General features: G+C 42.7%; 1 protein-coding gene across 1 annotated transcript; it reads left to right on the forward strand.

Moving 5' to 3' along the window:
* Positions 1-22,431: 22,431 nt before the first annotated feature.
* Positions 22,432-58,887, forward strand: LOC129702965 (annexin A10-like). The gene is made up of 9 exons (XM_055645084.1): positions 22,432-24,185; positions 31,409-31,499; positions 33,491-33,570; positions 39,333-39,392; positions 39,533-39,626; positions 41,984-42,079; positions 42,238-42,296; positions 49,704-49,826; positions 57,108-58,887. The coding sequence occupies exons 1-9, from the start codon at positions 24,045-24,047 to the stop codon at positions 57,174-57,176; spliced, it is 813 nt and encodes a 270-aa protein (XP_055501059.1). The 5' UTR covers positions 22,432-24,044; the 3' UTR covers positions 57,177-58,887.
* Positions 58,888-66,684: the final 7,797 nt, after the last annotated feature.

Consider the following 66,684-nt stretch of genomic DNA (forward strand, 5'->3'; position numbering starts at 1 on the left):
ATCAGCCATGATCTCATTGAATGGCGGTGCTGGCTCAAAGGGCCGAATGGCCTACACCTGCACCTATTGTCCATTGTATTGTCTATTGAAGGCTACCGGTATGTATCCCGAATTACTGAGTATATTCAATAAGGAGATAGAGATTTCTCAACACAAAAGACATGAAGTGAGATATAGAGGGTCAACCAAGATCATATTAATTGGCAGAGTAACCTCAAAGGGTCAAGTGGCTACCCCTGCCACAAAGTCTCACCATCAAGAGGGAATATGGAAGGAGGCAACTACAGTATAACAGGCAATCTCGTTTATACACGTTAACTTTGCATTCCCTTAACAGCTGCCTTTTATATGACTTTGCCTGCCTTTGCAGTTCTCTCTCAGGGTCTGCCCAATGGCCATTGTAAAGATGCAGATTTTCAGTATCAAAGAAGCAACAGATGGTTGCAGGATGATCTCAACAAATTCTCGGGCAGCAAACCTTGTTACAGACAGTGGTTGTTTGCCTTATAGCATTGCAGCAGATTGCCATGCACAATGCTGAGGTGAATTTATAAATATTAAATTCATCTTGATTGGTGAGTGATGGGAAAAATGCTGAATTAATCAAAGTGCTATTTTCAATTGGTTGCACGTTCAGGTTGGTTAAACCTTCTGCACTTCTAATCGCTTTGGGTTTGGTCATAAGGTTAGAAGTGATAGGAGCAGAATTAGGCCATTCCGCCAATCTGGTCTACTCTGCCATTCAATCATGGCTGATCTATCTCTCCCCCCTAACCCCATTATCCTGCCTTCTCCCCATACTACCCGACTACGGGTGCTGTCTGTACGGTGTTTGTACATTCTCCCTGTGACCTGCGTGGGTTTTCTCTGAGGTCTTCGGTTTCTTCAAAGACGTACAGGTTTGAGGGTTAATTGGCTTGGTAAATGTAAATATTGTCCCTAGTGGGTGTAGGATAGTCAATGTGCGGGGAACGCTGGTCGGCAGGGACCCAGTGGGCCGAAGGGCCTGTCTTCGCGCTGTATCACCAAACTAAACTAAATAACCCCTGACACCTATACTAATCAAGGATCTATCAATCTCTGCCTTAAAAATATCATGGTTGAATCCTAGATTAACCACCACACCTGTAATTCTCAAAGCCTCCTTGCTCTTCTATGGACAGATATCGTATCTGCTCTTCCCCACTTCCTTCAAAACATTTTTGTTCACTGTCCTCTCTCCACCTCCTCCAAACTTGTCTCTTTGGAGGAGATGGTGCAGACAATAGAATGAAAATTGTTCATTCAAACTATAGTATGGCACGAAACAATTCACTTTCCAAATCCGTTGACTTTTCTTCGCATTTATTTAAAAAAATATATAACTGGTGCCACATTATGAGCACTTTTACAGTGTGGACTTATAAACACACACACAATTTTAGTAGTTAAAAGTTATTTCACTTTACATGGCCATTGAATAACACCAGAGAGCAGAGAACCTAATGATTCTCACTTACATTCAAACCTTTGTTGCAAATGTTTGATGGCAGTGCTTTTTAATTAACGCAAACAATTTTAAGCCTCTGATCAGGTTCAGATACCCTGAACATTATTCCACCAATAATTAATAAGAGCCAACTTATTGCAATCTTGCATTAATATAGCAGAAAATTAATGCAAGTGAAACCAGGCTTTTCAAGAACACTTAGCACACGATTTAGTTCATGAAGTGTCTGGCAAACAATATAATTAGACTTATGACTGTAATTATGACTTGTCAATAAATTTCTATTGTAGAAAATCTCTTGAAGGATGCAAGAATGCATGAGAGATCGAGTTGCCTTTAAAACAATCCCATTGATTATGATCTGTAAAGAAGCCACAGTACCTCCAATATTGAATGGTTTTAACTTGACAGCAACACTTCATTATAAGCGACCCATTGAAAACTAAAATATTTACATTAATTATGGGGAAGACAACCTGAATATTCTTTTGGCCTGTTTTGTGTTCTAATTTTGGATTATTTTAATTCAAACAGAGCCACCCGGGAGATGCATCTATTTTTTTTCAAAAATGAGTAAACTGAATTAATTTTATCAGCTCTATCAAAGGTGCTATATCAAAATCCACAATGCCAGCTATAATTACTTCTTCTAGATGACTCCTCCAATAATATTCACAGCAATCACATGTTGAGAAAAAGAAGGCAAAATACATAAATTGCTAGATTAAAATTTGATGTTATGAGATAATTATAGATGCCTTGCAACAACTTTTAATTACAGACCTAAAAACAGAATTACACTTATCATTCATGGCATTAATTAATCTCCAGCTGGGCATGTTCTTGGTTAGTCCCAAAAGCATCTTATATTTACTTCTATTCTTAAGTGAACAAGGAGTTCCTTGTAATCATAATTGGAAAGAAATATAGATGGTTTATATTGACCCTTGAGGCTGTGCAATAGGATCATGGTTTTTCAGTACCACTCTAGACCCATACTCAAAAGCCTCAGGCTAAAATGTACACATTATCTCTGTGCTTAAGACAGAGAGCTCCAAATGTTTCCAATGAGATAATAAATCTCTTTTCATGTTGGTCAAAAATGGCCGATCTCTGAAACGGGAATCTGTATTGTTTTCTCTGGAGCATTGGTGATCTGATAGAAATATGTAAAATTATGAGTGAAATCGATGGGGTGAATTGTTAGTCTTTTTTTCTCTGGAAGGAAATGTCAAATTACCATAGAACATAATGGGCCTGTCCCACTTAGGCGACTTTTCAGGCGACTGCCGGCGACTGTCCAGTTGCCGGCAGTCGCCTGAAAAACCGGCAACTGGAACGGTGACTGTCAGAGTGGAACACACACACACACACACACACACACACACACACACACACACACACACACACACACACACACACACACACACACACACACACACACACACACACACACACACACACACACACACACACACACACACACACACACACGCGCAAACACATCGCTTCCTTCACCACCCATCTATGCAGGCGGGGGACAGGGTAAGTGGGGGCAACGCTGTTTGAGAGAAATTCACACGGTGCAAAGCAAATGTGATACAGACACACAACGCAATGAACAGGAAGGTTGGTGCTGCAATTAAGAAGCACAGTGTACGGTAAGTACTTTAAAAGGGGAGAGAAGGAATGGAGACAACTTTTAAGAAGCCAGAGATACATGGCTGTGAAGTTCGGCGGACATTTAACATTACCGGTCGGTTATCCTCGGTTCTGAAAACTACTGCATACGTTTTTTTTTCCAATGACCCAATGAAATTCACCGATCAGCACTGGCTACAACCTACGAGAACCTTCGACCTCCTGGCAACCCACAAGGACCTCCTGGCAACCCACCTATAGCAAGAGAATTCTCACTACTCTCCATGGTAGCTTCAGTCTAGTGCCGCTAATTTTTCAACATGTTGAAAAATTTGCAGTGACCATAATGAGGCCGCGACTAGTTCCCAGAATGCGGGAACTCCTCACGACCATGAAGGCGCCTCCCCGGCAACCACCCGCGAACGTGTGGCGACCATGTGGCGACTTCATAGTCTCCTGCAGATGCCTAAAAAGTTGCTTAAGTGGGACAGGCCCATGACTTTAAGGTAAGAGGAGGGAAGTCCGAAGAAGGGTCTCGACCCGAAACATCACCCATTCCTTCTCTCCAGAGATGCTGCCTGTCCCGTAGAGTTACTCCAGCATTTTGTGTCTATCTAAAGCTTGAAAGAGATGTATGAGGGTATGCACTAACAAGTGAAGTGGTGGAAGCAGATATGATCACCAAGTTTAGGAGGAATTTAGACAGACACATGGAAAAGAACTGTTTAATTTTGAATCTTGATCAGCACAGATATCATAGGCCGAAGGGACTATTCCTGTGTTCCACTGTTCTATTTTCTATGTTCTATGTAAGTCATTACTTTTGAAATAAATACAAATTGCTGCTAACATTGATTTCACATTTCATACCAGCATGGAAATTATAATTTACATTTGGTGCTTCAGTGCCTATTTATTTATCTCGTACCTAAAATCAACATTCTTATTGCAAGCTATGATTTTGAATAAGCTATTCATAAGCTAACAGAAATGTAATAGAAAAACAAACAAAACAAAAGGTGAAATTGGCCCACCAAGTCCATGCCGATCATTGTTTACTCTCGTTCTTTGTCATCCCACTTTCTCATCCATCCCCTACATACTCGGGGCTATTTACAGAGGCCAATTAACCTACAAAACTGCATACCTTTGATGTGGGAGGAAGTAGGTGCACCTGGAGGAAGCCCACATTGGCACAAGGAGAAGGGTACAAACCGCACACAATCCGCATCTTAGGTCAGGATTGGACCCAGGTCTCTGCTCTACTCACTGCGCCACTGGGTCGAAAATTGTTTAGCACTTGTTTAGTTTTACAATTCCTTGGTGTTGATGGACATTTGACTGGACAGAATGACTGCAACAAACGTGTGACAAGCACGAGAATATAACTTTTTATTTTAAATGTGAAATAACTTCATGACAGAAACGTCCCTCTATTTGAAAAAGACTAAATTAATAATTTGTATGAAGAAGGGTCTCGTCCTGAAACATCACCCATTCTTTCCACCTGTCCCCGCATTTTGTGCCTAATTATCCAGATTTGTACGTTGTGTTCTTGTAATAGCTATGCTGATTGCACAATTTGCAAATTGCTTTTAGTTTAGTACACATTAGGTATATAATGATTACATTATTTGTGAACTGTGCAATATGTTCATAATGAATTTCATGAAAACACATGTTTACTATGAAGCGGTACTTAATATTTCCGCAGAATGTCCGGCTTTCAAAGGTATGTGTGGTGCAGCATTATAAATGATCTCTGTCGTAATGCCAACTCTACAAAGGCAGCACTGGGAATTAGGTTTGAAACTGAGTCACTTCTTCTTCTTGCGCATGGCGTGCACAGCCAAAAGTTGTAGGTCAACTTGTTCTATTTGATCTTTTTGTTTGTGCACGTCGGGTTGATTGCATTAGTCAAAACAGGGTGGACCATGTGAAGTTTGCAATCTCCCACCCCACTGAGTCAATGGAGCGGAATTGTTTGAACCTCTCTGTACCTCTCTGTTGATCCATGGTGCTTGATCAGGTCAGACCAGGGAGATTGTCTGCAAATAGTGGAGTGGCTATTTGCAGTCAGTCGGCACAAAACTTGCTCACCGTTAACAGACCGTGATTCAAACTCTCCTTCCGAGAATCTTAGCTACTTTGTAGATCCTGCAAATGGAGGCAAGAACGAGTGACTTTCCCTTAATCATTCCTGCCCATCTTCCTTGCATGTACCACACTCACACCCAAAAGTACCTAGACACATCCGCTTGGAGGAAATCACACCAGATGAATTCAAGAGTCAAGAGTCAAGAGAGTTTTATTGGCATACGTCCCAGATAGAACAATGAAATTCGTACTTGCTGCAGCACAACAGAATATGTAAACATAGTACACTGTAAATAATATAATAAACAAGAGAAAAAAGTTTAGTGTGTACACACACTCACAAGTACACATACATATATATATATATATACACATATAGACATATACACACACGCACACATACATACACACAAAAAACAAACAATTGTAGTGCAATAATAACAATAATAATAATAAAAATAATAATGGTCTATTGTAGTTCAGAGCTTATTTGAGGAATTCGATATTCCTCATACAGAAAGTCATCGTTCTCTTCCATCAGTACGTTTTCAATTTGTTTCCTCTTATTTATCAAGCTGATAGACAACTTTATTTCGAAGGAATTAAAGCATTTGTGGCAGATAGGTTCACACTACCTTGAGTATATTTTTTTCTTTTTTATATTCACTTTTAATTGTTTTAATTTGATTCCTATCAATATTGTCATGACAACTAGCAAATATTTCACAACTGCAAGAATCAAGTCTTGTATTTGGTGAAAGTGTTATAGATTGATTGCATCTTGTAATAGTCACAACAAGCATGTTTTATTCTTTAATGTTTTGACCCAAAACATTGTCCGTCCATTCGCCCCCACATTTGCTGCCTGGCACGTTGAGTTCCTCCAGCACTTTGTGCTTTGCTCAAGGTTCCAGGATCTGCAGTTGATTGTGTCTCCATGTTTTATCCTTTGTTTCTTTTTTTTTAGAATGCAATAAAGACGATCTTATTGATGTGCTGACCCAGTGCTCGAATGAACAGAGGATGATTATTGGTCAGACCTACAATGCGATGTATGGAAAGGTATGACATCTGACATTTTTTCTCTATTATTCAGTACGTTTTGCATGCTCCTTAAGCCTCTGTCCCACTTAGGAAACCTGAACAGAAATCTCTGGTGACTTTGCACCCCACCCAAGGTTTCCGTGCGGTTCCCGGAGGTTGCAGGTGGTTGCCGGAGGTTGCAGGTAGTGGAAGCAGATAGGGAGAGTGATAAAAACCTCTGAGAACCGCACAGAAACCTTGGGTTGGGCACAAAGTCTCCAGAGATTCCTAAGTGGGACAGGGGCAAAATTCAACCGGCAATGAGCCCAAGTTCTCATGTTGGATTACAGCAGGAGATCACATTCATTTTATAGTCATGGCAGAAAATTAACAAAGTAGGGAATTTCTGAGATCTATGGTTGAGTTGCCGATCGTCTTTAGGAAATGTAGTTTGAGGGAAAACTGTTCACCAGAACTTTGTCAACCAGGATACTTTTCCTAAACACAAAAGCTGGAGGAAGTCAGCAGGTCACTGAGCTCCTCCAGTACTTAGTGTTTTGCTCAAGATTTCAGCATCTGCATTCTCCTGTGTTTCCAGGATGCTTTTGCTTTTGTGGTCGAATACTAACTTTATATCTTCACCTGTGCAAATTCAGACTCGTTCGGTTTTCCCCTTTTCCATCCGCCCACAATAGTTAATACGAAAAAGAATATGTGATTCTGTTACATTCTGTTTGTAGTTTGTTTGGTTGTTTGTTTGTTTGTCTTTTTGCACAAAGTCCGCGAGCATTGCCACTTTTCATTTCACTGCACATCTCGTATGTGTATGTGACGAATAAACTTGACTTGACTTGGCTTGGCTTGACTTGAAAAGTGAAGGATCAGAAATGTATTCATGCAGTTTTGAATACAATAGCATTGTACTGTAGAGAACTGGTTCGATTGACCAGAGTGATTTTGCACACATTACTGAGTTACCATTCAAGCAATTGTCTCATCCATTATCAAGATTTTCATTCTCCCTCCCATTTTCCCCGAGATCAAATTTTCTTCAGAACATGCCATCAATGGTACAACAGGAGAAAATTCTCCCACCCCACTCATTAATCCATATTACAGTATGGAGCTCAGCACTGATCAATCTGTGATATCAATAGTCACAGGTTCCCAATTACAAAACAATCCACTATGGTTCTCTTCCTCCTATTACCAATCAAATTTTATAATTAATTTATAAGATCATAAATTCTAGGAGCAGAATTAGGCCATTTAGCCTACCAAGTCTACACCATTCAATCATGGACTGATCTATCTTTCCTTCTCAACCCCATTCTCCTGCCTTCGCCCCATAACCCCTTTCTAATCAAGAAACTATCAATTTCCGCCGTAAAAATATGCATTGACTTGGCCTCCACAGCTGTCTGTGGAAACAGATTCCACATATTCACCACCCTCTGACTGAAGAAATTCCTTCTCAACTCCTTTCTAAAGATAAACCCTTTTATTCTGAGGCTGTGGTCTCTGGTCTTAGACTCTCACACTTTGCTTTGAATTCCATAGGCTCTGTCTTGTTGGATCAGTCACCCAAATGGGACCATCTTACTGAAGTCCACATGGACTACATATACCATTGTCCTCATAAATACGATTTGTTACCTCTTTGAAAAATGTGATTATATTAGTTAGATAGCATATCCTCATAACAAAACCATGCTGACAATATTTGATCAACCCTTGTCGTTCACATGGACAGTATTCCTGCCCCTCAGAATTATTTTCCCAATAACTTCACTACCACTGACGCTAGTCTCACTAGCCTGTATTTGCAATACTTGATTCTTGAATAAATCAACCACATTTGCTGTCCTTTAGTCAGACACGGAAACCGCTGTCAAAACATGGAGGGGACCGGGGGACAGGATTTCTTGGCGGCCGCGCGCGCATTAGCACACACACGCGCGCGAGGCTTCGGAGGCTCAATCCAGCGCTAAATGCAGCTCAACTCTGCCTGTCTCACCGGGTTAACTGCAGCCCTGTCTGGACTGACGGGATACCAGCGCTGCTTCGCCACGCTGGCCATATTTCCCACAAGTCCGGGAAGGGATGTAAGCTCACCTGGCGGGACAGGCAGAGTTAGCTGGGTTTAGCGCTGTTTCTCTGCGCTGGCCCGTCTGACTGCCGACCAAAGATCCTATAGCGGAGGATCTTTGCTGCCGACCTCTCTGGCCACCTGCGGGGGGGACGGACGGACTCGGGAGGGGACGGTCGACAGCGCCGGAGACCCGGCCGGGATCGATCCTGGCTGCGGGTGAGGCACAGGTCTGTGCCACGTCTCCCTCCTCCAATCACCTCTATCCTCAGTCGCACCCCACCCCCCCCACCCCCTCCTCCAATCATCGCACTGATCATGTCCCACTCCAGTGCCTGCTGACTGACGTCTCTATCATCCAATCGGCGCCCTCGATCATCAGTCCCACCCCCACTGTCTCGCGAAAAGCGGAGATTTCACCGGATTTTTAAATCCGTATTACAAAAACTTGGGGGGGGGGGGGGGTGTCCCCCACCTCTGAAAACATGGAGGGGGCGTGTCCCCTCTGCCCCCCCCCCGGGTTTTTCCGCCCCTGCCTTCAGTCATCTGGCACCTCACCTGTGGCTACAAGCAGCATCAAATAATTGTAGGTACACAAAATTGCTGGCGAAACTCAGCGGGTGCAGCAGCATCTATGGAGCGAAGAAAATAGGCGACGTTTCGGGCCAAAACCCCTCTTTAGACTAATTGTATATTTAAGATCAAGCTGCAAAGATCACAGCAGCTAGACCACGTGGCCACATGCTGACAACTTTAGGAACTTGCAACACATCAACAGAGAATGTTCTGCTGAAACCAGCAGTGTGGCAGCACTCTAGGAGAACTGACAATATGAATCTTGTAATTGATGTTCTCACTCTCGAATATTTAAATATGCTATATCTTGAACTGAAGATAGACACAAAATGCTGGAGCAACTTAGCGGGAACCTTCTACAAACTTCAGATGACACGAAACGTCACCCATTCCTCCTATCCAGAGATGCTGTCTGTCTCGCTGAGTTACTCTAGAATTTTGTGTCTATCTTCGGTGTAAACCAGAATCTGCTGTTCCTTCCTACAAATATCTTGAACTGATGGCTTGTAATATGTGTGGTACAGTGATTGCAAAGGATGCAAGCTCGAATTACTAGAAACCTGGAGAAAACAAGATGCAATAAATTGGTAATGAATGGTGAGGTGCGGGGGCCTTTTTTTGTGACTAATTCAGAGCTCGCTAGAATTTAAAAGAATTCACTCGCTAGAATTTAGAAAATTGAGGGGGGATCTTATAGAAATTTACAAAATTCTTAAGCGGTTGGACAGGCTAGATGCAGGAAGATTATTCCCGATGTTGGGGAAGTCCAGAACAAGGGGTCACAGTTTAAGGATAAGGGGGAAGTCTTTTAGGACGGAGATGAGAAAATCATGTTTTACACAGAGAGTGGTGAATCTGTGGAATTATCTGCCACAGAAGGTAGTTGAGGCCAGTTCATTGGCTATATTTAAGAGGGATTTAGATGTGGCCCTTGTGGCTAAAGGGATCAGGAGGTATGGAGAGAAGGCAGGTACGGGATACTGAGTTGGATGATCAGCCATGATCATATTGAATGGCGGTGCAGGCTCGAAGGGCCGAATGGCCTAGTCCTGCACCTATTTTCTATGTTTCTATGTTATCACCTATCTCTTCAAGCTATGGGTACACTTTTCAGTCAAGGTACAAACATGACACAGATTGAAGAGTGAGTCAGAATCTAATGTCAAGAGTACAGATTAGCACAGTAGCAACAAATCTTGAGTCATTCAGACACAATTAGGTTAATTTTAATCTGCGTCAAATAGTCATCTATTTGTGAAAGCCACCACCTTGTAAGTCAAACATTGCAGTAAGTTACAGATCAAAGGCCATTCTGTTTCAGTTTGATTTTCTTGTGTCAAGAATGACTATCAATCCTTGCCTTCGGAAACCAATGAGCATTACAGTTAAATAATGCAAAGCAGCAACAATGTGAAACCAGTGAACCAGTACACGGGGATGTTCCCTGGAGAACAGTAAACTGAAAGCAGACACTGCCACTCAGAGTGGTAGTGTAAACTGCAAAATGTATCTCAAGGCCTAATTATAGCACACTGCATTGATCAGGCAAGCTGTAGGAAGTGGTCTTGTTAACATAATCTGATACTGACTCCCGTCCAAAGCCGATGAAATTAACTCTCCCACTGATTATCTTGCATCAAAGATCATTCAGGAGAAAGTGGGACGAAGGTTAAACGGTCCCATCACCAAAAGTGGAATTTTACCACTCATATTTCATGGGGTGGATTTCCATGCAGATGCTGCTAATCGTTAACTCTAACTTTGATGGAAAACCTGGAGAAATCTTGGGAAAATGCATGTTTTCACCCTGAGTCTCTGTGTCACATTTAATGCAGTTGTATCTGCACTCATTCATCCCTTTTGCATTTTGCTAAGATGTTAGCAGAAAACTAGTTGAGCTGAAGACCAGAAAAGACATGTTTACTGCCGATTATTCTGCGAAGTACTCCTGCAGATCAGTACTGTTCCAAATATTAGTGAGAAAATTAAGCCTCAGCTTCTCCAGCACATACTCTCCAACCCAATATCGCCTTCTCTCTCACACACTACCCTTCTTCCTTCCCCTTTCTTGTATTCCTGCCATCTTTTCCTTTTCATCTTTCCTTTCCTCTACACCATCAATCCCTATCCTGCCTGATTCTTTCCTCGGCCTTGGTCCACTTAGACTAGTTTAGAGATACAGCGCAGAAACAGGCCCTTCGGCCCACTGAGTCCGCACCGACCAGCGCTCCCCGCACATTAACACTATCTGACACACACCAGGAAGGATTTACATTCACATCAAGCTAATTAACCTACACACCTGTATGTCTTTGGTGTGAGTGAGGAAACTGAAGATCTTGGAGAGAACGTACAAACTCCATACGGACAGCAAGTGTAGTCAGGATCCAACCCGCGTCTCTCGCACTGAAAGCACTGCACGGCAGAAACTCTACCGCTGCACCATCATGCCGCCCACTTCTTTCCCCCTTTTTAATATATGCTAGACGTTAAGTCAGTGAGACACTAAACATAGAAACATAGAAACATAGAAATTAGGTGCAGGAGTAGGCCATTCGGCCCTTCGAGCCTGCACCGCCATTCAATATGATCATGGCTGATCATCCAACTCAGTATCACGTACCTGCCTTCTCTCCATACCCCCTGATCCCCTTAGCCACAAGGGCCACATCTAACTCCCTCTTAAATATAGCCAGAGAACTGTGGGGCCTCAATTACCCTCTGCGGCAGAGAGTTCCAGAGATTCACCACTATCTGTGTGAAAAAAAAGTTCTTCTCATCTCGGTTTTAAAGGATTTCCCCCGTATCCTTAAGCTGTGACCCCTTGTCCTGGACTTCCCTAACATCGGGAACAATCTTCCTGCATCTAGCCTGTCCAACCCCTTAAGAATTTTGTAAGTTTCTACAAGATCCCCTCTCAATCTCCTAAATTCTAGAGAATATAAACCAAGTCTATCCAGTCTTTCTTCATAAGACAGTCCTGACATCCCAGGAATCAGTCTGGTGAACCGTCTCTGCACTCCCTCTATGGCAATAATGTCCTTCCTCAGGTTTGGAGACCAAAACTGCACGCAATACTCCAGGTGTGGTCTCACCAAGACCCTGTACAACTGCAGTAGAACCTCCCTGCTCCTATACTCAAATCCTCTTGCTATGAAAGCCAACATACCATTCGCTTTCTTTACTGCCTGCTGCACCTGCATGCCTACCTTCAATGACTGGTGTACCATGACACCCAGGTCTCGCTGCATCTCCCCCTTTCCCAGTCGGCCACCATTTAGATAATAAATAAATTTAGATAATAAAGACTTTGTGAATCCATTTGCAGCACCATTTATCATTAGATAGAGATACTAGTAAGTAAAATTCTTGTTAGTTCTGTAAAGAATGCATTGGCGGTTTCCATAATATCAATGTATTGTCTGTATTAATGGTTGTAAATCCTTCTTTCTTTGGTAAGGGAACATTGATGCAAAAATATCACAAGTTTTGAAATTATTATAATTGAGAAAATGTTTTGTGCTGGAGTTGTATATGGCACGTGTTAATGCTTTGTTAAGTATGTTGGTATTTTTGTAGCATTGACTTCACAAAGGATATGCCAATGTGTGGTGGCCAAATAAATCCACTTTGTTCTTATCATTTATGGAAATTAATAAATAAGGGTAATTATTATCTATTATTATTAGCTATTATTATAGCTATTTCACCTTTGAAAATTACCTGAAGCTGAAACCACAGTCGTTGGTTATAACAAAATGTCTGTTCATCAATTGCGTGTCTAACTAGTCATTTATTATGTATAATTTCCTCTAAATAACTGATTGGCTACCTGAAATATTTAACAATGACGCAACAAAGCAACATTCATCCACTTGATACAATTGCCATATTCGAAATTATGGCATTCTAAACGTTTATTTTTGTCATTTTAGCAGCCCAAGCTCGCCCTCTTTGCCATTGCAAGGGTCAATTTAATTAACTCTTCTTTTCATGATGAATTGACATTCTCTTGGGCCCAGTGCCAGCATCAAAAAATGGCTCGAAGAATCAATTTCCTTTCAGAGTGACTTCATCTTTCTTTGATATCTCTTACACAGACAAATGAAAGGGATTTCCCCCAGGGTTAAATCACACCGATGTATATTTCTGGGTGAACTTTGGTCCAACAGGGTCACAGGCTCAATACATCTTCATGCATCTGACATCTTTCACCAATATAACTCATGATGCCAGACACAAAATGCTGGAGTAACTCAGCGGGACAGGCAGCATCTCTGGAGAGAAGGAAAGGTGACATTGAGTCATGACCCTTCTTCAGTCTCAACCTGACACGTCGCCCATTCCTTCTCTCCAGAGATGCTGTCTGTCCTGCTGAGTTACTCTAGCATTTTGTGTCTATCTTTGATTTAAACCAACATCTGCAGTTACTTCCTACACATACTGACTCAAGGTGCCATTTGTTTCCTCCTTGCCAAAAGTATCAAACTAACGGACAAACCCCCTTACCTGAGAGCGGATTGTTCAATGCTCATGCCATTGGGTGAGGGGGAATACCCAAGAGGAATATAATATGCTGTTCCTCAGGTTGTGTTGGGCTTCACCCTGGCAGTGGAGGATGCCAAGGACATAGAGTTCGGTGTGGGAATGGGAAACGTAGTTGAAAAGGCTTGCAAATGGAAGCCCAAGCTGATTATCGTGAATCGGCGTTGAGAACAGCCTAATGCAATAGACCAAATTGGAGGAGGTGCATGTGAATCTCTGCCTCACCTGGAATGGCCGTTTAGGCCCCTGGATGGTGAGGGAGGAGGTGGTGAGACAAATGTAGCATCTCCTGTGATTGCAGGGGTCACAGTGAGGATTGGGTTGGGAGGGTTGAACAGACCAGGGAGTCACAGAGAGAGTGGTCTTTGCAGAAGGTAGAAAAGGAAGGGGAAGTAAAGATGTTGAAGGTTGTGGGATGTCGTTGTAGCTGGCAGAAATGTCAAAGCATCGTGCGTTGGACGTGTTTAAGAGGGAACTGCAGATGCTGGAGAATCGAAGGTTACACAAAAAAGCTGGAGAAACTCAGCGGGCTGCTGCACCCGCTGAGTTTCTCCAGCTTTTTTGTGTAACCGTGCGTTGGACGTGGATGTGATAGGGTGAAAGGTAAGGACCAAGGGAACTCAAACTGTTCTATTTGGGGAAGAGTCGGGTTAGGGTTGGGGGGAACCAAGGGGAATGGGGGAAAAGGCAGAAAAGTGAACTCAAGGAATGACAGATCAGTCATAATCTAGAAGCATGGAAAATAGGTGCAGGAGGAGGCCATTCTGCCCTTTCAGAACATGCATTAGGGGCTAAATGATCTACATCTGTTCTCATTTTTATGGTCAATAAACTTTGAATTTATTTCCTTGTTTTCCTTCTGTGAGACTATTTAAAAATGATGCACCAGTTATTATATTTACTCCGTTAGTACCTCAGCTTCCTGACAACAGCTGACCCTAATACACTATTACAAAAGTGATCAAGTTCAACATGAAAGTAGAAATCTGGGGTTACTTTATTGTTGGCTATATCTTGTATTCTATCCTGGAAAAGTTCACCCACCAGAATACTTTTTTTTGAGTACTTTTCTGAACTATGAGTTAAAAATAATAAAATATTATAAACTATAATATATATAGTTCTACTTTTTACACATTAACATTATGCTGAGCTGACTATTTTAGAAATTTATATTTGTGAAGAATTACATCATATTTTGGATAAAAATAAGTTCTGCTCTGTTAATGTCAGAAATAGGCAAATTAAATATGAAGTATCTGAACCAAACAGACTTAACTATTACTGTACAGTATATTGCAGTATTTAAGAATACTTTATTGGCACAGTGAGATCCTTTAATTGCATAAACAATGTATACAAGTAGCAGTCATCTACGATGCTGACAAAGTTACAAAGTATGCCGGCTCCCCCCCTTTGTCCCCGCCGCCGCCGCCGCTGCCTCACCGCTGTCAACGCCCCACTTCACACCTCCGTGATTCCGACCTGGGCTTCAGCCGTGGGCTCCGTCAGCCGCTTTGCCTGACCCGGGTTTCTACCCAAGAGGCCCCGACACGGGCTTCTCTGCGGCGAACCTGAAGGCATCGAGACAGCAGTGCCTCGTTAAAGGCATCCGACCGCGCACCCAGTCCACAGCCGCGACCCGTCGGGAAGCCTTTATTGGATTTATTGGGTTATACACGTCGAGATGTTTTTGCATTTCTTTGATACGAGAAGATATATTTTCCTGTCAATTTTTATCTGTCTAAATATTTTATTGCATTGGAAGATATATTTTTGTTGTTGAGAAACTTGTTACAGATTTTGATCACATGCGTGAATTTAGGCAAAATATAAATATGAGTGCAAAGGGGGTTATATTGCTACTGAAGACACATTTCAATCTTTCTACTTCTGGGATTAATTTTGGACTTAACAAAACATATTAGGAGAGTTCTTAGGGTTTAATGGCACAATAGTGAGCCTGTCGCAAAGAGTTCCAGGATCACATGGAACCTACATCAGGCACAGTGATAATAACAAACCTGTTAGCTCTGACATGGGTGAACACGAGAAAAGCTGCAGGCCCCGATGGCATCTCGGGGCGAGTACTCAAGTCCAGTGCTACGCAGCTAGCTCCAGTGCTCACTACATTATTCAACCTCTCCCTGGACAAGTCCGTTGTCCCTGCCTGCTTCAAAAAATCCATCATTGTACCGGTACCAAAAGATGCCTCCCCAGCCTGTCTGAATGACTACCGTCCGGTGGCCCTTACCTCGGTAGTCATGAAATGCTTTGAGAGGCTGGTGAAGAAACACATCTGCGCCTTCCTCCCTCGGAACATGGACCCGTTGCAGTTCGCATACCGTCCGAACAGATCCACGGACGATGCGGTCTCCCAGGTCTTGCACACCGCTCTCTCCCATCTGGACAGCCAGAAGGGGGGCTACGTGAGGATGCTGTTCATAGACTACAGTTCAGCCTTCAACATGATAGTCCCCACCAGACTGGCCATGAAGCTAATGGAATTGGGGCTCAACACCCCCCTGTGTGCCTGGGTCCTGGACTTTCTCACCGCCAGGCCCCAGGTAGTCAAGATGGGAGGGAATACATCGAAGTCCCTCACCCTGAGCACAGGATCGCCCCAGGGTTGCGTCCTCAGCCCCCTATTGTACTCCCTGTACACACATGACTGTGTGGCTAGGTTCAGCTCCAACTCAATAATTAACTTTGCTGATGACACTGTGGTGGTGGGCCTGATCTCAGACAATGACGAGAAGGCTTACCGGGAGGAGGTGGCTGGTCTAGCACTCTGGTGCCAGGATAACAGCCTCCTCTTGAACATCAAAAAAACGAAGGAGCTGATCATGGACTTTAGGAGGGCACATCATCCGAGGACGTACACTCCATTGAGGATAAATGGGGATCCTGTGGATAGGGTGAACTGTTTTAAATATCTGGGAGTCCACATCTCCGAGGATATGACATGGGCATCACACGCCTCAGAACTCGTGAGTAAGGCAAGGCAGCGCCTTTACCACCTCAGGCAATTGAGGAAATTCAGAGTGTCTCCGAGGATCCTCCAGTGCTTTTACGCAGTGGCGGTGGAAAGCACCTTGTCCGGAAACATTACCATCTGGTTTGGGAATTGCTCTGCCAAGGACAAGAAGGCTCTGCAGAGGGTAGTGCGTTCAGCCGAACGCACTATGGGAACTTCACGCCCCCCTGCAGGAACTATACATCAGGAGGTGCAACTCCAGAGCCAACAATATCATGAGAGACCCCTTCCACACCTGCAACGGACTGTTCCAGCTGCTACGGTCAGGCAAACGCCTCCGTTGCCATACGGTGAGAACGGAGAGGTTGAGAAGGAGTTTCTTCCCAGAGGCCATTCGGACTGTAAACGCCTATCTCACCAGGGACTAACTCTACTGAACGTTATTCCTTCCATTATTTATTATGTAAAAGAATATGTGTGTTATAATTGTGTTTATAGTTTGTTTGGTTGTTTGGTTGTTTGTCTTTTGCACAAAAGTCCGCGAGCATTGCCACTTTCATTTCACTGCACATCTCGTACGTGTATGTGACAAATAAACTTGACTTGACTTGACTTGATATTACAAAGGGTGGGAATGAGAAATTGCTGGTTCATTGTATTTCCATGAATTGATTGATTGAAAGATACGGAATGGAAACAAGCCCTTCAGCCCATGCCGACCATCAATCACCCGTTCACACTTGTTCTATGTTATCCCAATTTCACATCCACTCCTCACTCCCTGTTATTAATTAACTTACAAACCTGCACATCTTTTGAAACTGGAAGAAAACCTAAGCACCCAGAGGAAGCCAATGTGGTCACAGGGAGGATATACAAACTCCATATTGACAGTATCAGGATCGAACCCAGCTCTCTGGTGATGTGAGGCAGCAGGTCCACCAGCTAGGACACTGTGCTGCCCGCAACAGCAGAGGTATACTGCTGGAATTAGAGGCTGATGTCCTGACCTGCTGTGCCACCTTATGGTTGGATTGAATGATATGCACTCAGGAATCTCACAGTGAAATTCACAACTTAAAAGTTGTTTCCAAGAAAGTGAACATATTTGCAAAGTGCAAGTTGTACATTAAGGAGGTTTTACCCGGAAATTATTGCGCCAATGATAACTTTGGGTTGAGACGGTGGCCCTAGGGAAACTCACCAGACATTTCTGGACGATGATTCACCATGGCGCGGCTGACATTTGCCCAGCAGCTTAAGCAAGAGCCGATGTTCCCATAGGACACACAGTGTGGTGTCCTTCACTGCTGAGAGAAAAGGAAGCTTCTGCAGGCATCCTACGATTGTCACGATTCAGTCATGGCAAAATTAACCGCATTGCACAGGGATCAGAAGTAAGATGGTTATTTAACTTCCACACTGTGACAATGATATCTTGTACATAGCGTCTGCTAGTCTCAGTTTTCAAACATCAGCATTGTAGAAAATAAATCTGTGGTGCCCTTCACTGATCGCTGTTTTTTTTTGCCTATTCCTTGATATGTCCACATCTCATAGTGACTGGGCCATGCACAGTATAGGAGTTGTGGGTGTATAGATATACGGGGAACTGCCAAGTACTATTGCCTCATGTTTCCCCTTTCCTCCATTTTCTGAACCTGTACTGTAGCCTCCCTGGAGAGAATACTTTAAGCACCAGTCTGAAGAAGGGTCTCGATCCAAAACGTCACCCATTCCTTCTCTCCAGAGATGCTGCCTGTCCTGTAGATTGGTTATTGCATGTGAACCAATCAGAGTAGTGTAGCATCACTAACTCCACCTTACTGTACACTTTATATTAACACCCATTTCCTACATTAAGTAGTCTTGGAAGCGGTAGTGATGAACTAACAACCTGCTGTAACGCTCTACTATATGTTATGATTAAAGATGATTTAAACTTCAAACTTTAAACTTCCATTAAGTAATTTACACGTCCCTGGAGAGAATACTTCAAGCAGCAGATTGAAGAAGGGTCTCGACCCAAAACGTCACCCATTCCTTCTCTCCAGAGATGCTGCCTGTCCCGCTGAGTTACTCCAACTTTTTGTGTCTATCGTCAGTTTCAACCAGCATCGCAAGTTCCTTCCTACACACTTCAAGAATCATCTCACTTCTAAACGGTACGTACAATAATGGAAATAGGCCTACAAGCTCTTCATGCACCTCTTGAGGGGAATGTACAGGCCCCTCTTTAGTGCACGTTTGGCTTGCATTATGTCACAGCACTGAAGCCAAAGCCTAACTACACAAAATTTTGAGGAGATTGGAATAGACAACACATGCTTATTACTCCAAAAGAGGGAACTTTCCAAGCATATCCCAACATGTTTTTAAAATACTTATAAAGATTGCAGTTTTCTAATCTGATATTCACAGAAAGGCATAGTTAGGTTTCCCTTGTGTCAGTTTCATTGTGTGCTGTTCCATTGATCTCCATTGATCGGTTGATCTGCAGTGTCTCACTGCAGTGCCCACTTGACCTTGCAGCTACAATCTTATGAAGCTGCCCTTTTCACCTTTGCAAACATACAATAAAAGCAGCACTCTTTGGCCAACTCAAAAATACTGTTGCAATGATGCAGATGCAGGCATACTGATGCAGAGTATTCCAAGACACCCCGAAGAGACAGGAGATGCCTCTCTCTACCATCCACCAAGGAATGCAAGACGGAAGGAAGAAAAATGCAAGGAAGACTTATCCTTGTGCGTGAATACAGTGTAGAGTCTGGTGGAGCAGACGTCCAAACATGCAGCTCAAGAGTTGGCCCTTCACATTGTGTGGTTTCATGAGAAATATAATAAAAGCTGATAGTTCTGTGAGTAAACAAATATAGATATTTTCCAGACGAGTTCATTGAAGATCATGCTTAAGATGAAGATAGATGAAAATTGCTGGAGTAACTCAGCGGGACAGGCAGCATCTCTGAAAAGAAGGAATGGGTGACGTTTCCCATTCCTTCCATCCAGAGAAGCTGACTGTTCTTCTGAGTTACCCCCGCATTTTGTGTCTCTCTTTGATGTAAACCAGCATCTGTAGTTACTTCCTACACATGCTTGAGATGATTATGAGGTGTGTTAGTGCAGATATTATTTAAGGATAATATCTGCACTAACTTTTAAGGTCTTCTTGCTGGAGTAATACCTCCAGCTCAAACAAGAATCTTACCAAAAGATCAAAGGTCACATTTTCTACTGGTGTTAAGCCCAGATGCGGGAGCAATTTTGCTTTTCTCTAAGTTAAGTCTATTTCCAACAGCATCATTTCTTTTCAGGTTTCGGAGAAGGGATTTCTCACCAATGATTAACGGGCAATGCACATTTAGAAATTTGACAGTGCGCAGTGGTGGGACATAAATCACCTGTTTGATTCCCCAAAGATGGCTGATGGAATTCGCAGGCAAACCCGCAAATAAGCAAAAAGTCCACCAGCTTTCTTCTTGCCAATGATCGCTTTAAAATGGAAATTTGGGACGCACACCAGCTAGGGGGCCACATTTATGATTTTACTTCACTTATGAATGGGAAATGTGCTGCTTGCTTGAATGCCTTATCAATGCTTTTTTTTTAAGAGAGGATCCAAATGGTAGCTTCAGAACTGCAAGCCTCTGATGAGTAATACTGAGGGAACCTCTGCTCTACCAAAGATAGACACAAAATGCTGGAGTAACTCTGCGGGACAGGCAGCATCTTGGGATAGAAGGAATGGGTGATATTTCGGGTCGAGAACGTCACCCAAGCTGAAGAAGAGTCATGACCTGAAACGTCACATTACCGAAGAAGAGTCTCGACCTGAAACGTCACTCATTACTGAAGAAGGGTCGCAACTCAAAGTGTTACCTATTCCTTCTCTCCAGAGATGCAGCCTGTCCCGCTGAGTTACTCCAGCATTTTGTGTCAATCTTCGGTATAAACCTGCATATGCAGTTCCTTCCTACACATTTCCTCTGTTCTACCAAGTATGATTGTCTGCAGGTTTGGATTTCCTGTGCAAGCTCAAAGATCCTCACAGGCTCATAATAGGAGCCAAACCATGTCCACCCTATTTTTATTCATCCTCAACACACTCCACTGGTCCTCACACCTTTTTCACACAAAGGTTGGTGGATGTATGGAAAAAGCAGAGGAGGTAGTTGAGGCTGGGACTATCAATATTTAAGAAACAGTTAGACAGGTACAAGGATAGGACAGGTTTGGAGGGATATGGAGCCAATACGGGAAGGTGGTACTAGTGTAGCAGGGACATGTTGGCCGGTGTGGTCAAGTAGGGCCGTAGGGCCTATTTCCACACTGTATCACTCTGTAGCCCGTGTCCCACTTGGCGACTTTTATCGACGACAGCCTCATGCTCGTGGCATGGCGCGGCGCGACGCGGGCTGAAGCCTGTGTTGTCGTGAGCTTTCTCCGCAAGTGTCGTCACGTTTTTCTTGTCACTGCTGGATTTTGAAATGTTCAAAACCTTGCGGCAACAGTGGGCTTGACGTTGCCTGACATTGCCTGTCGTCTCCTGTTGTAGGTGCTGTCGTAGGTTGTCATCATAATGCCTCCTCCATTTCCAGCTAATTGGCTTGTGGTGTTTTCCATGAAATTGTCATTCACACACAAGGGTGGCTTCCTTGCATTTTTTATCATTGCTCATCTGCAGAATTGGGACATCCTGGGTTTTTTTTCCTGATTCCCCATATCTTTTTCTTCTTACTGTGGCTTTTTAATTGCTGCTATATGTTTGTGCACTTATTGTATACATTTTTTTGTTTATTCTACACTGAAACTACTTTGGCATATTGTACAGCCCTAAGGTGGATATGGCAACATTTCTGTATGTGTTTCTTTTGCATAATGTTGGTTAGTCAGTCTGATTTCAGGGATGGTGGGACATATGTGGACAGGTTAGGTTTAACTAGGCTTTTATAGAAACATAGAAACATAGAAATTAGGTGCAGGAGTAGGCCATTCGGCCCTTCGAGCCTGCACCGCCATTCAATATGATCATGGCTGATCATCCAACTCAGTATCCCGTACCTGCCTTCTCTCCATACCCCCTGATCCCCTTAGCCACAAGGGCCACATCTAACTCCCTCTTATTCTTGGGAGTTTAGAATAAGTGGTGAACTAATTGAAACTTACAAATTTTTGATAGGGCCAGACATACTCAATGTTTCCACAGTCTGCAATAACTATAATCAAAGGTTAAAGGCAAGCGTCAAGAACGTTTGTACTAAGAATAAAACAAGGATTTGCTGCAGCTTTACTGATACATTAATATAAGGCCTTAGGATGTTAAGACATAAGAGACTTAGGACTGAGTTGAGAAGTATTTTTTTCCAAGATCAACATACTGCAGAGAATAATTTAAGAATGAGATGGATAAATTTCTAGCACCAAAGGATCTAAAGGAATTTCAAAGGATGATCAGCCATAGTCTCACGGAATGACAGAGGTCCTATTTTTCTGTGATATAATGTTTACAAATGATGTTTTTCAAAATTGCAGTATCTCATCCTCTTCAATAAATAATGTACATTTATTTTTATGAAATATCTCAAAGCACATTTTTGCAATAAACTATCATTGCAGTACTGAGGTTATGGTTATAGAGGAAGAGACAGCTGCTATTCTCCACTTGCAAAGTCACATTCTACTACGATATTGACTGAAAGGTAACATTCATCTTGCAAATAAAAGGCCTCCAGGCTCTTCCTCACCCAGGTAGACAGATTCTCTTCCTATCCAAAATTTAGTACTTCCAAGAATGCAACACGTCCTTTGGTATTGCTCATCAACGTCAACTTGCATCATCAGTTTCAATTCTAAGAACATAATTTAACCTATAATTTTCAAAAATAGGATTGCCAACCTGAGCCAAGCTGACAAAATGAAAAAAGATGGAACTCTATCACAAGATGTATCTCACTAAGATGTTGATGTGTTAATTCATTATCACCTGTTCGTCAACATGAATAAAATCTAACGCATGTTTTTTTGTAAAATTCATTAAAGCTGAATCAGAAAGCTTTCATTCTGTATTGCAATATTTCAATGAGAAAGCACGAGAAAATGGGGAACGAGAGTTGGTTATTAATTACTGTTCCTCAGGCAGTCACACGGATTTCTGAAACGCGCTGCTATGCTTTCACTCTTCATCACACTTCACACAATGAGATGCTTTGAAATTGACTTTACCTGATCTGACTGTTATTTCATAGCTAATATCTATACTGCCCTTCCCCTTCGCTGCAGAATGGAAAGACACAGTTCTATAGTGCTATTTAATTGGAGCACTGTTTGGCAGTCTTACAGTAAAGCCTTCTCCTACATCAGCTCCTTTAATTATTTTGTCACATTTTGAATGGTAGGAAACAAAAGATCCATTTAAAAAAGTTTCCAGCCCTGTATATATAGTTAGAGGTTCTAGGAAAACAAAAACAGCTTCCACTGGTTCTTAATTGTGCTTATTTCATCCTTGCTTGCAATCTTTCCTTTGGCATTATGTTATTACTACTGGTTTATTATTGTTTGAAGCAGCTTATCCATATGATCGAATAACTCGTTGCAGTCTTCCTAATTTAACGTGCTAAAAATATAAGTATAATTTAAGGTGTAATTGAAGCTGTTGGATTGTTAATAATGCTCAATGTGCTTAGGCCATCACGGTGACACAGCAGTAGAGTTGCTGCCTTACCACGCTTGCAACTCTGGAGTGGCGGCGGTGGAAAGCATCTTGTCCGGGAACATTACCATCTGGTTTGGGAATTGCTCTGCCAAGGACAAGAAGGCTCTGCAGAGAGTAGTGCGTTCGGCCGAACGCACCATGGGAACTTCACTTGCCCCCCTGCAGGAACTATACATCAGGAGGTGCAACTCAAGAGCCAACAATATCATGAGAGACCCCTTCCACCCCTGCAACGGACTGTTCCAGCTGCTACGGTCAGGCAAACGCCTCCGTTGCCATGCGGTGAGAACGGAGAGGTTGAGAAGGAGTTTCTTCCCAGAGGCCATTCGGACTGTAAACGCCTATCTCACCAGGGACTAACTCCACTGAACGTTTTTCCTTCCATTATTTATTATGTAAAAGAATATGTGTGTTATGATTGTGTTTATAGTTTGTTTGGTTGTTTGGTTGTTTGTCTTTTGCACAAAGTCCACGAGCATTGCCACTTTCATTTCACTGCACATCTCGTATGTGTATGTGACAAATAAACTTGACTTGACTTGACTTGGAGACCCGGGTTCAATCCCGACGATGGGTGCTGTGTGTACGGAGTTTTACGTAATCCCCGTGGGATTTCTCTGAGATCTTCGGTTTCCTCCCACACTCCAAAGATGTCCAGATTGCAAGTGAATTGGCTTGGTATAAGTATAAATTGTCCCTAGTGCGTGTAGGATAGTGTTAAAGTGCGGGGATTGCTGGTCGGTGTGGACTCGCTGAGCTGAAGGGCATGTTTCCACGCTGTATCTCTAAACTAAACTAAAAAGTAATAGATGGTTTATTTCACTGAAAATTAATCAAACGTTAGAAGCAAGGATTTGGTGTGCTTGGCTGTAACTATCTATCATTCCTGAATATGAATATTTTCTTCCTTCAAATACAGGATCTGATTACTGACCTAAAGGAGAAATTGTCTGGACATTTCAAGGAAGTAATGGTAGGACTGATGTACCCACCAGCTTTTTTTGATGCTCATGAACTGAGACATGCCATGAAGGTACTACACAAAGTTTCTGTATATTGTCCTAAGGATATTGTTGTCGACTCCCTCATTTAAAAAAATGCTTATTTAGCAGTACATGTTTGTTGAAATGGGTTCATGTTATTGTCGGCTCTATTGGATTGAGAATAAGAGTAGAAAGATAATATGGTAAAACAATAACTTTGATTTGAAATTATTATTTTATCTGCTTTCTGCACAATAGTTATTCATCAGTTCCAAATGATATATTTTTGTGTCAAAGTTAATTATTATCAACCTTTCCAGCCAATTATTTAATTTTTTAAATGTATATTATGTATCTAGATTCCAGCATCTCCTGTGTTCAACAGCGGGAGAGAGGTGCTTAAATGAAGATGGGAGGAGGGTGGAGGGAAACAAAAAGATGGGAGAAATTCTGGAAGATATGCCATGTTAGAAGCAAAAGGACCATATTGTTTATTGGGATAGATGGTTGACTCCACTCCACTTGACTCCACTCTGAACTTAAAAAGCCACAGAACCAAACCAATGATCTAAAATGGGATTGCTTTACAACCTTCTCAACTTCAACTGAAGCACGAGAGAAATAGATTTATATCAAGAAGAGAGAAAAATTTAGATACAATTTTATATACAGAGATATAAAATAAATATATATATTTAATAGCATATATTTATACATATATATAAGAAATATTTACACGACCAAAGTTTGAATTCAATAATGTACTTCTCAGCAAAAGATCAGAAAGGTAAGTTATAGACAGTATTAAAAGAAGAAAAAATGAATTTTACTGTCCATATTGCTGTTAAAATCTTGAAATCACACCGAATGCGATATGTATTGAAGTAAAATATCTCATTGACTAACTTTAGATCTTTCAAAGCTGGCTGAAGTTTGAATAGAAAAACCACATATACCATTGTTTTTTTGGTTATATCCACATTTGTTTTTTTTGGATAATCTTTGCTTTCCAATGCTTAAAATTGTGACGGTAATTTTCCAACCACATTCCCTGTAACAGGCCTTGCTCCTGTCAGCAAATATCTGAAAATCTGGTAGAGCCACACTTGAGTACTCAGCAGTTAATTTGAAATGGTTGAAATACCTGACCTGCTGCCTGCTCTATTCCCACGGTTACATTTACTTTCTGCAGTCTTGTGAGTCCAATGCAGATTGTAGTATCGATTTCCCAAGAGGTGGATTCTGATGCCTCTGGATGCCCTGATAGCTTGCTATCAAAGCCTTTTGATTTTATTTTATATCTCTCTCTATTTAGAGACATGTCAAACATTTTAAGTATTTAAATAAGTAAGCAAATGAAATATACTTAACCAAAAAACAAAACCCTCTGAGTTAGAAATTACTTTGAAACAGTAAGATTAAATAACGTGGAATAAAAACACGATATTGTGGATCAGTAAGTTAAAAGAAAACCGAACCCTCCAGTACACCCACTCTGTGTGTTGTTAAGTGTTGTCTTGCACAACAAAACTACCAGTATTTAAACAATAATTCAATTTTTTTCATGTCCAAATAAGACGTGCAAAAATAGGGCAGCAAGGTGACGTAGCGGTAGAGCTACTGCCTTACAGCGCCGGAGTCCCGGGTTTGATCCCGACGACAAGTGCTGTCTGTACGGATTTTGTACGTTCTCCCCGTGACCTGCGTGGGTTTTCTCCGAGATCTTCAGTTTCCTCCACACTCCAAAGATGTACAGTTTTGTAGGTTAATAGGCTTGGTATAAATGTATAAATGTAAAACAAAAAATTATCCCTAGTGTGTGTAAGGTAGTGTTAATGTGCAGGGATTTGATCGCTGGTCGGTGCAGACTTGGTGGGCTGAAGGGCCTGTTCTCTAAACTAAACTAAACTGTTTGAGGTGGAAGAGGACAGATCTGAATTGGAATGAGGAATTGCTTGGTCTCACGCTGGAGCTGATATGCAATCACGTTACATTGAGTCCTGTACCTACCAGAAAGGTCCTTCTGGGTTCCAGATGGATTGCTATCAAAAATAAAAACAGTATGTAGCTCTAAGCAATGAATGTCTCATTTCCCTGACCCAAATGGTCTTGACACTGGAAATGTACCTTTACTGTAAACGAGGCAGGCACACAGAATGTTCCAGAATGATTGCGGCTCAAAACAATCACAAAAGCAAATTTCATAAATGGAGCTGATCTTGTTACATAAGATGTGCACTCACCAGCGCAGGGGTTCACACAGCTTTGCTCGCCCCAGGAGGATGTGGCGTGACCATCGTGTGAAGAGGTCAGCACAGTGGTGCAGCGGGTTGAGCTACTGTCTCACAGCACCAGGGACCCAGGTTCAATCCTGACTTCCGCTGCTGTGTGTGTGGAGTTTACATGTTCTCCCTGTGACCACGTACATTTCCTCCGGCCGCTCCTGTTACCCTCCCACATCATAAAAGATGTACGGGTTTGTAGCTTAATTGGCCTTTGTAAATTGCCGTTTAATGTGTAGAAAGTGGTGTAGTGGGATTACCAAACTAGTGTGAATGGGTGATCAATGGTCAGCATGGACTCAGTGGACCGAAGGGCCTGTTTCCATGCTGTAATTTTCAACCAATTGATCATTGAATAATGACAATCTTCCCCAAGATCACATATTTTCTTGACCAGTAATAGGTAAGGTAGGCACAGATAGCCTTAAGGGCCCTGTCCCACTTGGGCGACCTAAGCGTGTTTGCCCTCAATGCATACTCGCAGCATGGTCGACATGAGGCCATAGGAGGTCTTCGTAACTCCCCTTCATGCTCGAGAGTGGTCTCTGCGTATTCGAGGGCTCAGCTAGGTTGCGCCGTTTTTTCAATATGTTAAAAAATGCCCGCGAGTCAAAAAAGGTAGCCATGGAAAAAATCAATACTTTTTTTACTCGTGGGTTTAATTGTAGTAGGTCGTAGTAGGTCGGCATGTTAGTCGTAGGTAATCGAGGGTAGTCGAAGGTAGTCGAAGGTAGTCATAGATAGTCTTCATCATAGTCGAAGGGAGGTCGAAGGAGGTCATCTTCACTCTCCACTATTTGGGGTCTAATTTTCCCGAAGTTAGTCGTAACTAGTCGTAGCTAGTCGAAGCTGGTCTTCAACATAATCGAAGGAGGTCGAAGGAGGTCTTCTACATAGTCGAAGAAGGTCTTCAACATATCATTTTTTCAAACTCTTCTAAACTCGCCAATTAGGTCGCCCAAGTGGGACAGCCCCTTTATGTATTAATTTATCTGATAGGAGTCAGCTATAGAAAAGTTGCCTCTTTAGTTTAGTTTAGAGATATGCAGTGCGGAAACAGACCAGTGATCCCCGCATATTAACACAATCCTACACACACTAGGGACAATTTTTTTTTAACATTTACCAAGCCAATTTTATACCTGTATATCTTTGGAGTGTGGGAGGAAACCAAAGATCTTGGAGAAAACCCATGCAGATCATGGGGAGAACGTACAAGCTCTGTACAGGCAGCACCCATGGTCGGGATCGAACCTGGTTCTCCGAACGCAGCAAGCGCTGTAAGGCAGCAAATCTACCGCTGCGCTACCGTGCCGCCCTCTTAAGCAGGATGGAAAGACACAGTTAAAAATAAAATCATTGTGCTCTATGGTTTGAAATATAATTAATTTTTTCTTGCAGAACCAAAAAAAGGACTTTCAACTTCAATTCTGCACAGCAGTTAAACAGCGATTTGAAAAATTATTTCGCATTATTAGTTGTTTATGTTGCAGAGTGAGAAATCGCAGCCTAGCTTCATGACTCATTACTGCAATAAGCTATAATTTGACAGACAGGCCTGATGAATTTAATTCCATGGCACTAATTAAATTTCAAGATGATGTTAAAAGACTTACAGTAATTGGTAACTGCAAAAACATTGAAGTCATTATTAAAAATTCCATTAAGTTTATTCAAGTAGGTTAAAGGTCACATTTAGTTTAAATATTCGTCCTTTCCTCATTATAATATTAGCAACTTTTAGCTTACCATTGATTGTCTGAGGGCATCTTAGATAATATTTTATCTTAAAACATAATCATTATTAACCATAATTTGCCAACACTGACAACAGGGGTGGGAGGTTCTGCATATGCAGACACATTCAACATGATTGTTTTGCCAGTCCGGTATTCTGATTAACATTTAAGTTTCTTAAATTCAATATAGCAGCATGGCAACAGAAAATCTGCACTAAACAAATAATGTGAATCTCCAGATGCATCACATGATGCAGAACAAACATTTCCCAATGGAGTTTAAGCATTGAAACATAACTGACCTAAATCTATCATTAAGATGACTATGTCCTTTTTCACATAAGGAACTCCTCACATGCACTAATAATGGGAGGCAAGCACCCTAATTAGAATGATGTATGTTCCACAACTAATTTTGCAATGGGTCATCCATGTGGTCAGGAAATAAAATTTATACTATGTGAACATTTTCATAATAAGCAAACCATCCTTTTTTTTCACCCCCTCGCTTCCCTGTGCCCCATCTGGATCCACACTCATTTCACCCCTTCCCCCTAACCCGTTCCCTTCCACCTATTTCCACCTTCCTTACAATTTTTACTTCTACTATCCTTATCTCACACATTTTTGTCTTTTCACCTCTGGCCTTTGTCTAAGCATCTGCCTATCAGAAACTCCCCTTACCTGTATCGTCCTATCACTTGCCAGGTTTTGTCCTGCCCTCACCTCTCTTCCAGCTGTCTCCTCCCCCCAACCTGCACCCCACCCACTTTACAATCAGTCTGAACAAAGGTTCCGACCCAAAAAGTCACCCATCCAGGTTCTGCGGGGATACGGCCTGACCCACTGAGTTACTCCAGAACTTCATGACTTTTTTTGGCAAACCAGCCTTTGCAATTCCTTGTATCTCATCATTGTTGTTATGTTGCATCATTATCATCCGGAGTGGCAGTGCGGCTTTGGCTGCAGCGGCTCACCGGCAGTCCCGTTTGTTTGTGTTTTTTGTGTTGTTTGTTTTGTTTTGGTTAGTCTAGTTTTTGGTTTTTAGTTTGTGTTTTGGGGGGGGGGGGGGTGAAACGGGGTTTGCAGTCTCTCCCTGCGGGGAATGCGACCTTTTTGTCGTATTCCCCTTCTCTGCCTCCGTCTGCGCTGAGGCTTAATGGAGCTGACGACCTCGAGGCTCCGGAGGCAGAGCCCGTCAGGACTCGCCCTGAGCTTGCTCCCGTGAGGGTGGTCCGGCTCAGGGCTGGAAGAGGTTGGGACGCTCCCGTGAGGGCGGCCAGCCCGAGGGTGGAACAAGGCTCCCGTCGGAGCAGCCGAGCTCGGGGAGGTGCGGCGCTCGCAGCCCGAAGGAGGTTCGGCGCCCAAGTCGGGGCAGCCCGGCCCGAGGGGGAAGCGACGCCCAAGTCGGGGCAGCCCGGCTAGAGGGAGAAGCGATGCCCAAGTCGGGGCAGCCTGGCCCGAGGGAGGTTCAGCGCCCATGTCGGGGCGGCCCGGCCCGGGGAAGAAGCGACGCCCATGTCGGGGCAGCCCGGTCCGGGGGAGGTTCGGCGCCCATGTTGGGGCGGCCCAGCCCGAGGCTGAAGACGGTGCGGTACTCACGTGAGGGTGGCTGGGACGGTGTTCTGGCGGTGGTGGCCTGAGTCCGGGGTTCGGCCGTGGGCCAGCGGCTGCGTCTGCAGGACTGGTGGGCGGCAGCTTCGACCACCCCGGGCCACGGTGTTTGAGCCGCGGGACTGATTTATAACATCGCCCGGGGGGGGTATTGCCTCAGCGCAAAGGGAGAAGAGGAGGGAAGAGACTGCAGACCTAAGACTTTGGCTCCATCACAGTGAGGAGATGCTGGGTGGACTCACTGTGGTGGATGTTAATATGTGTTTATTGTTGTTTTTATTGTATTATATGTATGACTGCTGCAATTTTGTTCAGACTTCGGTCTGAATGACAATAAAGGCTATCTCTATCTCTATCCAAACAAAGCAGAAGGATCTGGATAGACAAGTTAAAGGATCAGTGAAGATAGCAGCACAGGTAGATGTGGCGGTGAAGGAAGCACACAAGGTAGCTGTCTTCATTACAGCACAGAATTTAAGAGCAGGAAGGTTATGGTACAATGTCATATCACATTGGTTAGACCACAGCTGCGTACAATTCTGACACTGCCTTATAGGAAGGACATGATTGTACTGGAGAGGGTGCAGAGGAGATTCTTCAGAGTGTTGCAAGAGGCAGAGCATTTCAGTTATGCATATGTTCGGATTGTTCTACTTTCAGTGGAGCAAAATAATATGGGGGGGGGGGGGGGGGATCTGATAGAAGTATACAAAATTATGAGAGGCATAGAAAGATAGCTAGTAAGAAACGTGTAGGAACGAACTGCAGATGCTGGCTTAAACCGAAGATGGACACAAAATGTTTGAGTAACTCAGCGGGACAGGCAGCATCCCTGGAGAGAAAGAATGGGTCATGTTTTGTGTCAGGATCCTTCTTCAGACTCTTTTCAGACAGATGGTAAGAAACCTTTCCCAGATAGAATAGGTGGTAGCGATAAATGTTCACAATAGCACAGATGTTTGAAACAAGAGGACACTGGTTTACAGTAAGGGTTAAATGGTTGAGGGGGATATAGGGAATAACTATTTATCCTAGAGGGAGTTGCGATCTAGAATGTATTAACTGAATGGTGGAGTCAGATGTACTCAATATATCTAGCCAAGCACTTGAATCACCAAGGCAGAGAAGGCTAACACTCAAGTGCTACTAAATGGGTTTAATATTAAAGGGGTCAAGGCCAGCAAGAACATGGTGGGCCAAAGTATCTGCTTTTGTGGTGTGTGACTCTGTGACTGAAACCGTACCTAATGTGGTTCTAGAGTCATGAATTTACATTAGTACTTAAGATGGGTGTGTTTATGGGATTCTCCATTAGTCCATGAAGGGACATGCATCAATGTGAAGATAAATTTATTTTACTTAAATCACTACTGCCCAAAATCTATTATGGTCTAAAATCTATTAAGCAAAGCACCGACAATAATAATATTCATTGTATTGTGCCCCTCCTAAAATACAATTTTTGAACCTAATATCAATGCAGATTAATGATTTTTTTACCCACTGCTAGTGTTGCAAAATACATTATTTCTCAGTTGATATCATGGCACGAATGCATTTGTTTCACAGACCTATTAATCTAGTAGACCTTTACAAGGGTATTCAACGAACTATTTTATTTTCTCTTTTCATATGAAGGGTGCAGGTACAGATGAAAACTGTCTAATTGAAATTCTTGCCTCAAGAACAAACAGTGAGATCTACGCAATCAGTGAATGCTACATGATGCGTAATGTATTTTTTACATTATATTATAATCATAACTTTCAATTCAAATTTCCAGAAATAACAGTTTGGAATGAGGTGACACTAGCCAAACCATATTTATGAAACACCACTGTTTGCAACAAGAAAGTAGTTATGGCCTAGTGGTTGAACCATTGTAATTCTTATGATGATGTTGATCCCAATTACAATGAAAACACACAGTACTTGTGCTATAACTCCAGGATAAGCACTCACCTAAGAAAACCAAGCCCAAAGCCAAAGTATTATCTAACTATCTAACTAAATATACCAACTTGCAATAAATGACTCCAATTGCAAAAAAACACTACCTACATATTAATTCGCTCATTTAAAAAAGCTAATCCTGTAGATGCAAGTGGATCATTGGGGTTATTAAGTGGGTACCTCCCCCTTCAATGGTGTTTCATTGCGTTAGGCCCATAGTCGTAAGATTTTGTCCTTGCAACAAAAAGGATTGGTCCATTTTAAGCAATTAGGTTTGTTCCTTCTGAAAATATTTGGAGTATTATTTTTAGAATATTGAAAACCTCAATTGCAGAGGTTGGTGGATTGGAAGATGAATTTGATGACGTTCTATAGGTTGTGGCGACATTAATTACAGGCCACACATACCTCAGGAACTAAACACCTTTGATAAAGAGTTGAATATTCAGTCCAGCCCACATCAAGCAAACTGCTCTTTCCTGCATATTATCTATTATCTTGGGTATTATTCTGTCTGTAGCCAGACAGATCTTTATACACTTGGCTTAAGCTTTGACAGAGAACCTTCGAGGAGCCAGGGTTATTTCACACATCACAGGAGTGCCCAGATTGCGTCCTTTACTTATATGAGGGTGTTAAAATGGCTAACATAGTAAATCACTCCATCTGATTTTAAACCAACCACCTTAAAAGGTTACACTAGAGCAGCGTTTCTCATCCTTTTTACCCTTGCGGAACCCTTGAAATCATTTTCATGTTACAGAGAACCACTACATAAAAATTATTATATATCTTTATTCATCTCTTTCTTTCTCTTTCATAAACAAAGTTCATAAGGAAAACATAATATATTTTTCTGATAACTGGTTTAAGCAAAAAATGACTTACATTGTTCTCAGGCTTATTGACGATGCAAAAAAAAAAAACTGATGTTCTCTAGGTCTGCACAAAACTTGAGAGTCTTCAATTTACAACAGAAGTCTTTAATGCTTTACTTGATACTGGCAGCAAGACAGCACAAAATACAGACACAGACACAGACACACACACACACACACACACACACACACACACACACAGCAGATCTATGACAGACCACTGCTTGAGTAGTTTGGATTTTGGGACTGTTGGAAGTTAATGGGATTCAAAATAGCAATACTTTTATCTTTGCTTAATGACTGAGTTATTCATATTCATTTGTTATTGAATTCAATAACTATTACAGTTGAGTTGAGTTTAGTTTAGAGATACAGCGTGGATATCAGATGCTCGGCCCACCGATCCAGCAATCCCTGTACGCTAACACTATCCTTCACACTAGGGACAATTTACAATTAACCTACAAACTTTTATGTCATTGGAATGTGGAATGAAAACTGAGCACCCAGAGAAAACCCACGCGGTCACAGGGGGAATGTACAAACTCCATACACCGGGGTCTCTGGTGCTGTAAAACAGCAACTTTACCACGGCACCAATGTCAATCATTCTCACATCATGACACTTAATAAGGAGGCCAGACCAAATATAACCTTTGTTTTTAACTTTTGCCTTTTAAAAACAAGTTTCTATTGATTTGCTATTTCACTGGTCCTCACATGAACACATTTATTGAATTGAGAAGTGACCTCATTCCAAATTAATTTCAAGAACTCTGGGTGACTAGTGTTACATCACACCACAGATGTTCCTTACCCATTGTGCAAATTATATATTAAAAGAATTCACATTGGCTGGTAATATAATTTGAATGTTTTTTTATTTTAGAATTCGGCATACAACTTCAAGAGGATATTGATTCTGAAACATCAGGACACTTCAGAGATGCTCTCATGTTGCTTGCACAGGTATCTTATTAATATTGTCTTCAATGTGCATTGACTTTTGTGAAAGTAATCTGATGTTGTAATATAAAACTCTTTATGCAACTCATTAATTGAGGGCTGATGATTCTGATGATTACTCATAGTGCGACAAACTCATAAAAATAGCAAACTCACTTTCTCAGTTGTTTGCAATTGGAAATTAATCATGTCTAAACAAAATATCTTATGCCTTCTGTAAGCGGAGGCAGCACAGTGGTTAGTGGCTGAAGCTGCCTCACAGCACCAGACACCCAGGTTCAATCCTAACCTTCGACCCTGCATGTTTTCCCTGCGACCATGTCGGTTTCATCTGGGTGTTCAGGTTTCCTCCCACATCTCAAAGACCAGCAGATTTGTATGTTATTTAACCTTTTTAAATTGCTCCTCGTGTGTAGGGAGTGAATGAGAAAGTGGGATAGAACTACTGTGAACTGCTGATAGAGACATAGAGTGATACAATGTGGAGACAGGCCCTTCAGCCCAACTTGCCTACACTGGCCAACATGTCAGAGCTACATGAATCCCACCAGCCTGCGCTTGGTCCATATACTTCCATACTAGTCCTATCCATGTACCTGTCTAATGCTGATCATTGGTTGGTGTGGACTTGGCAGGCACAAACTGCTGTACATCTAAACTAAACTGAACCAAAATATGGTGCATAACATAAGTTATTTTATTTTATCCTTACTCAAACGTTTTGGAATTTACACCAGTCATCTGTCAGAATGGTAAATGCATTTCAGCACCTGTAAGACCCAAATCCTATTGGACCTGATTCTTTACATTGTGCTGTGGAAGGTTGATGGGAATTTGGCTGTGCTTGACCTTCTCCAAAGACAGGAGAATATTAATCATCCAATATGGTGTATTTGGCTCAGTGAGGCCTCAGGAACAGGCAACACATCTGTTGCAATGTAATCAGAGGGACAGTCAGACTGGTCAGAGAACTAGGATGGGGGATTGGTCCATCTCTCCCCCTTCCCAATTCTATGACCAGTCTGACAGCCCCTTTGTTTACATTGTACTTCTATCTGCCTTGTTGTCATCTTCTCCTAGCTATCATCTACTATTCTACATTTTCCTTTGATCTCTTACACTTCCTTATCTCTGTAACACCCTCTTCCCTGACGCTCAGTTTGAAGAAGGGTCTCAACCCGAAACATCACCCATTCCTTCTCTCCAGAGATGCTGCCTGTCCCGTTGAGTTACTCCAGCATTTTGTGTCTATCTTCGGCGTAACCAGCATCTGCAGTTCCTTCCTGCACAATGCATCTGTTACAGTTGGATGCTGGGAATGTATGGAATTTCCACCACTGTAAAACCCTAAGCAATGCAACCCCAGAAAGGGACAAGAGATCTTATTCCAATGGGAACCGGTGAATAGATAGGGTGACATTTGCCTCAATGAGACAACAGGAATGCCCCTCTGTACTCAGCAGAGGTGTGGAAATAGACCCCAAAGATAAAACAAACATCTTTGGGCAGGAAGGTCAATCGTGGACTTTTGTGGTTTATTTAAACTCAATTTCTTGTCTAAACCTATGTTATCAAGAATGTACATTACCCCACATTCCAACATCCCAAATAGGCTCCAAATAATTTGCTTCCATGAATTATGGCCTTGTATTAATTTGATTTAAAAAAAAGACTTGAATTCTAAAGACATAAGAGGTTCCCATCTGGTAAGGCAAATGTGCTCAGGCAGAATAGTTACATGATAATGCCAGGCCACAATTTTAGAGCCGTTTATCCTGATAGTTTCCAATATTCAATCTTTACACAAATGTATAAATTCCTGGCATCATAAAGGACTTAGATTGCAATTCAATTGAAATTATAATCTGAACATTTATAGGAAGAGAGTAAAACAACCTAACCATAAAAATAAATTACAGCATTTCTGGGAAGCAGTTATGCTGTCATTTGAGATGATGCAATGGAACCCAATGCAATCACTTCATAAAACTGCCGACATGAGACCCCCGACTCAAACCAATAACTGCTTCTCCCGAAGAACTGCCTGAAGAAGGATCTTGACCCGAAAAGTCACCTATTCTTTTTCTCCAGGATGCTGTCTGACCCTTTGAGTTACTCCACCTCTTCGTGTCTTTCTTTGGTTTAAACCAGCGTCTGCAGTTCCTTCCCGCCCTGTTTCTCCTTCCACAGACGCTGAGTGTTTCCAGCATTTACTGTTTTTTTTTAATTTTGCATTTGCAGCAGGTGCAGTTTTCTTTGATTTTCTCAAACTGCTCGGTCTCTCTGCTATGAACTGAATATTGTTATCGGTAATCCAGAATCACTGCCTATAAATGAGCACATACTTTCCATCATCATAAAATGTTCCAACCCCAAAAGTAGCAGATTCTTACCCTGGCTCTCAATGGCATTTCAGAGACAGGGCGAACTCTTTGTGGTCCCAATAAGACTGTGCTGCATAGGCCATGCTGATCAGCTGGGCACTAACCTACTATAAGAGAGTGAATTTGGGTAGCTCACCAATTTTTGGAAGGAGTACCAAAGTACCATCACTCGTTTAGTACAAGGTCACTACGTACTATGAGAAATGGAGAAGAGATGAACTGCCGCATGGGTAAATGTTGCGATTCTGTCCTCAATCTTTTTAAAGGTGCTAAAAGTGATGCATTGAAATTTAGCCAATGCCTGGCAACAAGTATATTTCAATGGCACATTGAATGGTATTCCCACGTAAAAGCAGTGCAACATTATAATATTACATTCACACTTTAAAAAAAAAAAGATTTATTCTTAGTACTGAATAATATTTTTATTAGTCAGTGATGCTCAATAGTTTGTGGCTTTGTGTAATAATTACAGCCATAAAACTCCACCAATAAATATTCCCATTTGAAAAGTGAAAGACTGATTTACTGAATGATTTTATGTTTTCTGAGGTTGCGGCTGAACAAATAATACTGCCAATAATGTAAGAGCACTGGCCCTCGCTGTCAGAGAGCAGGATCAATACTGGTTTCCAGCTGCTGAAGGGGAAATTGTTCTTTTCTTCTTTGCTTTCAAATGCAATGCAGCTTCAGCAAATAGCCAATGTTTAGCACACACAGAATCTTTGGGAATCTAGCAGTAATGACATGCACCACATCTTTTCACCTATAGGTCAGGGTCACTTCTTTAAGTGTGACTCAAGCTTTTTTCAGGCAGACTTAATAACATATTGTATTATCAGAAACCACTGATTTGAAGCATTAATGTATGTGTCTGGGCCTGGTGTGGATCAATGTTCGATCAATTTTCAAATTCCAAAATGGTCAAAATCAGACCAGATTGGTTTATTTGTAAGAGGATAGATCAGTCCCAACTTGAGACATGTTTACTAGGTTTAACACGCCTCAGAGGCAAAAAAAAAAAACAGAGGGTGCAGCTTCCTAAAACTGTTAGGTATCAGTGGAAGAGTGCCCTTCAGTTAGTGCTTACTTGACTTCTTCCTACACCTAACTTTAAAAAAATTTTGATGCTGATATATGCCCCGTCTTATGAAATAGGCGAGATTACAGTAAAATCTAATACTAAAACAGAGTGTCCGAAGAAGGGTCTCGACCCAAACTCCACCCAAACCCATTCCTTCGCTCCAGAGATGCTGCCTGTCCCGCTGAATTACTCCAGCAATTTGTGTCTACCTTCGAGTGAATTACTATTCAAGTTCTCCACCTGGTCAACACAATTCTTGAAAAGCCCCGAACTCCATTAAAATAATTTGTGTTTTCATACAGTTTTGTGAGCTATTTTTGCAGCACTTCTACTGAAGCAATGTTGAACAAATGAGAAAAATGTCTTCCAAATATGACAACAAAATTTTGTTCACCTCATTCATTCACTTGCATTTCTTTTTAAGTTAGATGCTTCTAAGTGGCAAACCACATTTTATTGTATTGCATGAACTCACATTTAAACACATTGACATAATTTTTCATTACCAAACAATTATTTATTTATTGGCAATTAACTTTAGAAATTGAAATCATTAAGACCAATATCGTGCTCTTTTGCCACCTATTGATAGGAAGAATGTTCTGCAACATAGAGCGAGAGCATGAGAAAGATGGAGTCCTGCACCAATACTTTATCTAAAGCCTTTATGATGTGCATACATCTCCGTATGCATTTCCATTTTTCATATGAACTATGAAATAAAGTGGGCAAAGGTAAAAAAAATAAGCTATTGAAATAACTAAAAATTAAAATGAAAGCAGAAAATTATAAAATTATAATATTGTTCCATTTTAACAGGCACAAAGGGGTAGGTGCTAAGTCAGAGCAGATGCAAAATGTAAAAAGTTTAAGAATAATACCAGAAGCATGAGGGTATATCTATTTGGAAAGGATGAACAAATCATGTCTCCTTTTCCCTCAAAAATAGGAGTCCAAGGGTGACATAAGGGTTTTGTTAGATTGCAGTACAAATTCAATTATTCCGGCTCTCTTCAAAAAGTGCTGGACTAGCAAATTTCCTGGACTATTAGATGTCATTTGTACCATTACGCACTTTTAGTTCTAATTTTCCATTTAAGATGATAAGTTCAAAGGGGAGATGGGAAACAAGGCCTGGTGAATTTCAAGGGAGAGTTTGAAACACAACAGGGGATGCAGGATAGACACAAAATGCTGGAGTAACACAGCGGGACAGGCAGCTTCTCTGAATAGAAGGAATGGGTGACGTTTCGGGTCAAGAAACTTCTTGGGGCTGGAGTCAGTAGAAAGGGAAATGATAGATATAGATGGTGATGTAGAGAGATAGAGAACAAATGAATGAAAGATAAGCAAACACGTCGAGTCAGAGAGCAGGAGGAATCAGAGGGGGAGCAGCGAGAGAGTGTGTTACAGAAATCTCGTCAGAGAGAGGAGGAGAACTTTGTCAAAGTAGGCCTACCTTGAGGGGTTTTCACAGTGAAGCAGATAAAATATGAGGGAAGGAGCTCCAGATGCTGCTTTAAACCGAAGATAGACACAACATACTGGAATACTGTAACTCAGCAGGACAGGCAACATCGAAATCTTTAGGAAAGAACCGCATATGCAGGTTTAAACCAAAGAAATACACAAAATATTGGAATAACTCAGCAGGACGAGCAACATTTGGGCCACAGTGCGTGAAAGGGAGTGGGGAAACCTGGGCATCGGTATGATGAAGGACGTGTAGGATCGGACACCTGTAGAGACAGATAATACCCATAAGGATTTATGAATAGTCAGTTAGCAGATTATCAGCGTTTCATTGTAAAAGATACAGAGAGAATATTTCCATTGGTGGAAAGATGCACAATTAGAAAACATTGATATCAGTTGGTCACATGGGAAATAAGAATTCAGATCATAAGAAGAATTTGTTATAACAATGATTGCTGCTCAAACGAGCTTCCCTTCATTGTTATATCTGATGATTTACAAACTGTTCCTTATAATTCATCACAACTCTCTAACTGTAGCTGCTAAGATCTTTATATTCACCAGGTATCTCTAATCCCTGTAGTTTATAGTTTGAAACTCGAGCCGAGTGCTACAGTTTGAGTTACGACATTTCCATCTTGTGTTTATGTTTGAAACTACAGGCTCTGGCATTTCATCTTAAAACACAATAAAAGAATCGCACAGAGAATATTATCATTACTAATCCTATCAGATCATTGAAAAAATACGTGCGTGGCAACAAAATTCTTCCTTGTACTTATTACTTTTGTTCACCAATTAATTTTGTGAAAATTTCACAGGGAGCCAGGGAAGAAGGATATGGATATGAGGATCAAGGCATGGCTGCCCAAGATGCTACGGTAAAAGGAAATTATTTTGCATTACTGGCTTTCACATGTACATTGTTAATTCTATTTAAAAAAAACACCTTGCACAAATGCATCTGAAGAAGTAAAATACAACACCATTAATTATTTCTTTCAACGTTTTTATGTTGCAGGCACTTTGGGAAGCTTGCCAAGATGAAACAGGGGAACATAAAAGCATGTTGCAAGATATTTTATGTAAAAAGGGTTTTCAACAGTTGTGGCTGGGTAATTACAGATTACGAATGTTTGACATAGGAGTATTAGCATAAAGAAATCATGAAGAAATAAAGGTTTTCATTCAATGTGTATCGCGAGAACTATATTTAAACTTTCATGGGGATTTTTTAATTATTATATATCTCAATCAAAGAAACTACTCATCACTTTCTTCTGCCACTCTACAAATGGATAGAAACTCCTTTCCCTTATGCAGTCTGTCCCCTGTGCATTTTTGCCTCTGCTCAAAGATTGCATGTTAGGCAGGTACATGGATAGGGCAGGTTTGGAGGGATGTGGACCAAACTCAGGCACGTGGGACTACTGTATCAGGGACATGTTGGCCGTTGTGGGCAAGTTGGGCCAAAGGACATGTTATACATTGGATCATTCTATGACTCTAGGACTACGGCTATGTTCCAACAAGAAGTAGTATCCACAGCAGTGTACAGAAAGAATGGATGAACATCTACATTAAGACGTAGGGCTAAAGAAAGGTCCCAACCCAAAACATCACCTATCCATGCTCTCCAGAGATGCTACCTGACCCACAAAATGAGGCACTGGGTCTTAATGTCAGTGCGGACTGAGCTTCAGTCAGCTAGCACGCTGCTAACATTAGCTACATCTGGCTGGCAGGAAATAGGAAAGGCATTATCAAATCAGCAGAGTGAGAGAAGGCATGTTATATTGAAAGAAAACAACAAGTTCGTGTTCCCAGGCCATTGCCTGAGCAATTTTGGCAATCTATTTGGAAGACGGATTGTCAGGTAGCTGCAACATTCACTCTGCCCCATTGAACTCTGCAACACAGCACTCAGAGTTTGCATGACAGAAGGCTGGTCAAGGGGTAACATCTCAGGGTCTGCCACCTGCTTGCTGATGGTGGCGGAGAGAACTCCAGTATAATCAGTATCCACCACTGCAAAAAGTAAGGGCAGTATGTGCATTGACAGGGTCCGATCCATATAGATACCACGCAGAAAATACAATGCCCCAATACAATGGCATCTGAGGGACTTGCGTCAGATTAGGGGCAGCAGTCATTGTTGCAATCAATGCAATGTAGCAGGCTATGAAAGCTTTACTCATTCAACAACTTGCTGGAAATCTAGTAATACATGTCTTTAAATTAGGTGAGTTTTACCAATTGGGATGATCATTTTGATAATTTGAAGAGAATGCACAATGTCCTTTGCCTAAGATGACCATGTTTTGCAGATACACTTAACTGCTTCTTGTTTACTTTCTGCTAAACAATTCTCTTGCACAGTGAGAATTTGTCTAATTTCTTGAAAACAATTCAAAGACAAAGCTAAAGTTCGATGTCATGTCAAGAACCCAATTACATCACGGCACATTTTATCCTGTAGAGGCTTCATGTTTACAAGAGTCTGACATATCTGTGTCTGCATTTGAATGATCTGATTAATGGCTTTCCTTGTCTAAATCAATTTTATTAATGCCCCTTAGTGTATTGTTAGCAGATTTATTAAAGGATCTGATTTTAACTAAGGTCAGGAATTTGGCGAACTGGATCATCCAGACTTTGGCAATACAAGAGTTGGATTTTACAGATGCTGAGCCTCAGTTAGAGGTTCCATCTCAATTTCCCACCTAATGCCAGCATAAAACATTGTTAGGTACATTGTTAGGTAGCAAGTGCATCCATGTTTTCAAATTAAAATTAAAGTTCTTCATTGTCATTTGAGAAGGGATCAAGGAGCAGCCCAATAGGTGAACAGAGATCACTGCACACTTCCAGCAACCAACCAACCAACCGTTGGACCATAATTTGTGATCTTGGGTCAACACAATAGATTTTGTAATTAATGTTATAAACATGTAATAAAATTTGGTCATGAAGTAATTAAAATGCTTGGACATGTTAATATTCCTTTAATGGATATGATAGTAAATAAATTCCTGGCAACACTAAATGTTTTCCTTATTAACATGCCCCATCATGAAGGATGACCTTGACTTGCGAAAGCTACAATAAATAAAACTTATTTTCTATGTTTTATTTCTGTACTTTGTTAGGTGTGATTTGAGCAATAGGATGTCTGTCCTCTTCAAGCATATGCAAATATTTCCTATGCAAACGACAAGTTATGAATCTGACATCAAGATACATTTCCGAAAATAGTTATCATGGAAGCATATTTGCCTCCCTATGACTTTAAGTCATGGCAGCTATGACTCCAATCTTGATGACATTATTTTCTTTACGACCTGGTATTCCACTAAATTAACTTATCTGTTAAAACTGCCAGAAATCGGTCCTTATTAATTTGCTGGAGGTAGATGATTAAATCATTGCTGAAAAGCCTCTTAACGTTCTTTAATCTCACATTTATTTGCAGCTTTTCAAGAGTTCCAACTCGTGTATGGTCAAGATATTCAAGATGCAATAAAGAACTGCTATGACGGAAACTTTCAGCAATTACTTGGTGCAATTGGTGAGTTAAACATGTTAACTGAGTAATGTGTGCTAAATATTAGGTTTAGGTTGCAGTTTAGTTACAAAATGCATTGCATTCCAACTTTAAGTTTATATTTTTGTTTATCTCTGTTGTCATCATGATTAATCTATACCTTTTTATGTCATTTCTCCTAGTCCTTTGTGTTAGAGGCAAACCTTCTTATTTTGCACGCAAGCTCTACACTGCCATATACGTAAGTAATGTAGTTCTAAGCCACTGCAGATCATTTTCTTAAATCAAATTGAAATTCATCAGTACAATCCAAATGATATGTCGGACACATACAGTACAGAAACAGACACTTTGGCTCAACTTGTCCATGTTGATCAAGATACCCCATCTAAGCTAATCCTACTTACCCGATCTGATCCACATGCCTCTAAATCCTTCCTATCCACATACCTGTCCAAATGTCTTTTAAATATTGTTATTATACCCACCTCAACTACTTCCTATGGCAGCTCATTTCATGTCCCCAGCATCCTTTGTGTGCCCCTCGAGTTCCTATTTAACCTTTCTCCTCTCACCATGAATGCATGCCCTCGGGTTCGTGATAGTCATAACCAGGGGAAAAGACTGTGCACTCCTCTTGATTATTTCCCTGATGTTTGTACACACCTCTATAAGATCGCCCAGCATCTTCCAGTCCCCGAGGAATAAAGACCTAGCCTGCCCAACATTGTACCTCAGGGCTTTGAGTCCCAGCAACATCCTTGTAAATCCTCTCTGTACTCTTTCCAGCACAATGACATATTTTCCATAGCAGGCTGACCAAAGCTGAACATAATACTCCAAGTGTAGCCTCACCAACACCGTGTTACTCTTGCTATTTGTCTATCTTTGGTTTGAACCAGCATCTTTCTTTTAATCAAAATAAACTTTATTTAAGTAAAAAAATATGGACAATACAACAACTGTTGCAAAAAAAGTCTTCCGATATTCTCGGAGGCTATACATACATTAAATACTGTTTACACACTATTTTATCACCCACCCATGCCACTCATGTAGCCCCCTAGGGTGACATCCCTTCCCTTGTATGAGGGGCATTTCCACCACTCCCTGCCCCCCAATATCCAGCAGCGGAAGGACACTAGACTGTGGTCTTCCCCCAAAGTGCCTTGGCGTTGGCTGCACCGAGCTTCAGTGCACCCCTCAGCACGTACTCCTGCAGTCTGGAGCGGGCCAGTGGGCAATATTCCCCGACGGACATCGTGCTCTGCAGGGAGGTAAACCGGCATCTGCAATTTCTTCCGACACTATACTTTCTGCCTGTTCCTTAGGCGTGACCACCTCACAATGACACTTATCACTTAGACTCTCACAGCCCCAGACAAGGATGTGGTCATTCAGCCGTAGCTCAAGTTTCTTAATGCTGTCTGTAAGAGGCTGCAGCTGCATGCAGCTCCCATAGGTGTAGTCCACAGGAAGACTGGAAGTCTCCCTGACATCCCACATTTGGCTGAAGAAGCATACAACTGTCCTAGCTGCTAGTCTCCCTGCGCTAACTATAGAGGAACTTGTGAAAGGAAAACACCTCATCTTGCTTTACCGTCTACCTTGGCTCAGCCACCTTGCCAAAACCTTTCAAACATTTTTTGGAGCATATGCCTGGATTAGCTACAGGGAGAGGCTGGACAGACATGGATTGTTTTCTCTGGAATGCTGGAGATTGCACAGAAACCTGATGGAACTATATAAAATGATGCGATGCAAAGATAGGGCAGACTGTCAGAACATTTCCCCCAGAATGGAAAAAAAATCAAATACTAGAGGAGATAGCTTTAAGAGAGGGGGGCAGAGTTTAAAGGAGATGTAAGGGACAACGTTTTTTACACATAGGGTTATGAGTGCCTGGAACACACTGCCTGGGTTGGTGGTTGAGATCATAACGATAGTTGCATTTAAGTGGCTTTTGGATCCCTGATGTGGATATGCAGGGAATGGAGGGATATAGATTTTAAGCAGGTAGATAAGAGATTATCATGGCATCATATTCGGCACAGACATTGTGGGACGAAGAGCCTATTCTTGTGTCGTACAGTTCTATGTTCTACGTATATTCATATTCAGCTAACATCTATTATTTTGTTTGCTAATTTCTTGTTCTATATGATGTAAATGCTTAAATGCTGACTGACTATGAATTTAGAAAAGGAGCCTTTAGAAACATAGAAAAATAGGTGCAAGAATAGGCCATTGCCCTTCGAGCCAGCACTGCCATTCAATATGATCATGACTGATCATCTAAAATCCGTACCCCACTCCTGCTTTTTCCCCATATCCCTCGATTCCTTTAGCCCTAAGAGCGAAATGTAACTCTCTCTTGAAAACATCTAGTGAATCGGCCTTCACTGCCTTCTGTGGCAGAGAGTTCCACAGATTCACAACTCTCTGGGTGAAAATGTTTTTCTTCATCTCAGTCCTAAATGGCCTACCCCTTATTCTTCATTGTGACCCCAGGTTCTGGACTCCCCCAACATCGGGAACATTTTGCCTGCATCTAGCCTATCCACTCCTTTAAGAATGTTATATGTTTCTATAAAATCCCTTCTCAAATTCCTGTGAATATAAGCCCAGTCGATCCATTCTTTCATCATATGACAGTCCCGCCATCCCGGGACCTAACCTGGTGAACCTATGCTGCACTCCCTCAATAGCAATAATGTCCTTCCTCAAATTAGGAAACCAAAATTGCACACAATACTCCAGGTGCGGTCTCACCAGTGCATCTGTACAACTGCAGTAGGACCTCCTTGCTCCGATACTCAAATCCTCTTTATGAAACAGGAAGTTGATATCCTGCAAGCACTGGGGCCCCCTACTGTTATAAAATCAGAAATACAGAACATGAAATTCAATGCAGAAGAGCGAAAGAAAATATTTGACAGGAAGAATGTGTTGATATGTTGATATGGAAAATTGAACGGGCTGGAGATATTTGTGCACAGATCTTTTTGAAGTGACAGGAAAGATTGGTGAATTGTTGATAATGCTAAAGGAAGGGAGATGTAAAAATAATTCACTTGAATTTACTGCAAAGTGGAGGCAGAAATCATATTTACATTTAAAGTGTACCTGGATGAACACTTGAGGATGTATGATCCACAATAATATGCACCACAAGCCAGTAATTGAGATAATTTAAACCCCATCTTTTGCTGGCTTGCACTTGTGGGACGTAATATTCCGAGTCTTGTAAGCCTGAATGTTATTAACAGTATCATCAAAAACAGAAGACTCCAAAGATATACAGGTTTGTAGGTTAATTGGCATGTTAAATGTAAAAATCGTCCCTGGTCGGTGAAGGATAGTGATAATGTGCGGGGATCGCTGGTCAGCGTGGACCTGATGGGCCGAAGGGCCTGTTTCCACGCTGTATCTCTAAACTAAACTAGAAGAAACTAGATTTTCTAAGACATTAATTTACCTACAGCTAATATATTGTATTCATTTTCACGTATGCACTTCAAGAAGGGGCACAGAAGAGGTTTATTACATTGGCTCCAAGGAGGATAAATTATAATAATATGCTGAATGAAGAAATTAGAGTGATTTTTCTCAGAATTACTAAGGGCAGATTTGATCGAGGTCTTTAATAACATGCTAGGATTCAATAGAGTAAATAAAGATAAATTGTTATTTTGATGGATAATGTGCTTCTATATTTAATTAATACAATTGAGTATGATTGAAAGTAGAGATAATGAGATGTAATAAACATTTATAGGAACTAATTGCGAGTATACATCAACTATGGGCTGAAATTGTGAACAACATTGAGTTATCTTTATAGATTTAATCTGACAGCAGCACCCAGTACGTGCTAAAATTGAACAACTTGAATCTGTAACATTCACAACCTGCAGTCCCCTCATTGAGAACATGCAGAAGCCCATTGTAAATGGTGGAAGGAGCACACTATCTCTCAAACTACTGTTGCCGCACCCACTCCCCGCCTACACCTATCCTCGCCTGTACCAACAACTCCACCTGTGGAGGAATTTGCGATTCCTCCGCACTCCCCATCAGCCTCTCTACAGAAATGCAGCATCAGTGGCTGAGAGGAACTCTTTCCCTATCTTTCACCTCACAACCCTCACCTCCCACAAGCTTCCCAATGGAGTGGAGCCTATCTACATGGCAGATAGGCAACAGTAAAAGATGTGATACTTTCACTCCAAAACCGAGGGCACTCCAACATGGAGCTGAGGTACACAGATGACATATCCTAACGGGCGCATTTAAAGGCCAAGCTAAATATGGAATTCAGAAGATGATCCCTGACATATACCACAACACCTCGGGCTACACCATGATATTGCCTTAACAGAGATAACATATGACAGTACATGATTGAAACAGACCCTTCCACATCATGTCCACACCAAACATGATGTCAAGTTAAACTAATCTCCTCTGCCTGCACAAACGCCTCAATTTCCTACATATCCATGTGCCTATCCGTATGCCTCTTAAGCGCCACTATCATATCAGCCTCCACAACCACCCCAGCAGTACGTTTCAGGCACCTACCATTCTCTGTGTAAGAAACTTTCCCAACACATCTCCTTTAAACTTTGTCTCTCTCACCCTTGTGCTATGTCCTTTAATATTTGACATCTCCACCCTGGGAAAAAGGTTATGACTGTCTACCCTATCTATACCTCTCATAGTTTTATATACTTCTATCTAGTCTCCTCTCATCTTCTGATGCTGCAAAATAAGCAATCTAAGTTTGTCTAACCTTTCCTTATAGCTATTACTCTATATTCCAAGCAAACCTTTGGTAAACCTTTACTGCACCCTCTCCAAAGACTCCACATCCTTCCTGTAATGGGGGAACCAGAACTGTTATGGGGCGAGCAGAACAGCTGATAACATTTTCATTGGACATGAGGTACATGCAGGGCATGAGGTACTTACCAGGTATACCTGCAAAATATTCCGATAAACGCCAATGTTCAAATAAAAGTAAAATTTTCACAGCTTGACATGTCACAGGGTAGAATCTTGCTGGTTTGTGCCACTGATTACACATAGAACCAATGATTAGAACTAAGCATTGAAGCAGCAGTTGATCAATGACCTCAGCCTGTGCATGTCAAATACAAGAATTGTGGACTTTGTGATACATTTGGAAGAGTCAGTTTACTTCATCGCATGGAACCCAACAACAGAAGCTAGACTTGGCCCCGTCTCACTGTGCGAGTCCACTCACGAGTGATCCCGAGAATCATGTAGAATTAACGTAGCGAGAATGTCGGAACTCGTGGACGTGGCTTAGCGACTCGTGGCGCTAACGGCAGGTACTCGAGAAACTTGTTAACTCGTGAAAATCTTTCAACATGATGAAAGATTTCCACAAGTCAAATTTACTCTTGAAGTAAAAATTTTACTCTTTTAACTCGTTGTAAGAACGTAGTAGCCCGTGAGTTTACCGTAGTGACTTGTGAGTCCACCGTGGGCACCCTTTAACTCAGCGGGACAGGCAGCATCTCTGTAGAGAAGGAATGGGTGACAGGATGATGTTTCCAATATTCTGCTGCGTCTTTTTGTTACTCCAGCACCGTGTGTTCACTTTTTGTCAACCAGCATCTGCCCTTTCTTGTGTATGACATTATTTGTATCAGTGGCAGTTGATTCTCGCTCCCATCAGTTTCCCAGGGGGTCGGGACGGAGTACTGGAGTTGGGAGGGAAAGGTGGGGGGGGGGGGGGGGGGGGGGGGGGGGGGTGACTTGGTATGGGAGACAAGTGTAGGAGAGATGTACTGACTGTGTGGGCAGACACTTTGGTAGTGATTGCCCATGGGGTTCACTGTCGAGGACTTCATAATGCAGAGAGCATTATAAACAGTTGCCGCAAAAAAAGATTTTGTGTGGATCTGGTATAACTGGGCATTGAAGGCGCTTCTGGTCTGCAGTGTGCAATAGTCACCAAAATACACTGCATCTTTAAAAAGGAAAAATACAAAACATGTCAATCCCAATGGATAGGCCGTAGTCATGGTGCTGTACAACACGGAAACAGGGCCTTCGGCCCAGCTTGGCCATGCCGTCCAAGTTGGCGTCTTGGGGTAGTCCTATTTGCCTACATGTGGCCCATAGCCCTCTAAATCCTTCCCATCCATTTATCTGTCGTTAATAACCTCAAGAAAATATTAAGTCTACGTAAGCCTGCTTCAGTTTCCTGGGTCCAACTCAGAGAGAAGTCTCCCCCCTTTCCAGGGTTAATTGCTCCACTGTTTATAATGCTCTCTGCATTATGAAGTCCTCAACAATGAACCTCATAAACAATCACTTCCAAAGTGTCTGCCCACACAGTCAGTACACCTCTCCTACACTTGTCTCCCGTACTAAGTCACCCCAAACCCCCCCCCCCCCCCCCCCCCTTCCCCCCCCCCCCCCCCCCCCCCCCCCCCCCCCCCCCCCCCCCCCCCCCCCCCCCCCCCCTGCCCCCCAACCCCCCCCCCTTTCCCTCCCAACTCTAATCCTCGTCCTGACCTCCTGGGAAACTGAAGGGAGCGACAATCAACTGCCACTGATACAAATAATGTCATACACAAGAAAGGGCAGATGCTGGTTGACAAAAAGTGAACACACAGTGCTGGAGTAACACATAGATGCAGCAGAATTTTGGAAACGTCATCCCGTCACCCTTTTCTTCTCTCCTGAAATGCTGCCTGTCCCGCTGAGTTAAAGAGTAAACTCACGGGCTACTACGTTCTTACAACGAGTTTAAAAGTTTAACATTTTTACTACAAGAGTAAATTTGACTCATGGAAACCTTTCATCATGTTGAAAGATTTTCACGAGTTAACAAGTTTCCCGAGTACCTGCCATTAGCGTTACGAGCTCCAACGTTCCCGCTATGTTAATTCTACGTGATTACCACAAGTTTGATTTGTTTTAAACTAGGGATCACTCGTGGGTGGACTCGTACTGTGAGACAGGGGTTTTACTGAGAAGCATCTAAATTGGCAAAATAGCCTCTTAAACCTTGTATCAGGCTAGATTTGGTATTAGGATCGTTCTTTAGTTTAGTTTAGGTTAGAGATACAGCACAGAAACAGGCCCTTTGGCCCACTGTGTCCGCACCAACCAGCGATCCCCGCACATTAACACAAGCCAACACACACTAGGGACAATTTACACATACCAAGCCAATTAACCTACAAACCTGTACGTGTTTGGAATGTGAAAGGGAATGAAGATCTTGGAGAAAACCCACGGGGCCACGGGGGGAATGTACTAACTCCGTACAGACAGCACCCGTAGTCGGGATCAAACCCGGGTCTCCGTCGCTGCCTGCGTTGTAAGACTCTACCGCTGCGCCTTTGATTTTGCAACATGCCAAATTGCATTCCCTGCAAATGTTGCCAACTGCTTAGAGTATGATACAGCATAATCATCCATCATGTGAATTTTTTATGTCATATTTAATAATTACACTAACCACAAATTTCATCATGACTATATAAGAAAGCATTAATTGCATAATTTTGTGGTAAATTAAACTCAAACAAACCTAATAGGCACTGCACACAGAGGGAATAGTTTGCAGAGGCCAAATCGATAACCACAATTTTTATAACCTTAGGACGAAGGCTTTCACAACAGAACCGTCATAAGGATCATGATTTCAAGGAGTGAAGTTGACCTGATGAATATTAAAACAATTTACAAGACCAGCTATGGAAATTCACTACATCATGATATCAAGGTATGGATTACTTATTGAGTTTAATTCAGTTTAGTTTATTGTCATGTGTACCAGGTACAGTGAAAAGCTTTTGTTGCATGCTAACCAGTCAGCGGAAAGACAATACATGATTAAAATCAAACTATTCACAGTGTACAGATACATGATAAGAGGAAAATAATGGACAATGGGGACCCGGTGTGGAGGAACCGCTTGGGGGGGGGGGAGCCTTAGGTGGCTGCTATTCATAATAATTGGGTGTGCAAGCAAAGAATTTCCCCGTGCATAGTCACATGTGACATTAAGGTAGTCCATCCATTCCATTCCATGCAAGATAAAGCCAGTAAAGTCCGATCAAAGGCACAAACACATGTAGTGTCCAAGCAATTCCTTAACAATCGGATTTGCCGTTGTCTTTACCACAACTCATGCGTGGTAAATCAGTCTGTCAGCATATGTGTTGTACTCATGGCCATTATTTAGAATAATTATTCTCCTAAATCTAACTTTAATGTTATTTTCTTTTTATTAGCACCATACTAATAATTTAATTGGATACAGCTGAACTGATCCACTGGTAAGGCAGTTCAGGGTGGACATTTACCCTGCCTTACCTGGGTAGTGAATTCACCAAGTTGAACATCTGCACCCAGGAGGTGTCAGGTGTGGCGTAATATGGTATCAGTGTCACATTGTCCTTAGGCAATGAACTGCTGGGACCCTACTCCTGGAATGCTTGACACTCTTAGAAGTAATTTAGTAATACAGCATGGAAAGATGCCCTTTGGTCCATCTAACCAGATGCTTATCCATGCTAATCCGGTTTGCCTTCATTGGACTCATGTCCTCCACACCTTTTCAATCCACATACTTGCCCTTTTAATATTACAATTGCAGCTGCCTCTACCACTTCCCCTGGCAGCTTGTTCCAAATACCGACCACCCTCTGTGTGGGAAAAGTTGCCCCTAAGATTAGCAATGTTACAGCATTTTTAGATTTAAAAAAATCAAGTCTGTAATTTATCCCATCAGATAAAGCATAAAAAGAAGTTTAATTTGACACCTAATTCACTTTCATATCTCAAGTATTTAAAAAGTTATGGCCATTTTCATACTCGGAAATTAGCATCTTTTCCTCTATTGATTTTCTATGGACAAGACAAAAAAGCTGTGATCGTGTGCTGTCAAAAGGCCATAACCTTCTTAAAAATTAAGAGAACTGAATGAAATTTTCAGTTATCGTAGATTGAACCATTCTGAAACAAATATAAAATAATCTTACTTGGATGACCTGAAATTAAAACATATAATTAGTTAGTTACCCAAGTGTAGCTAATTTCAAACTTCAATTACTAGATCTAAACATCTATCCATTTCTTAATAAATGATTAACATTTTTAAATAGCCCAAGTGTCCAAATAATATTCATAAATAATTCACAATAAAACATGATTTTGAAATCTCATTTACATTAATTTATAGGCCAAATGGAAGGAATTTAGTGTTCAATTGCTGTAAATTAAAGTTCATTTAAATCAGCTTTCTAGTGGGTTCCTGTGAACGCGCTGGTTTAGAACGTTCACATTGCGGTAGATTTGTGCCCTCAAATGCCCAGAAAAATACTGCGGGATATAAAGAGCCCAAAATTAGCTACTCGCAATAGTAAACTTTGTATAAAGGATTCTTAAGAAGCCCTTTTTAATGTAAAAATAAGCTACATACCTTCTGTATACAGCTCCATGCGACCCTGTGGTTGCGTGAGGTCGCGGGTTTAGAGAGTGAATTTTAAACTATTATAACTATTATACAAGGCCATAAAAACTAATAATACCTTTTGCGACGGGGTCTTTCAGCGATTTTTCGTTAATGATTTACTAGGCTGAACATCTTCGATTGGAAGCCTAGTGAAAATCGCGTTTTAAACCCGCCCCCCTCTAAACGGCGCCAAAATCGCGCACACCCGCAGCGCCAGATTTTTAGCCACGCTTCAGGTAGGCTTTGCAACATACCTACTAAGATCCCTTTTCGATCTCTCACCTTAAAGCGATGTCCTTAAAACTTAGGCTGTCCACCCTGTGAAAAAGATTGTGAATATCCACCTTATTGATGCCCCTCATAATTTTGTATACCCCAATAAGGTCACTCCGCAGCTTCCTATACTTCAGGGGAAAAAAGGGGGTGGGAAATTGCAACCTTCACGTGGTCCGCCCTGTTTTGATAAATGCAATCCATGCCCTCCATTTCAGTATAATACTGTTTTAAGCCGATAACTCGACACTAGCACTGGCAATAAATACATTTTTTAAAAGCGCCTTTCCAGCCCCTTACCTCATTGGCCATGCTCGGCTACACATCGGTGTAAATCTGGTGGACTCTTCCATGTTCCTCTAGTCATGGGGGTGGGGATTGGGAGGGGTCTCACAAGTGGAATAGCCTAGGGCCTCTCTTCATCTAAATCCGGCACTGACCCTCTGACCAAAGATCCTATAGCGGAGCAATATAGACCACTCCTTCTAAATGCAATGGGCTGATGTGTAGTATGCAACGGAGCGGAACTTGGGCCTTTTTTTCATCCATTTCAGTAACCCGACCCAACTCGCAGTGTAATCAACGTTGCGGGGGAACAGTTTGTGTTAATAAATTATAGTTCTGAAAACGAGAGGATTTTTCCCAAAGAACGTTTAATTTTATGAGGATGTTTCCGTAACCAGCTTCAGTCTCCGCACTAGTATCTTTGTCCACTATGGGATATTTGGTGCGGAGACGGAAGCCGGTTACGGAAATGGGGCCAAAAATTACCCATGAATCTGCCCATGACTATACTACGTCTTTTTCGTCGAGTGATCTATCTTGCTTGCTATAGGATCTTTGCCTCTGACTAAAGAAATTTCTCCTCATCTCTCTCATAAAAGAACGTCCTTTAATTCTCAGGCTACGGTCTCTAGAACTATACACTAGTGGAAACATCCATACCACGTCCACTCTATCCAAGTCTTTCATTATTCTGCATCTTCGACATAATGTTGGTGCGTCTGTCGGTGCGTTTGACTATCGCGAATATAATACCCTGCCCCCGGTCTTATCTGGAATCTCGACTCACCTGGACTGGGCCTTGCCTCGAAGGAAGCGTTGCCGACGCCGTGGAAAGTGCAGCGGTTGACTGGTGAGTTTTAAACTGGGTGCACCCGGACGCGGCCGTCAGCAACTCCCTTGTCAGCGACTTCTTCGTGGGTTTCGCCTTTGGGGTCTTCAGCCTGGTGCTTTTCAGCTGCCACCGGACCACCTCCTTCCAGAGGGTACAGAGCGCTGCCTGCCTGCTGCGGCCTGGAGAGCTGCCCGGACACCCCGCCTCGGAGGGGAGGGGGGCGGCCACCAGGTGTGCCCGCTCTTCCGGGGTCTCCAGCCTGGTGCTTCTCAGCTGCCACCGGACCATATCCTCCCGGAAGATGTAGAGCGCTGCCCGCCTGCCACGGCCCGGAGAACTGGCCGGACACGCCGCCTCGGAGGGGACGGGGGTGGTCGCTGGGTGTGCCGGCTGTTTCAGGCTGCTCCTTTCCTCCCCCCCTCCCCCCCTACTCTCTTACGATCGGAGGCTGCAGCGGGACCGGCTCCGCTCCCCCTGCTCTCCTCGGCCCCGCCATCGCGGGGTGAATATCCGGAACCTGCGGACACTGCCCCGGGCTCCCCGATCTGCAGACCTAAAGAGTCCATCCCCTTCCCGGGTTGGCCTGGTGAACGCCAGATCGCTGGCAAACAAAACTTTTATCTTGAGGGATTTCTTCTGCTCCCGAGCCCTGGACTTCCTCTGTGTGACAGAGACTTGGATCGGTCCTAGTGAGTGCAGCGCTTTTGTTGAACTTTTGCCGGCGGGCTGCTCTTATTTCAACTCGCCGCGGATGTCGGGCCGTGGTGGTGGAACTGCAGCCATTTATAAAAGCAATTTTAAATGCAAGCAGTGCACTACATTATCAATGTTCTCCAGCTTTGAAGCTACTTTATTTGAGGTGGGTCGCTCCGACACGGTGTTTTGTGCTGTCATCTACCGACCCCCCAAATACCATAAGGACTCTGTGAATGACTTTTCTGAGTTTCTGGCTGGGATTATGCCCAACTATGACCGTGTCCTTATGGTTGGGGATTTTAACATACACGTGTGCTGTCCTGATAAGCCGGTGGTGAAGGACTTTTTAAGTCTTATTGACTCTTTTAATTTTGAGCAGTGTGTGTCTGGTCCCACACACGAACATGGACATACATTGGACCTTGTTCTCTCTTATGGCTTGCCTGTGTAAAACTTGGAGGTCTGTGATAGTGTGTTTTCTGATCACATGCCTGTACTATTTGTTGTTGGTTTTTCCTGTGCTGCAGTTAGACCAGTAGCGTCTGCTCGGCGCTGTCGGACCTTTAACCCTTCTGCTGCTGGCCAATTCTCTGCTGCTTTCGATCAGCTCTGTGCCCCCTCTGCGTCCACTTCCCTTGGTACGGAGGAGATTAGTTCTTGGTTCCACTCCTCCTGCACAACTATACTGGACTCTGTGGCTCCATTAAAAACTTTGCAGCCCAGAGCTAAACCCGAGCCCTGGTTCAGTGACGTAACTCGTACAGCTCGACGGGAGTGTCGCAGAGCTGAACGAAAGTGGAAGGACAGGCTGCAGGTTTCATCGCAAATTCTAAAGGACAGCTGGCGTAATTACCAAAATACTGTTAGAGGCCAAAAGATATTACCTGTCTAATATAATAGTGTCTAAGCGTCACGACCCACGTGTGTTATTCAAAACCATTGATTCTGTTTTAAATGCCCCACAGCCTGTCTGCCTGGAAGCATCGTCCGAATTGTGCAATGACTTCCTGCACTTCTTTATCAATAAGGTTGTTTCTATAAGGGCTCTCATCTCAGCTCCTGCCTCTGACCCCTCTGTTCCGGCCCCATGCCTGGTGGCATTCGATAAGTTTATGCCTCTGACATTGTCGGGCCTAGAGGATGTGGTTAGCCATATGAAGCCGTCGGGTTCCCCTTGTGATGCTGTCCCTCCTCTTCTTTTTAAAGAGGTTTTCCCGAGCATAGGGCAGTCGGTTCTTGCCATCATAAACAGTAGCTTGTGTTCTGGGGTTGTCCCCGAAAATTTTAAACATGCAGTAGTGCAACCACTACTTAAGAAGCCTGGCCTGGATCAAACTGTTCTGGCCAATTTTAGGCCGATCTCCAAGCTGCTATTTATCTCTAAAATCATGGAGAAAGTAGTTTATGCTCAGCTGAAACTCTTCCTGGACGAGCACAATATTCGGGAGGTTTTCCAGTCTGGATTCAAAGCTATGCATAGCACAGTCAGCTCTGTTTTTAACGACATCCTCCTGGCAAACGACTCCGGTAATTATGTGGTTCTTGTCTTGCTGGACCTATCTGCCGCCTTCGATACAGTGGACCATGGAATTTTAATTTCCCGATTACAGCACCAAGTGGGCATCTGTGGCAGTGCCCTGGGATGGTTCAGGTCCTATCTGGCAGACAGAACCATGCGTGTAAGCCTTGCTGGCTTTGAATCCTCCTCCACTCCCTTGGTATATGGGGTTCCACAGGGCTCAATTTTAGGGCCCCTGCTCTTCTCTCTATACCTACTTCCTCTGGGCTCAATTTTAAGAAGGCATGGCATCTCCTTTCACTTTTACGCAGATGATAGCCAGTTATATATGCCACTCACCGATGAGCCGCTGCAGCCAGAGCCGCGCCGCCACTTCCGGACAGTAAGTTTCCCAGTTGCAAGTTTAACCCAGAAACCTGCTTTAAAACATCAGATTTGATGTAGATAAATCCCACAGCCATGTCCATGCATTTTGCCGAGTAAGCAAATTTAAAATTGGCACATAAATATTGTCAACTTTATTAATTCCTTGCAAACATTGTTCTGGTGTTATGGTCATCTTGAACTTGTACACATGATTTACTTCAATACTAGCACAAAATATAAAGGATATATGAAGAGGAATTGTTTTGACAGACATATATGCACATAAGACAAAATATCAAAATGAAATGATGCTATGCAAATATTAAATCACTTTGTAAATCTCTGCACTACTTTGATTGATTGAAATATACAGCATGGAAATAGGCCCTCCACTGAATATTGATTACTCGTTCACACTAGTTTTATGGTATCATATTTTCGCATTCACGTCCTACATACTAGGGAACATTTACAGAGGCCATTTTGACTTTGAGAAGTGGGGTGAAACTGGAGCACCTGGAGAAAACCCACAAGGTCACAGACAACACCGGAGGTCAGGATCCAACCCGGTTCTCTGGCGCTGTGAGGCACAGCTCAACCCATTGTGCTGCCTGACAAGCATTTTCACTTATGCGTTTAACCGTTTTGTTTTAATTGTGGCATTTGCATCATTAGCAGATATTACAAATTCAATAACATACTTTAGAAATCTATGTCTATTAGATATTTTAGATATAATTAGATATTAAATATCAATGGCACCATGCCACAGCTGGGCAGTACAGTGGCACAGCGGTAGAGTTGCTGCCTTGCAGCACCAGAGACCACAGTTCGATCCTGACTGTGGGTGCTGTCTGCGTGGAGTTTGCATGTTGTCCCTATGACCGTAAAGGGTTTTCTTCGAGCATTACAGTTTTCTCCCACACTCCAAAGACGTGCAAGTTTGTCGGTTTATTGGCTTGGGGTAAAAATTGTAAATTGTCCCTAGTGTGTAGGATAGTGTCAGTGTATGGGGCGATTGCCGGCAGCACGGACTCGGTGGGCAGAAGATCCTGTTTCCACGTTGTATCTCTTAAAGTAAAAAAAGTTAACTGTTAAAGCTGCTGTCTCGCCGCTCCAGTGACCTGGATTCAATTCTGATCTTCGGCGCTATCTCTTTGGAGTTTGCACATTCTCCCTGTGACCACATGCATTTACTCTAGGTGCTCCAGTTTCCCCAAAGATACGCTAGATGAATAAAACACTGTACTTTCCCCTCGTATGTAAGTGAATGGTGGAATATGATAAACCTGATGGGAATGACGTGAAATAGTATTCGTGTAAATAGGTGCTTAATCTAGGGAACTGATGCATTCAATGCGGGAGTACTGTATACTGCACTCGGTATCTTCTCCTCTCCCTATTGTACGCGTTTGACTTGATTGTAGTTATGCATAGCGTTATCTGATCTGATTTCCCCGTCCTTTTCCCTGTACCTTAGTACCTGTGACAATAGTAAATCTAACCGAACCCTTGTGACAAAGTCACAATAGTGATAGCTAAGATTATTTAAATGCCTTTTTTTAATTTCTTTCAGAAATATGCATCAGGACACTATAAAACAGCTCTCTTGGCAATTTGTACTGGTGATGCTGAGCAATATTAAATGAAGGAAGATAAAACGTCTGAAGTCAACAAAACCCAACTTCACTGCAGGGAATGTAGATTATAAAGTCAAATTCTTATCTTTCAAAACATTAGTTAATTGTACGAGCCTATTCAGTTATCATAACTAAATCTCTTTTGTTGAACTACAGAGAACCTTTAGAGAAATATTCTGATAAATATTGTGAATCATACTTTAAACATTTTAAGATCATTTTAATATTGTAGAACAAAAGCAGCATGCATTTTGATTATATATTAATGATTTTAAATATCAGGGAAATTTCAACATCATCAAGGAACCCGTTCCCTTAACCTTTGATGGTCCTGTAAACCACACATTTCATAATGAATGCTCCAGCTTCCAAATAGTTATTGCTGGAAGAGCAGTGTGTGTTGTCATATGAAGGAACTTTAATCTATTATTGTTTCCAGATATATCTCTTTTAGAACTGGTTATTATACAATTTATATCACTCAAATTATTAATAAAGATTTATTTCCTCTTAAGTTGCATTTTATTGCAGATGTCTGGAGTGCACTTCAGTTAAATATAGCTCTAATAATGGTAAAACATTCAACATAAAAGGCTTGACAACACTTATATGATCGACCAAGTTATGCATTTTTTTAAATATCAGCCATTGAAATTCATGAATTTCATTCCTGAAATTCAATGACCAAATGTGTTTCCGGTGAGAGGTTTCAGTGAACACAAAATGACACGAATATAGAAATAGGCTAAGGTCCCCTGACCCCACGATCTTGCCCCACCATTTAATATGAACATGGCTGATCTCTACCAACTTCAACTCCTCTTCTGAGCCAGGTTCCCATTGTCCCCAATTCCTTGGGCTTTCAAACATGCATCATCTTCACCTGCTAATAATGAAACCTCTGCAAACATCTTGGGTTGAGAATTCAAGATTCACTTACCCTTGGTGAAAATAAATTTGTTTGCATCTTTACATCTCAACATCTTCCTTGTCGAGGCCCCTTCAGATCTTATGTGTTTTAATAGCATCCCCTCCCATTCTGCTTTACTCCAAAGAATACAGGCCCAAACTATTCAGCCTCTCTTGACAAGACAATTCCCTCACCCCAGCCATCAGCCCAGTGAATCTCTTTTGGATTGGTTCCAATGCTAATATGTCCTTTTTTAGGCGAAGGAAACAAAACTGTGCAGTAAAGAGGAGCGATAATAAGAGACATATCAACTACAATCATTAAAGCATGAAGGGCTAGAAATTCCTCAATCCCCGTTTGTTTGCTATTGAAACAAAATATCTTCCAGTGTTTCTAAAAGAAAAATAAAAAGATGACGCTCCACTACCTCGTCTGTAAATAGCATTGTTCCTCGCATTCATGTTATGTTAAGCTGCTCAGCTGGTAATACTGGTTGTCTTACTCACAGTTGCCAACAACTAGAAGCTACTAAAGAATGTTGAATAGTTGGAAATCACCCCACTAGTTCTTCCAGAACCCAGGGACTGTTCTCCTATGTTGATTGAGAGACTTAAAGAGGCTGCCGGCTTATATTATCTACAACTCGGATGTCCTGTGCCATGGCAATGAAGACCCTCCAGGGCCAAGGGGGTTTCTAGAGGGAGCCTCAACATTTGATTCATGCCACGCTTCAGTCCACCACATCCATGCTGACCATAAAGCATTCATCCACATTAATTCCATTTACTAGCATTTTGTCCATAAGCTTCTTGTCTTGATGATTTAAGTGCTTGTCTAGATATCTCGTAGATATGAGAGTACCTGCATCCACAACTCCTTCACCCACTGTATTCCAGATAACAGCCACTCAACTGGATCCTCAACTTCCTGACCAACAGACCCCAATCAGTGAGGATAGGGGACAAATCACCCTCCATGATAATCCTCATCACTGGTACTCCACAAGGATCCGTTCTCAGTCCCCTTTCTTTGCTCCTTGTACACCCATGGCTGTGCAGCTTGCAAGTTTGCAGACAACATCACCATTGTGGACCAGATAATAATGATGAGACGGAGTACAGGAAGGAGATTGAGAACCTCGTGTCGAGACAATAATCTTTCTCTCCATGTCACCAAGACAAGGGAGATAGTGATCGACTTCAGGAAGCGAAGGGGTACACATGCCCCAGTTTGCATTGACGACATCTACTGGTAATTATCTCCAACAACTTCTCCTGGACCACCCATATTGAAGCATCGGCCAAGAAAGCACACCAACGCCTCTACTTCCTTTGAAGGCTTAGGAAATTCGGCATGTCCCCTACAGCTCTCACCAACCTCCACAGATGCGCCGTAGAAAGCATTTTTATCGGGATGCATCACTGCTTGATTTGGGACCGCAAGTCTCTGCTCTATGAAGTCCTCTGTACACTGTGAATAGCTCGATTGAAATCATGTATTGTCTTTCCGCTAATCGGTTAGAATGCACCAAAAGCTTTTCACGGTACCTCGGTATACGTGATAATACACTAAACTAAACACTCCATCATGAACAACAAATCGTTGAATCTCATTTGCACCAGTGCAAACACTTTGTTCCTATGGTACAGTGACCTCAACTGGTCACAATACCAGCTGTGGCCTAACCAATGTTTTGCAAAGATGTGCAATAACCTCCTTACCTTCAAATACTATGTCCAAGCTAACAAAGTCGAGTGTGTTGGAAGGAACTGCAGTTGCTGGTTTAAACCAAAGATAGACACAAAAAGCTGGGATAACTCAGCAGGACAGGCAGCAACACTGGAGAGAAGGAATGAGTGACCTTTCGGGTCGAGACCCTTCTTCAGACTAGCTAGGGGAAAGGTTAACGAGAGATATAAGCAATGACAAAGGACAAAGGACATTTATTGTCACAAACATCAATTGGTGCAGTGAAATTTGAGTTACCATGCAGCAAACAAATAAGATAAACACAACACTATAGAATTTAACATAAAACATCCCCCACAGCAGAATTAATGTTTCCCACAGTGAGGGAAGGCAACAAAGTTCAGTCCACTTCCCCATGTCAGGGCCTATTGAGGCCTCCGCAGTCACCACAACGGCGGTCCGATGTTTCAAGCCCTCTAGCCGGGATGGTGAAACTCCGACGTCAGAACGGAAGAACACTCTCAGTGGCTTGGAGTTTCCGAATCGACCGCTTCCGACCAGAGACCGCAGCTTCAGAAGTCGACAGGCCGAGCTGGGCGGTACTCCAATACTGCGATCCTCGGCGAAGGATCCCAGGCTTCACGAGTCAGCGCTGCCCGCGGATGGAAGCACCGCAGAACACAGCTCCACGGTGTTAAAGTCGGCAGGTCGTCTGGAGCTCCACACGGCGATCCAGATGAGTCATGGCCCGCTCTGAGATGGAATTCAGTGCTGTGCAACCGTTGAAGCTCTGGCCAATCTCCGGCAGGAAAGGCTGCGCCAATCCAGATGGTAGCCCTCGAGGAGCGGGCAAAGATGCGGCTCGAATAAAAGACGCATCCTCGACCAGGTAGTGACTGAGAAAAAGGGTTTCCCCCCTCCCCCACACATAAAAAAGACTAAGACCTCCAAAAACAAACTTTTTGACAGACTAAAAATAACTAAAACGATGAAAGGACAGACAAATGCTGATGAGGCTGCCACACTCGATGGCGCATGATGTGGAGAGATAAAGAACAATGAATGAAAGATATGCAAAAAAGTAACGATGATAAAGGAAACAACCATTGTTAGATGTTCGTTGGGCCAAAACAAGAAGCTGGTGCAACTTGGGTAGGGGAGGGATAGAGAGGGAATGCCAGGCTTACTTGAAGTGACAAAAATCAATATTGATGCCACTGGCCTGTAAGCTGCCGAAGCAAAATATGAGATGCTGTTCCTCCAATTTGCGTTCATCCAATTTCCAAAGTAGAGTATTGTGTATACTTTTTTTATCACCTTATCTACAATACAATACCGTTTATTGTCATTTGAAACTCAAATGAAGTTCAAACAAAATTTGGTTTCTGCAGTCATTCAACAAAAGAACCAAGACACACACCAACACAATTCACACAAACATCCATCACAGTGAATCTCCTCCTCACTGTGATGGAAGGCAAAGTCTTGTCTCTCCCCTGCTCTCCATTCTTCTCCCGATGTTAAAGCCCCCAGCGGGCGATGGCAAGTCACGCGGCCGTTAAGACAACGCCGGGCAATGGAATGCCCCGCTCCGGGCCTTGATGTTGGAGCCCCCGGCGGGAGCTGGCAAGGTCCGCGGCCGTTAAGGCACGCTGGGCGATGTAAAGCCCCACTCCGTTTCCAACCCAGCAATTCGGGCGGGAGAAGCCGCCGTTGCGGGGAGCTCCGAAAAGCAGTCTCTCACCAGGGACCCGCGAGTTCCCGATGCTACCGTCCACCGGGCCTGTGGCTGGACTTTCCACTTTCATTACCTTTCCACTTTGAGGTATCCTTAGACTTGTACAATACAGGTGCACAACCTTTTATCCGACAGCCTTGGGACCAGACACTTTTCGTAATTTGGAATTTGTCGGTCTTCGGAATGGAATTTTTTTAGCGTAGATTTTAATGGCTGGCTCAGTGGTAGAGTGCCCGGCTCATATCCGCAAGGTCGTGAGTTTGCGCCTTGATCCCGGCACTTCCTCGGTCGCGAGTTTGAGTCTTCAGTGTAGTTTTTTTATTGCAGAATAAATGTCTGTATGAAATGCAGTGTGTTGAATGAGTTCCTGAATTTGTAAATGTGACCGCAGCATTGAATCACCTCCCGCACTCATGTCACCCTAGCGGGGCTACATGCCCTTAGGCGGCCTAAGGCAACATTTTCACACTCTTATATCCGTGTGCAGCAGAGGCGACGTGAGCTTTGGTGTGCAGACGACATTCTGGAAAAAATGTCTGGTTTCTTCCAGGTAGGCGATATACCCTCCCGCGCAATGTACCCTCCACTTCTCTTTTTAGTTCCCTTTTCTTCCAGGACCGACCCGAGGTTCCGCTGTCACCTCTGCGGGCCACCCTCGGTGAACGCTCACTCAACTTTGTCTTGGGATTCCTACTCTCCCGGTCAATGTACCCTCACCTTCTCTTTTATGGATGGGGATTTTGTTCCCCTTTCGTCGAGGACTGACCGGAGGTTCCGCTGTCACCTCTGCGGGCCGCCCTCGGTGAACGTCCTGTCTCCCTGTCCCTGGGATAGCAGGGGGCGATCAAACAGCACAATACCCCCCTCCCCCTCCCCCCCACCCCCAACTCCAGAGGAATCCGCTCCCCGATGGGCCGCTACGGCGACAAGTGGCAGTTCGCCCACAGCCCGAGAACAAGACGCACCTTGCGCACCATCAGTTTCTGCCCCTCTGGAGTTGGAGCGGGGCTGGGCTGGAGTTGCTGATCTGGGATCTCCGTGCTTGCAGTGGGCCTGGGGGTCGGTGTCCCGATGACGGGGCACAGCTCGGGCTGTGGGCGAACTGCCACTTGTCGCCGTAGCGGCCCATCGGGGAACGGCTTCTGGTGGTCCCGATGTCTCCCGCTAGTTTGCAGTTTTCCTCTGGAGTTGGAACGGGGCTGGGCTGCTGCTGGCCGTGGGTCTCTGGGATCTCCGTGCTTGCAGTGGGCCTGGGGGTCGGTGTCCCGTTGGTCCTGACGTCTCCGGTGACTGGCATTGCCGACGTGAAGACAGTGCAAAGCCCCCACGCCGGTGCAATGGGCGGGGAGCTGGAGAGGGGAGGGAAGGGGGTCACACACATGGCCGGGAAGCAGAGGGGTGTAGGTGGGGTGAAACTGAAGGGAGCGACAATCTGCAGCTCCCTGCCCGCTGAGTTAAAAAAGTTCCCACGCAAGACTCACGATACACTGTGTATCGTGAGTCTACCGTGGGAACATTTTTAACTCAGCGGGCAGACAGCAGCATATTGTCAATTATTAACCCTCCCGCGCAAAATACCCTCACCTTTTCTTTTATGGATGGGGATTTAGTTCCCCTTTCTTCGAGGACCGACCGGAGGTTCCGCTGTCACCTCTGCGGGCCGCCCTCCGTGAACGTTTTCAAGGACCTTTTTTCAAGGACTGAAAAAATGTCGCTATTCGGAGGTTTTCGTTATTTGGATCGTCGGATAAAAGGTTGTGCACCTGTAATATCCTTCAATTGATGAATCGAATAAGCTCCATTATGCAAACTGGTGTGCAGCCTGCTGCTATCAATTATCAATAATATTGCTTGCAAAAATTCAGCATTAGTTAAAGCTGGATGAGAACGCATTTAGAAAATCATCCAGATCTGAAATGAACACATAAAATCCTAGAATCGTTCAGCAGGTCAGGCAGCAACAGTAGAAAGAGAAACCGAGTTTCAAGCTTGAGGCTCTTCATTAAAATAAGAGAATAATTTGTGGTAAAATTCTAATATTTCACAATCTGATTATTCAGAGATCACAATAGTTTAGCACCTGGATCACTGGAAAATCTTTGTCAAGCTCCCTGTTAAATTACCGAGGTTCCACTTCTTAGCCTGCTTCCCCATTCAGGTCCTGATTCCCATGTTCCCTTTTCATTTACCAAGTTCCCATATTCCCTTTCAGCTGGTTTCTTCCCTCTCTTTAAACCTACATGGTTCACAGCAAAAATTATTATTTGCCTATGCAACATCTCAAAACACGTAAATTAAAAGTGTGTAGGAAAGAACTGCAGATGCTGGTTTAAACCGTAGACACAAAATGCTGGAGTAACTCAGCGGGGCAGGCAGCATCTCTGGAGAGAAGGAATGGGTGACGTTTCGGGTCAAGACCCTTCTTCAGTCTGAAAGTCACGGGAAAGGGAAACGAGAGATATAGACAATTATGTGGCGAGATATAGAACAATGAATGAAAGATATGCAAAAAAGTAATGATGATAAAGGAAACAGGGCATTGTTAGCTGTTTGTCAAACAGACAGATAAATCTGAAGAAGGGTCTTCACTCCAGAGGCTGCCTGTGCTGCTGAGTTACTCCAGCATTTAGTGTCTGATTTAAACCAGCATCTGCAGTTCCTTCCGACACATGTGGTTAGCTTTTCAGACCACACTGAGATAATTTCAAGTATTACTTTTAAAAATTGTTAGTTCAAGTATATTCTAAACAATCTTAATATTTTGGATTGTTGTAGGACAAAACTGCTGGTTTAAACTGAAGATAGACACAAAATGCTGGAGTAACTCAGCATTCTGAAGAAGGGTCTCGACCCGAAACGTCACCCATTCCTTCTATCCAGAGATGCTGCCTGTCCTGCTGAGTTACTCCATTTTGTGTCTTAATAGTTAGGATCCCTGATTTAATAATAACATCCATTTTAATGATGTTTGTTGTTTGAACTTGACTGTTAACACTGACACTCAAACCATGATACTGGAATGTATGCAGATATTTCTTCCGAGGGTAGTGCATTGGAATGTCCTCTATCTTTATCTGCCCCCGAGTGAATTCAGGACGAGGTAGTTAAGATGTAGCCTGATGGCCTGATGACCTAATCTTGTTCCTATTATGTGCATGTCTTTGATACTAGATAAAGGCAAATCTGGATTTAAATGCAATTTCCAGTAAAATGTTTTTTTGCTGGGACATGGTACTAGACTAGTTGTAGCCACCTGTGTTTGACCCATAGCCCTCTAAACATATCCATGTACCTATCTAAATGTTTTTTAAATGTTGCAATAGTACATGGAACCATGTGGTATCATAATCTACAAAGGCTATGCCTTTAAGTGATAAATTGTTGGTTTATAACTCCAAGCTCCTATTAAGCATTTTACCATCAGTCACCAAGGTAATACCGTATTACCGCTGTATTTCGGCCCGAAACGTTGCCTATTTCCTTCGCTCCATAGATGCTGCTGCACCCGCTGAGTTTCTCCAGCATTTTTGTGTACCTTTGATTTTCCAGCATCTGCAGTTCCATCTTGAACACATTACCGCAGTATCTACCAGATTGACCAAAGGAACAAAACAGTCATAATGCACAAACTCGTTCACATAAATCCAGTACCTATCTTACTAATTGCATTTAACAGCATTTGGTTTGTTGCCTTTGATAGCTTGCTGGTTCAAGTGCTCATCTGAGATACCAGCTATTCGCAATTTTTCTGAGCAGTCACAAGTGATAGGAGCAGAATAAGCCACTAGGTCCATCAAGTCTACTCTGCCATTTAATTATGACATCTATCTCTCCCTCCTAATCCTGTTCTCCTGTCTTCTCCCCATAACCTCTGACACCCGTACTAATCAAGTATCCATCTATCTCTGCCTTAAAAATATCCACCGACTTGGCCTACACAGCCTTCTGTGGCAAATAATTCCAGATTCACCACCCTCTGACTAAAGAAAATTCTCCTCATCTCCTTCCTAAAAGAATGTAATTTAGTTCTGAGGCTATGACCTCTAGTCCTAGACTCTCCCACTAGTGGAAACATCCTCTCCACATCCACTCTAGCCAATCTGCTAGGCAACAGAAGGACGACAGATTATTTAAAATATATATAGATACTAGACTAAGTGGGACCCGTTGGGTCCCAGCATCACACAGGAGGGCTGGTCATCCAACGCAATATTCCACCTCTCCACCAATTCTAATATTGGTGGCCAGTTGGGGTGGGGGGGGGGGGGGGGGGGGGGGGGCTTTCTGGAGCACTAGTATGGGTGTTGTGGGCTGAAGGGACTGGATTCCAGAGGGCTAGTATGCAAATTGTGCGCCAAATGGATTCTTGGGCTGGCGTCTCAGTCAATCAAGCCTGTTGTGCTGGTAACTCACTCACGGCTGGTGGGCTGGTAGTTGACTCACGGCTAATCCTTGAAATTCTATTTCAAGCAGGGTATAAGGCCACCAAATTCAAGTGCAGTTTCTTACCACTTCTAGCAGGGTGCAAGGCCACCAAATTCGTGCAGTTTCATACCATTTGAAGTAGGGTGCAAAGCCACTAAAGACAGCGAGTCGTGACCTCTCCCTCCTCCATCTTGCAGAGACTGAGCCACACCCACATTTCCGGGTTTTATAATCCCTCTCCCCCCATCCCCACCGGAAAAGGTGTGACTTTCATGGAGTGATTGACAAGAGAAAGATTCTCAACATTTAAAAAAAAACTAATAACACTTTTATTTTTTCATTGATGAAAAATGCATCCAACGCCCCCAGTAAGTAATGCATTTTAACTTCAAGCCAAAGCTCCCAAGCCACCATTTGCAGTAAATAGTGCCTTTCAACTTCATGCCACCATTTGCAGTAAGTGGTGTATTTCAACTTCAAGCCACACCCAAGCCATAATTTGCAGTAAGTAGTGTCTTTCAACTTCAAGCCACACCCAAGCCATCATTTGCAGTAAGTAGGGCCTTTCAACTTCAAAGCTCCCAAGCCACCATTTGCAGTAAGTGATGTCTTTCAACTTCAAGCCACACCTAAACCATCATTTGCAGTAAGTGGTGTCTTTCAACTTCAAGCCACACCCAAGCCACCATTTGCAGTAAGGAGTGCCTTTCAAATTCAAGCCAAAGCAACCAAGCCACCATTTGCAGCAAGT

Source organism: Leucoraja erinacea, chromosome 1, assembly GCF_028641065.1.
Source record: "Leucoraja erinacea ecotype New England chromosome 1, Leri_hhj_1, whole genome shotgun sequence".
In the NCBI taxonomy this organism is placed as follows: Eukaryota; Metazoa; Chordata; class Chondrichthyes; order Rajiformes; family Rajidae; genus Leucoraja; species Leucoraja erinaceus.

Excerpts from the sequence above, each read along its gene's own strand:
- LOC129702965 (XM_055645084.1), top strand. The coding sequence starts at position 24,045 with ATGAATATTTTCTTCCTTCAAATACAGGATCTGATTACTGACCTAAAG. Across the intron at positions 31,500-33,490 it reads CAGTGAATGCTACATGATGC|AATTCGGCATACAACTTCAA; the intron begins GTAATGTATTTT and ends TTTTTATTTTAG. Across the intron at positions 33,571-39,332 it reads CTCTCATGTTGCTTGCACAG|GGAGCCAGGGAAGAAGGATA; the intron begins GTATCTTATTAA and ends AAAATTTCACAG.